The sequence below is a fragment of the Callospermophilus lateralis genome, unplaced genomic scaffold, assembly GCF_048772815.1.
Source record: "Callospermophilus lateralis isolate mCalLat2 unplaced genomic scaffold, mCalLat2.hap1 Scaffold_107, whole genome shotgun sequence".
Lineage (NCBI taxonomy): Eukaryota > Metazoa > Chordata > Mammalia > Rodentia > Sciuridae > Callospermophilus > Callospermophilus lateralis.
Genome location: NW_027510917.1, coordinates 1,481,645 through 1,553,733, shown reverse-complemented (window position 1 = coordinate 1,553,733; position 72,089 = coordinate 1,481,645). Strand labels below are relative to the sequence as shown.

Here is a 72,089-nt window from a genome sequence, read left to right as displayed (position 1 = left end):
GCTTCCAACCATTCTCCACCTGACTGCAGTTACCATTCAGTAGTCCATTTGGATTATTAATCCATCAAGTGGATTAATCCACTGATGAAGTTATAGTCCTGATCAAGGCCTAAAAGTATAATCTTTGAACCTTGCTTTCTGGGAACCATGCTTTTAAAACAAGAGCTTTTTGGAGAGCGAAACCTTAATAAATTGTAATACTGAATTTTTTTAGTGTAAGCTCATGAACTGACTACAAATTATTTTTAAAAATAAAGAGTCTTCTAAATACATCTAAAATGACAAGCATTATTCATTGAAGTAGATTTATTAAAGGGGACATTGAGATAAATTACTTGTTTTGTTGTATGTTGATTTATAGCCATTTATTGTTTTAGGTACATACTCTGAGAAGAGTTTTGCATTATACACAAAAATGAATATAATTTAAATAGTAAGAGACACTTTGTCTTTGAGAATCAAAGTAGTACATAGAAGTATTTATTGGAACATTATTAGGTACCGAAATGACTATAATAAACCTGTTAAGTATGAGGGATCATTAGTATAAGTCAGAAAGCTGAAGTAGTAGGAGAGATGGCATTCTTAATGAACCCTGGCTTGGAGAAAGGATAGAAAGTTGCAGAGAACTGGCATTCTCAAATATGTATCCTTGTGAGCAAAGGCAGGAAGGAATGTGAAAGTTGGTTGGTTGTTCAGGATCCCAGCTTGGTTGGTGTGGAGAAAATTACATTTATTAAGAGACTTATATATTAGGTTAAGGGCTTTTGACATGATTAAAAGTTTATACAATAGGTACTATTTTGAAAGTACTTATTAAAGAAACAAAGTGTTGAATAAGGTAATAAAATAATCAAATATAGTATTTGGTATTTTTTATGCTATATTTGACATTTTATAGGCATGAACTGGTAGTAATAATATACACTCAAATGGTTTCCAATTCAAAACTGTACTAATATTTCTTTATATAAGCTTACCTGGAGGTGACAATGGAGTTATACCATTAATCATAAATGTCTACTTGTCTGCCCATTCTAACCCCTAGCAATTTTCCCATACATTCTGACTTATTATTTTGGTGTTTGTGGTGTTCCCTGACTCTGTTTCCTGCTCCTGACACCTTGATAGCTGTGTAGTTTCCTCTCTTATTCATGGAGAGGAATCTCATTGATGCATTATTTCTTTAGTTAGTGTTTAGTTGGTGTTCTGGCATTTCAAACCCTGTAAAACTGCTGATGCTCATATGAGGTGGCATTTTGATGTGTCAGATTGTTTTGTTCAAACCCTTCTTCACTTTAGGTTTGTTACTGTGACCAGGGCAGGGGTGATTATTTAAATCTCCATTTTATTAAAAAAATTGCTTCTAAATTCATAGTTAGCCATTGGCAAAATATGATGTAGACATGAAACTACCATCACTATGTTATTATGTCCGTGTTACAAAAGGAGGCAAATTTGTCTTCAGTATAAAATAAAAACTTGGACAATATCAACATCATGAGTTTATTTTTATAATTGATTGTGATAATTCCTAATGTGTGATATACAGTATATAATACTTGTGTAAATTTTTCATTATGTTTTGTACACTAAATAACATTATGTAATTAAAGCTACCATTTTGTTTGCAATGATACTGATTATAGATAGGACATTCTAGATTTATTATGGAACAGACTTGATACAACAGATTAATATTGATAATACACACAATAATTATAGTTATCACTTACTGACCAGCTTCTATATGGTACATACTATATTGAGTGATTTGAGTTTGGTATTCTTTTTATCATCTCCTTAAAGAAGGCAGGCAATATTATTTATTCCCATTTTACAAAGGAGAACACTGAGAAAGACAGGTTAGATAACTTTCACAAATCAAAATACTGTTATGCGACATTGTCGGAATTGTACTCTGATAATATGACCCCTGCTTCTCTATTCTTTTGTTTTTTTTTTTAATTTTTAAAATTAGTTTTAGTTATATATAATATTAGGTTTCATTTTGACATAATTATACAATCATGAAATATAATTTGCTCCAGTTCAGTCCCCATTATTTCTTATTTCCTACCCCTTCTTTCTCATCATTTACTTCCCTCTCCTTTAATGGCCTTTCTTCTATTTATTTATAGTTGTTAAAATTAGTACCTTATAAATAAATACACTATGGTATATTCATATATGTACCTAGGAAAGCTTGATCAGATTCATTCTACTGTTCCTTCCTCTTCCTATTCCTTCTCCTTCCCACTCAATTCCCTTCCTCTATTCCACTGAGCTTTGTTCTATTTTCATGGAATTCCCCTCCCCCATTTTTATTTTTATTTTTTCCTTCCTTTGGTCTAGCTTTGATATATCAGCCTGTTCCTATATTCTTAACCTCTACTCTGTTTCTGACTATGCTTGACTTCCTGAGAGAAGTATTCAATTTGTTCCAGTCTTATATTCTTTTCTTACAAATTTCTATTTACTAGGGATTTATAATTGTTATTCTTTTCCAATGAGAGAAAAATCATTCTAAAAGCAAGTAGAAATTAAGCTTTAAAAGCACACCAAATGTACTATACTTTAAACATTCTTTGTTTTATTAATATGTAAAATAGAGTTGTCAAAATTATTGAACAGTAAGGAGTCAGAAGATAAGAATTTAGATGATAAATGTGTCACTAAAACAATTTACAAAAAATGGCCATAAATGCCTTAGTCAGCTTCATGTTGTTCTTAGCATTATAGTTTATTTAAATGTTCTCACTTGGGTAAATACGACATATACCAATATTTTTAATTAACACAGAATATTCTCAAAGTATATAGGAATAGAATCACAGTGGTAAGTTATGAATATGGATTAACTTTTGTATGGAATTAGTTAATTTTCAAAAGCTTATAAATTGTCATGGAACTACTGTACATGAAAAATAAAAAAACTGAAAGATTCCACACTCTACATCCATATTTCTAAACTGACCCACACAGTCTCTGAGCCTTCTCAGGTACACTCACAAACACACACAGCTCCTTAAATTTTAGCAAAGTGGTTACTACCAGGAATACTTGAATAACATTTCTTTCTCTTGTGGCTCTAAGCTTTAAAAAATTTTATATTTTTATAAAAATATTTTTATATTTTTATAAAAATCTATATTTAGAAAACTACATTGAAGTTTTAATGTAGGCTAGTGTTTGAAAAATTCATGTGGTATGGATTTTAAAACTTTGAACTTTCTTTGGATAATAGGAATATATTTAATATAACCATATATTTAAAGATGATGACTGTCTTATAATAAATTACTTATGGTATTTTGGGACTCATTTTTTCTACTGTGATAATTGTTTTTCATGCCTGCTCGTAAGTTCCAGAAGTAGGAAATAAGGTGGATTTATTTTATGGATTTTTGTCAAATAAACTTCAAATTATATCGTGGTAAATTACATGAATTATGGGAATGTTTTTCTATATAGAGAAAAGTGGATCATTGAATTTACTTTGTCTATACTTTTAAATCATATATATATATATGACAGTGGAATGCATTACATACTTTTAAATCTTTGAAAAATCTCCATATTATCTCTCAGTGCCATATACCAAAAGAATCTGCTCCATGAAATTAATTTTAATTTGAATGCCTTTAGGTTCTATGATTTTTGTTTGCAATTATTTTTACCTCTGTCCATTGACATTTAAAATTTTATAAACATAGGGTTTTTTTTATCGTTTAGCTAAAAATGCCTGTAAGCGTTCACGTTTAGTGTAAAAGTTCTAGTAACATTATTCTGCAAATAATTGACATCAGTGTAGCAGCAAGTGTTATAAGCAAACAACAATTTGCCATAAAAACCCAAGATAAATCTAAAGTTATCTCTCTCAATGTTAAATAAAAATGTTACAAATCATAATTACCAAGAGAGTGTATTATAGAAAGAACATGTTTTATTTTGCAGCAAAGATTAACATTTCAGAATGTGTCAAACCCCGTGATATAAGCAACCTTTATAGATCCTCAACACCAGGATCCCAAGATACTTCAAATAATTCTTTCTGTGCACCAAAATCTGAAGTTCATATCTAGTAGGGAAATGGCCTTTGGTTCATTTTTATCTGGAATTGAAAAAAAAAATGGTATGCTTCTGCCAGAAATTAAATTAGTTCACCTTTTCACTCTGCCCCTCTGAAGGCAGAGGATTGGAAAGTGGAATTACTGTATCAAGCAGCCTGGCATTGTTCTTTCTGCAGCCAATTCTAAGCCAGCAGTCCTGGGGAGCCAGGGAAACTAGTCAGGCACATTATTAGTAGGGGTACAAGTTTAGGTAATTATGCAATAAAACAGTTTTTCTTTTCCATGATTCCAAAAAGTGGCCAGTAGTAGTTAATGAACCACTTATTTAATCAGTTACATAATTATGAGTTAACTGTAACCAGTAATTGCTTGAAATTACTATTTAAAATGAAATAAAGGAGCTACAATTTAAATGAAATAATTGATAAAAATTAGAACTATAACAAAAATATAAAATATAGCAAAATAAAAGGTTTAATGTTTGTCCACATAATTAATATGAAAATTAGTACAATATGAGATTCCATGGATATTTAAATTATTAAGTACATATGCTGTTAAGTAAAATCATTTTAAAAATGAATGTTAATGAAGCACTTAGCAGCCACCTTTACAATGCTTGAGCTCACTGATCAAATATTCATTCATGACCATGAAATTCCATATTTACAGGAACATTTACTTTTCTTAGTAATTTGAATTATCTTTTCTTTGAGGAGATTATTTTATTCTGGATTAAGTAAATAGTAGAAGCACTGAGAGATAGCTTGGAGTGTCAGGGATAAATTTGACATATTGTTAATCATCCTTAATAAACATTTTAAATGACATCTACTTGATTGTTTAATTTTGAGATTTAACAAACTTGAACATTCTCTGTACCACTTTATTTTTGTAATTGTCATTTTTAGTATTTTAGTGTGTTCTATAAGATTATTGAGTAATAGTAATATGTAAAAGAGTTAAGCTTACAAAACCTCAAAACATAAGCTGGTGAATTAGTCAGATCAATTACACAGTACTATCATAAATTTCATAACCCTGAACTACTTTATGTAATTAACCCTGATCCCAGACTCTCTCTCTCTTTAAAAAAAAATAATGCAGTGACTTAAATTCTTAAAAAGTTCTAAACCTTCCTGTGAATTTAGGCATACATTTGGTACCCCACTGTATAATTTTTTATATAATCATATATGATAACCTTTTTTTGTCTTTTATTTATTTTCAGTACTGAGGATTGAACCCTTGCTGTCCAGCATGAGATGAAAGGGCTCTATGATTGACTACACCCCCATATCCTGAATATGGTTTTTAAAATTCCTATTTATATTATAAATTTGTTGTTATTCCTTATTTTTAATCCACTTCTTCACCTACCACTCACATGAGACAGAAATGATTATGGATTGATTGTCTCATCTCACTGAACATTAGAATTGACTCCTTAAAAGAAAGAAGAAAATAATGTATTGCATAAGAGCTTTGAAGTATAGTTTAGAACAATTTTCATATATATTCAACACACCTTTGACATTTTTACTTCCTTCTACATATCAACACTGAATATATCTGACTGCAAATAAATTTCACCAAATGGAAACTATATAATTTTCTTTTGCTATTGATTTTAACCCCAGGTCCCTAAGAAAATTTTCTAAAATAATATTTTGAAGCATCAAGAATTTTTCATAAGCAAAACTCTTCTACAGATTTGAGAATTATATCATGCTCCATGCTTATAAAAGAGAATAAAATTAAGTTGGTATTACCATGTATATCAGAACATATAAATTCTGCATTGGTAAAATAACATTAGAATAAGGGAAGTATATTGATATACAGAATGATCCAGACTCCTTTTGTTTTCTTTCTTGCCAATCCATGGTTTTGACTTCTATTGATGAGATTAATCATGGTTGTAAAGTAGAGATCTAAGTTTCTTGCTTTCTTGTGTACTACTAATCAGTGCACTGGAAAGAGAAGGGGGGAGGAGTGTATCATGGGTAAGGATTTAGGAAATCCTATCTTGAGTCAATCAGGGAAAAAGGGATGAAGTTCCTAGAGTTTGCTTGCCATGTTGGTGTATGCCTGTTGTCCTAGCAACTCAGGAAGCTGAGGCAGGAGGATGGTAAGTTTGAGTCCAGCCTAGGCAACTTGGCAAGACCCTGTCTCAAAATAAAAAATGAAAAGGGCTAGGGATAGAGAACATCAGTCAAACCCTTTTGGGGGTGAACTGATTGAGAAAATGTAAAATTTGAAAACTGGAGTAAGATCCACATGGCTACTGCTAGAATTTGCAAAAATACTATTAGAATTTGCAAAACTAGATATAGGGAATCTTCCCTTGAGGCATATAAACTGACAAGATGAGTGTGTCATTTGAGTTCTTAGATAACTTAGGAAGGAAAACAAAGGAAGAAATGCTAGTTAGCTAATACATTCCAAATCTAGGTATTTCACTGATACATTTAAAAGCCCTAAAGTTTATTATTGAACAGGTTTGTGCCTCCACTGACTTCATCATGAGATGAAATTACATCAAAAAATTTATTTTAATGCACATTTCTACCCCATTCTGGGAAGTAGGTCATAAAATCAATTCAACTTCTAAATATTTTCAGTAGATTTTTTTCAGCAATTTTCAGTATCTCTGGATATATCACTCCCTACAGTTTAGTTAGCCTAGAAAATATGCAGGTTTTCTTTGTGAAAATGTATTTAAATGGTTTTTAGAGTCATTCCTCAAGTGTACCTAAATACTTAATCATTTTAGGGATTCTTAATCTTGAAGTGACTCACTTCTGGAATTTTGCTCAAGAGCCATATATCTCTGATTGACCAACAGACAGGTTTTTCAGATTTTCAGTTGATATAGTCCAGAGATCATTGCATTTCTGTTTCAGTCCCAGAGACTTTGTGATCAATTTGTCACTGGAAAATACTTCCCTGAAGCATTACTATTGATTGCATAAACTACACCTCTTATCTTATGACTCATTGATATTGTTTGGTTTTAGTACCTATGGATGCCATCATTGTCTAGGGAAATAACCTGTTTCAACTACAACATTTCTCAATAGCACTACTGACTAAAAAAGAGCAGATTATATGATATTCTTCAAAGATGCTGATGTTTTACCATCCATGTATTTCTTGAAAGATGAAGGCATCTTTTACCCTGAAATTGATCAAATTGATTTTAATATACACATGAATAGGTCACAATGAAACCACCATTCTATATAAATAATATGCACCAATAAAAAGAGATGCATGGAGTAGGTTGAATAAATCACATATGGCAAGCCATTATATTATTCTCATTTATTTAATTAATGAATTTTTATAGGTAATAAATCAGTCATCTCAGATCTTCATTAAGGACTTTATTTGGGTTAGATGACCACCAGTAAAGCAAACCACTCTCTAATGTGCTTAGGTTTGAATACTATTGCTGAACTTTGGGAACAATACTGTAATTATAGATAGATACATTATAAAATTATATTCTGTAACCCTTTGTTGAGTACTTTCAGAATTCATTCCTACAAATGTTTTCTAGATTGTTACTGATACAAATCCTAAAATTTTAGCAATGTTTGCATGTTTAATATCTTTTACAGTTTGAGTTTGTAATGATTTCCCCACCACACGTTGAAGTCTGTTTCTAATTTAGAACTGGAGATAATTAGAAATAACATGGGATGGTTTTCCCTGATAAGGTCAATCAGATGAGGTTGTTAATGGTTTTAAGCAAGATAAAAAAGTGTGTCATTGAGGGGCCCATTCTTTCTGCTAATGATATACCCTGAGACATTTGAATGGTTGAAATATGTTGAGCCATGTGGATCTTGCTCCAGTTTTCAGAATTTTACATTTTCTCAATCAGTTCACTGGCTTTCATAGTAAGGTTGTGATCAGGCTGTACACATAATTAACCTTGAAATGTTGAGTTATAAAATTCCCATTGTTACTCTCTGTGCCTTGAGCCAAGATTTTAGGCATTTGTGCTTATTGTTTTTTTTACTTCAAGACATCTATTCAGTTTGCAACAGCCCACTCACCTTCACAGTACTTTTTTCTGCATATTCTTTTATTTTCTTGTTGTGGAACAACTGCCAGATCCTTCAAAACCTTAGTGCTAAGAGGACATTGTAATGAGGTTGTCTTTGATGAACTGTTTTGCCAAACTGCAAATGAATGGGTGGTAACTTCCTTTTAATTTCATATGAATTTTATTATGGGAGAAGGGAGACTTATCTCTACAAAGACTGATGATAAACATCATTTCTTGTACTGCTTTGAGGTTTTATTGCCTCTAAACTCTTCTATCCAATTCTGTATGATTCAGAATTGTGATGCCTCAGTTTGTGGTGCCAGATTCATATTTGGTGTTCCTAACTGTAAAGGAACTAAAGAAAGCTATTTTTTGGAATTCTTCCTTAGTAATTATGAGTTATGAAGCACGACATTCACTAGGCATTAAAAAGTTATTTCAAATATACTTGACAGAAGAATAATGATAATATATAGCAATTCTTAACTTTCCTTTGGGCATAGTCCATTTATTTCATATTTTTCCATTTTTTTTCTTATTAAATTGTCAAAGCACTTATCCCTTAGAAGCATTAAGTTCTTTATCAAATATGTCACATGTATTTATTTCCAAATATATCTTCAAAATCTGTAGGCTTCTTACTGTATTATAACTTTTATATGTATTATCTTTTTTTATTTTATAGAAGCTTATTAGTTCATTTTGGATATATATAATATTAGGGTTCATTTTGACATAATTATACAAGTGTGGAAAATAATTTGCTCCAATTCAGTTCCTAGTACTTCCCTCTTCCCTTTCTTTCCCCTTCACTCTTTTCTTTATAGTCATATATGGTCATAGGGAAGTTTGAGCAGATTCATTTCTCCATTCTTCCCATTTCCCATCCTTTCTCATTTCCCCTCAGTCCATTTCCTCTACTTCTCTGATCTCTGCCATCTTTTTTTATTAAAGTACATTAAAAATTTAAAGACTTTTAATATTGTCATAACTGTAATTGTGGTTTTATATATTTTTCTAATTATATCATGGTCCTTTTAATTATATTCTGTTAGATTCCAAATTTTGCTTTGTTTTGATTTGCCTAAAATGTCTTTCTGAGATTACTGAAATTGTCTTTTTCCCATTGATATAAAGTTTATATCTCTTTGGATTTAATGTCATCAAAATTTATATTGGTCATCTAGTGCATTAATATTGTTGTATTAAACTAAAACAAAACAAAACAAAATTTTAGTACTTTTCTTGTTCCTGAGCCGGCCAATCTGCTGTCCTGCACAGGTCACATGGCCATGACCAAATGCTTTGCAGTGAGACTGTGGACTTTGCCCATTTTACAAGGAGGTTTTGGAGGGGTGCATGGAAAGACTATGATATGTAATCCCAACAAAAGGAGCAAGTGAAGTGTTAAAATAGGCTTCAAAATTATTCCTTTGATATATAAGTCATTAATTTGTTTTTACATAATTTTCTATTTTTTCTATTGTCACTGTAAGACCAAAAATAAATAAATAAATAAATAAATAAATACCATTTTCTTAAAGCTTTTAAAAAATAAATTCAGTGTTGTACTTACTCATTAAACTTTTTAAAATTTCTGTTGGCATGCTTAGGCTGTGAGGATTCAATTCTATTTTCAAAATCAGCTAATTTATTATCAAATCATATCAGGAAAACTTTCCTTTTGAAATTAAATTTTCATCTTATAAATTAATGGCTACAATTTCTTTGTTAATAAGGGAAATTATTGTGAATGTTGGAAAATATCATGTAAGCAAAGATTACTAAGTTGTCAAAAATACCACAGATGTCATTTTATTGTAATTATTTGCCAAACAAAAATGGAAGCATTCTTTCAGACCTTTTAGTTAACTCATTTTATTGAAAACTAATGTGAAAATATTGAGATAGATGAACATTTTGGATAACATAACTTTTGAGTACTACAGTGTATATGTTGTGCACTGTTGCTTTTTCAGAGTAGCTGAGCTTCTTTAAGCCTAAGCAGTTCTGCTGGACCTTCTCCCACATTCCTCAAGGACCCACCTTTGTACCTAACCTCTTGGCCAGTTATTAAAATGGGACATGCTAAGCTTTATCAATCAAGTACATGTGCTAGTGTAAATAAACATTTTGATAATTTCCTGAATTTTAGTATAGTAAAATGCAGTGAAAGACAACCTAAATGTATGCTTGAAAGTGTACAAAATGTTTTAGGAAATTTGTTGTGAGACAGAGTTCTGAAACTTGGGGTTTTAGATCAGCTATATTAGTAAAAAAAAAAAAAAAAACTTTGAAAAAGTAATTTACTACTATGAAAACTGTTTTTTGCTTTTATACAATTACTCATTTGAATGATATTGAAGTCACTTTAAACAACTATAAGTTGTAGCAAGAATAGCTTAGAAGTGGGAAAATAATGGAATATTACTCAGCAATAAAAGAGAATAAAATCATGGCATTGGAGAACATAATGCTAAGTGAAGTTAGACAATCCCAACAAAAACAAATGCTGAATTTTTTCTCTCATATAAGGAGTCTGATTCATAGTGGGGTGAGGTGGGGTCATGGGAGGAATAGATGAACTCTAGATAGGGAAGTTGGGGGAGGGAAACAGAGGGTACAGGGTTTAGAAATGATGGTGGAATGGGTTGAACATCATTATCCAAAGTACATGTATGAAGACACGAATTGTATGAAGTATAAATATATAACTATATATATATATATATATATATATATATATATATATATATATCCAGAGATATGAAAAAATGTGCTCTATATGTGTAATATGAATTGTAATGTATTATGCTGTCATATATATAAAAAATCAAAAAAATTAAAATAAAATTTTAAAAAGAAATAGTATCGTCTAAAAACTTGGCCTACATTGTATGTTTGCATAGAGATTAATTGGCTAATAGATTTCTCACTTTTCAGGATTTTGGCTACATAGTTTTAGTCTTTTTTTTCTTAAAATTTTCACATTTTGTTTAGAGTTTTCTTGCAGAGCTTAATTAAGTAATTCATCTACATATGAATATTCTAGGGGATGTTCTAATTCTGTGGTTCTCAATTAAGGGAAATTTCATTCCTCTTCTCCTAGGTAACATTTGGCAATGTTTGGAGACTTTTTCAATGGTCTGTAGTTAGGGGTAGGGAGAACATTGCTAATGACATGGGATGAAAAATGTACAGGATTGTACACCTCATCAAGCAACAGACAATTAAGTCCTACAAAGTATTGGAAATGCTATTGTTGAAAATCTTATATAAATTCATTCTAAATAGAATGTTATGAATTTTCAAGTGATTGGATTAACATTTCTTTTCCAGCAATAACTGATGTAAAGAATTTCTTATTTAAAAATGGATATGTATTTTAAAGAGATGAGATGTTAAAGTCAATGGAATTATAATAATGAGAGATTTGTGCTTTTCCAAAATCACTATCATACCTAGATGTCCTTGAATATAATGATATCTAAGATGTCTGTTAGAGGAAAAAAATTATATATGCACTTTGAGAACCAATGTAGTTTATGACCATACCACAAAGTGAGCTTAGCATTCATGCAAATTGATAAACACAACACTTGGCCCCAGTCCAGGGGTCTAATATGATTTGACATTCCTGTCCATCTGGAAACAGTGAAAGCATTTGAAGACTTACCAAAATATGCTGGAAAACAATCTTAAATTTTGTTCCACATCTAACTGCTTACAAAATAGGAACAATTAACTATGGAATACTTTTTTAGAACATGGAAAAAAATATATATGCCAGATTTTGCAAATTAATTCTAACCTAGTAATAACACCTACTTTGTGAACTTCGTTCACGTTTATCACCTCTACAATTTGTTTTTTCTATGTATTTTATACTTTATTCCTTTCTTTTTGTCTTTAAAAAAAAAACTCCCTAAGTAGTCAGGCACATTGGTTCATGTCAGTAATCCCAGTGTCTTGGGAAGCTAAGGCAGGAGGATCATGAGTTCAAAGCCAGCTTCAGCAACTTAGTGAGGCCCTAAGCAACTCATTGAAACCATGTATCTAAATAAAATATAAGGAAGGCTGGGAATATGGTTCAGTGGTTAAGCACCCCTGAGCTAAATTTCCTGTACTGAAACAAACAAGCAAACAAATATCTCCCTAAGTATAGAACCCTTGTTTAGTTTTCTTCCCTAAAATGAGAAAGGTCTTAAAAATCATAATGCTGATTATAATATGAATGTATTTCATTGAGGAAAACTTCTGATTCTTATTGTCTTGAAAAACAAAGAGTGTCTTAAGTAGTGAATATTTAAACATCATGTGATCCTTGCAACAGAAAACTAAGGTACCCGATATCCACTTTTTTTGCCAAACATAAATTCCTCCTTCTAAAAATTACTATTTATATACCTTCTTTTTTTAAAAAAAATTAACTTGCAGAAAAGAACTAAATCCATGCAGGGCAGTGGGATATATACCTTTTTTGGTTGTTGTTGAAAAAGTATGAATACAAAAAAATGACAATATTGCCTAAAAACAAAATGACTCACATTGATATAATTTGAAGTTATTAAACCCAAGGCATGCTAAAACCTTGGCAACATGAAAGGTAGATGGAATACACCATGACCAAGTTCACTACCTCTAATGGACAAGAGAATGGGGGTAATGCACATCTATTATTATAGTAGATGTAATATTATAATAGCTGTCTATTATAATAACTGTGCTTAATTTATATAAATTAATTTATACAAACAGAGCCATTCTAATGGGTAAGCTGGCAGTAAGAGTCCAAAGGTAAATAACAATCAAGTAAAAATTAGAGAACTCACTGCATTATTTAAGATATTACATTCCCCAGAAATTGAATTTTCAGAGAGAAAATTCCATGAGAAATGTAGGAGGTTTTAGAGATGCTACTTATTTTTAGAATGTAAGGTACTCATTTACTCAATGTTACCTTCCATTTGTTGCATACCTACAGTATACCACACTATGCCTTATGCTCAGTAACTTAACAAGAGAAAAATAAGAACTAGTATCCTGTATACATATAAAATGCATTTTAGTAACTAATGATAAACAGTTAAACAATATATAAAATTAATAATCATATAACATTGTGATAACTTTCATGAAAAAATAAATGAGGTGAAGGAATGAGAATGTCTTTGAGGGACAGTTTTAAGTAGGACAGTCACAAGGTGATAAGGAGATGACATTTGCTTTGAAACTGAAGCATTTAATAAATAAAATATATGAGATACAGGGAAAGAGCTTTAAGTGTAGGAGGACGAATAAGTGCACAGCTCCTAGAGTGGAAGTTGACTGGATCTTATGGTGGAAATGAATAGATGCCATGGGGCCAGAAAAGCATTGATCAAGAGAAACAGATGAGAGAAGAGTTTAGAGAAATCGAGAGCAGTAGTATCATGCATGTGTCACTTGGCTGACGAGAAGAAAGCTTGGCTTAGAGTTCATGCAGAAATGTGGGGAAGATGGCCATACTTCTCAGTGACACCAGAACTCCTGTGCTTGGAGGTGGCACGATGGCTGAGGCCAGCTTGTTCATCTTCATCATCTGGCTATAGAGGCAAGAGGATGCAGGGGAAATTACTTAAAAATTTGACCTATCCCTTTGGATTTGCACAGAACAAGCTTGTGCCAAAATGAAGAATAAGATCCTAGGTAAACATGGATCTTATACAGTTTGAACAGGTACCCAGATTTTGCCTCCAAATGTCAATTTCAATGTATTTGGCAGAAGGAATTTATTACAGGCTCCACTAGCATAATGGATATGCCTAGATCTTTCTGTGCTTGCCTTGAAAACCAAAACTAAATCAAGCTTCATCAGATGGTGGATATAATTAGAATGTTGTGAAAATCAGTATCAGAGAAAACAGGTGACAATGTTCCCTGATCTCATTTCAGTTGGTTTTGCAATGTCATGATGGTCATTTTTGCTGAATATTTAATTCATTGAATGTCTGTTAGAGTTTAAAATTTTGATATCCACATCTGCAACTATAATGAGATTTCCATCTACAATTTCATGACTCGTACTCTTTCTATTCCCAATTACTCTTGTCCAAATTCCTTATTTTGGATCAGGAGGAAGTTTAGCTACTAGAGTACAAGCCCTGGAATTATTTTTATGGTGATGATATATTTTCTATGTATCTTTAGTTTTAAAAGTAATAAAGAGTACATATTGCATGCAGCATTACCACAGAGCCCATCTTCCAAATATGCCATTCATCCACACTTGTTTGCATTTTCCTACTTCATAAATTCTTACCACAAAGATATGGCCTATCCTTAGATCTCACAGAGTTCAGCCAATCATTTAGAGTAATTGTTTCTTGACATTTTTAAATCCACCATGTACATAGTGTACATGAATAACAACACTGACTATACAATAGGACTAGTATACACACTTGTCAAAAAGTTTCACGAAATCATTTCTGTTATTCCACATAGACAGTTTTTCAGATTCAAAGTTGAATTTGTCATTTTTTTTATCTAAAAGACTTCATTCAATAAATATTTGCTTACTGAATAGTTTATTCAAGGTATCTTCAGTGGGTTGAGATGGAAATGACCATCTACTTTTAAAACAGGCCTTTTTGTTAAAAGTCCTTCTACTTAAAAAATAATAATGAATTATTTTCACTTAATCTATGTATCATTTGGTGCTGAGAGAGTGATTCTTTGATGATCAAGAAAGCATGTGTGGAGCTGGGGTTGTGGCTCAGCAGTAGAGCTTCTGCCTAGCACATGTGAGGCTTGGGTTCGATCCTCAGCACCACATAAAAATAAATAAAATAAAGATATTGTGTCCAACTACAACTAAAAGAAATATTTTTTTTTAAAAAAATAAAGCATGTGCCCAAAATTTTGTTTAAAATTGGGACAAGATGTGGCCCTGTTCTAAATAGCAATACTGTCCCTACTTAAGCTTATTGAGAATGCCTTCAGCAGCTGCTGCCAGTACCTTTAAGGACATTCTTTCGTTTTTGTGGTAAATGAAGGCTATCATTCATTTATTTCTTCATTCCCTTAATGAATAGTATGTTTGCAAGTCAAACAACACAGGAATAATATAAGGAAAATGGTGAACAAACATTGCAAAGTTCCATACAGGAGAGAAAGTGAAGACATAAAGATGATTTTAATCTTCTTTTTGCTAGAAAGTCTATAGAAGTGAATCATATTGCTATGAAAATATTTAGTTATAGGCATATTAACCGCATAGAGCACAAACACATTGTTTCTCCTGAGGTTTTTTTTTTTAATATACTTTTGCTCACTTCAGATATAGTGGAATAATAAGGGAAAATGTAGCAATTCAGTGGTGATAAATAAGCTAACCTCCACACAGTCTATACTTCCCATTTGTACCTCAGTCATCTACTTTCAGTTGTAAGAAACTGACAGCTGCAGGGTGCATGTAAAAGAAACCACTGCATTGCATTCTTTAATTTCATTTTTCTCTACAGATATGCTCTTGGATTATTCTAGATAATGATAATGACATCACAAATCAATTATTGATAATTTGTCTCAGAGGCAGTAGATGTGGGTTACACTTCTTAGAAGACCATGTCCTCAGCTTTTGCAAATAAGGTACCATATAATCTTAATAAATAAGTAAAAACATCATTAAAATTTTAAATATTTAATAGTAATATTCTGTCAAATGCTATAAATTCCACATGCATTGATTTTTTTTGGGGGGGGTACTTACTGGGGATTGAACTCAGAGGCACCCTACCACTAAGCCACATCCCCAGACCTAGTTTGTATTTTATTCAGAGACAGGGTCTCACTGAGTTGCTTAGCTGCCTTGCCATTACTGAGGTTGCCTTTCAATTTACAATCTTCCCACCTCAGCCTCCTGAGCCCTGGCATTACTGGTGTTCACCACTCCGCCCAGTTCCACATGCATTTTATGATAGATTAAATAATGACATTACATTCTTAAAATTCAACATAGCAATTTCACCATTTTATTAATTATTAGGAGGCATCAATAAATTTAACCAAATGAAAAAAATAACTTTTAAACCTCTTTATAAAATGTGTATAAACATGAAAGCACTATATTATCTAAATTGCCTTCTGGCTTTCTAAGAACCAGTGTATACATGTGAATTTTTTAAAAATTTCCCCAAATAATGAAGAACACACACAAAAAAACATTAAAAATTTATAGTATTAACACATTTGACAAGTATTTTTGTAGTTTTTCTATTATGTAAGCAAAGTTATTTTTGTGATATGAAGAGTAAACTGATTCCACATCAACTTTCAATCAATTGGAAGATATTTTCTGTATTCACAAATGGTAATATGAATTTGAAAAACAAAAGTATGTTATGGAGGTGAGAGAAGGTTGCCAATGGGATTATCAACAAATTGTAAAATTTTTAAGAATTTCCTTTTTAGGATACTTTATTGCAATTGAAATCACTCCAATTATGCCATTTTATTACAGTTTAAGAGACTCTTATTTTTTCCACTGATCCATTAGAACACTGTGTCCCTTTTATAAATTCATTTGTATAATCATAAGCCACTGATATTTTCATAGAAAATATATAACAATTTTTAAAATCTAAATCAATTTAATTATTTTATTTGATATACTAATGTGTAACACATTTCCACAAAATTTAACTATTTAAAACAACATTTATTATGTCAGTTTATGTAGGTCAGGAATCCAGGCCTAGTGTTAGGGTCTCTCACAGGTTAAAATCAAGTATTGAGTTCCAGTTAGACTAAAGTTCTGAGTTCCTTGCTGGCTGTTGGGCTTTGTTCTTCTTCAGAACATGAGTGCTCCACTGCTAAGCTGTATCCCCAGTCATTTATTTTCTTGATTTTGAGACAAGATCTCTCTACATTGCCCAGGCTAGCCTCAAATATACAATCCCCTTATCTGAGCCTCCCAATTCACTGGAATTATAAGTGTTCACTCTGGTTCCAGTCAGTCTTTTACCACAAATCCTCTCCAATAGGGTAGCTAGTTCATCCAAGCCTGTAAGTCAAGAAGGCAGGAGAGGGATCTGTTAGCCAGATATAAGCAGCAATCTTTTCTAATTTAATCATGGAGGTGATATATTTTCACCTTTGCAGTATTCTATAGATTAGATAAAAGTTCTAAGCAATTCCACATTAAAGAAGGCAAGATTATATAGGGTGTTCATACTAGGAGGAATGGATCTTTGAATACCCAATTAAAGCCAATTATTAGGAAAAATCTACTTTGAAAAATACAAGGCAGAGATTCTTTAACAAGTTTTCTGGTGATGCTGCTTTATTCTTGATTTATGTTTCTTCGTTTTAATTCTTGAACTGTTTACATTTTGAATATAGTGTAATAAAAAAGAAAAATTTTAAATCGCAGTATTGCCATTTACTTGCTGAATTGTATTATCATGTTATTTGATTTTTTTTTGGTTGACCCTGTTTGGTTAATCAATTAAGTGGTATTAGTATGATCTAGTTATGGATATGAATTAAGGTGATAACAATTATAAGTATGTGTGCATAATACATATGAATAATAATTATATATGCATATATGTGTGTATAATAATAATTTACTTACCACTAATTAATTGAGCAATTATATATATAAGGATCCATGTCAGAAATTTAGAACATTAGCATAAAAATCTGGGAAATAAATAGGCCTGTCTCAGAGCATTAATTATTAAAATATGAAATATTTCTATTCTGTAGTAAGCACCAAGCAAATGATGTCTAAAAAAGGATTTGCTCTTTATTAAAGTTTCTTTTTCTAAATTCTGATTTCTGAGCCTCACTATACCTTCTACCTTCTGCCCATCAGTGACTGTAAATGACCAGTTCTTACAGTATTAACAGAAAATCAAATACAGGTGTAGGGATTTTTTTTTCTTCAGCATAATAACCTGTTAGTTTTCATTTCTCTACATCTTTCAGATTTTAAAACATTTTTCCCAAATCTCCAAATGCACATAAGAACAGGCACTTAAAACCTTCTTGAGAGTTTGGACTCAGGAAAATAAAATTCAGCATGAGAATATTTCCAGAAAATATTTATTGATGTTAATAAAAAGATTTCACTAGAAATAAATTATATCAATACATAATCTCTTTATTCAGGGATCATAATTCCATTTGGTAGAGCTGTTTAACATTGCCATTCATAGAAAACCTGATGTTTTATTCATGTGTTTTTTTGAAATAGAGGCCAAACATTCACGTTTATAATATGAAAAAAATCCCATATTAATATTTAAATATCTGTCTCTAAATTTAATCAAAAATAATTAGCATAATGAAAGCCAAAATACAGATGATCTTAGTCAATACAATTTTGAAATGGACTCTAAAACTACTGTTTATTGGAATTAAGTTTTAAAAATTCAATTTATATTTAAGAAGCTATTTAATATGATATTCTTTGCTATAGTCCAACACGTGAATAGTTAGAATTCTTTTCCTTACTTTCCCCTTTTATAAGTATTTAATAATCTACTTCACAGTATTATAAAAATTAACTTAGCATATTTTAAAGTTCCTGGCTCAATGATTGACAGGTAATTATTACCCAAGTATAAAATTTTATTTTCTAAAACTGTCTAAAAATACAATTAAGTCCTCAAAAAAGGATTGACTTGCAAAAATTCTCCAGTGTATCTGTGATAATATGGAACATTTCTGCTTCCAGGACCCCTTTAAAATATGTCACTAAATGACTTGTACTGGGTTCTGTTGGAGGCCATGTATAAATTATGGCTTTGTTTGAGCCAACATAAGGCAGTGAGGCTACTTTTCTGAGAACTCATGGGTGAAATTCTCCAGTTGGAGAAAGCCCAGATCATAGTGGTACCCTGCATTAGCTCACAGTCCTAGGTTCAAATGCAGCTGCTCACAAATGGACAAAACCGGCCAGCCATGAACAGTCTTGTTTTCCCATCCTTATCCTGCTTTCCTCAAGAAGCCTGCAATACTGAAACATTTTGATATTTTTTCCCTTATATAAAGCATTAGGTCCTTTTTCCTTTTTTTCAGTTCCAGTTCCTATCAAAGATGGAAGATTTAACAGGGATCCCACTTCTAAAACTAATTTCTGTCTTTGTCTTTTATTCCTCAGTGATTATTTTTTTAAAAAAATTTATTTTCCTAGCTGGTTCACAGCTCTATGGGGGTACTGGTAACCCCAGCAGGGTTCCCCTCGCTGCTCTTCTGGCCAGTACTGTAAGAGTTACCAGATGTTATATCCTAAACTCTGGGATTGGTGGGGAAAGAAGTGAATGGATATCTGACAGGCTGTAACTGAAAAATCAGTAATTCTGATGGGCATCTGAACATTGAGGTAAAGTCAGCTGACACAGATAATTAGGAGACTTTCAAACATGGTGGGGGTGACTGAAGCCAGGATGGCAAATGTGTATACAAGGAAAGAGAAATTGGGGAAAACCAGAAATCAAAACTTCAAAGAAAAATTAGCATTAGCTTTGCAGTGATGGCACATGCTATCTTGAGTTCCTGTTGGTCTCTGCTTCACAGTGTCTAATCTCTTTATACACTTGTACTGCCAGAATTTTGGGGTGAAAATTTTGACAAATTCTTTTAGAGTTCTGTTGGCTTTTGATGTAGTGTGATATGCTCAATAAGTTGTAGACCTATCCTTTCATCATCTGAGGTTGAAATATGTGGTTTCTACTATCTTTGTCTTCATGTCGCTCCCTTCCATTTTTTGTTCTGGCTTATTCAGTTACATATTCATCACACACTGGGTTGCACAGGGCTTGTTATGATTTGGATCTGGAATGACTCCCAAGACCTCCTGGGTTAGTAGATGTAACAATTCAGAGGTGAAAGGAGTTGATTCCAAGGGCCCTGGCCTCATCATGAAGTCCACATCATGTCCCATTCTGAGGGTCATTCTTTAGTCCCACTGATAGCTCAAAGATTCAATAGGAGGTGAATCCTCTTTGGAGGAAGTAGGTCATTGAGGGCATGTCCTGGAAAGGAATGTCTTCCTTTCAACTTTTTCCTCTCATTCTCTGTCTTGTGCTCTCTCTCTGTTTCCTGGATTCTATGAGCTTAGCAGCTGTCTGGTACCACATGATTCTGACATAATTTTTTTTTGTCCCACCTCAATCCCAGAGGAATGGAGCTGGCTGAACACAAATCTTTCTGCTTCTAAGTTGTTCTTGTCGGAATGAAAAGCTGGTACAGCACTCTTGAGGCTGCCCTTCAAATCATCCACCTGGACACCTGCATCAATCACTTCTTATCTCCACGCAATCTGAGCATCTTTTTCTCCTCACCCTTTGACCAAACCTCAGGAAAGTAGAGAAACAGAGGAGTAATAAAGAGTCAAGACTCAGTGGTCTGACACTGTTGGATCATCTGCATATTATTGCTTTTCTGTGGATGATTCTTCCGCATTGTTTTAGTCAGATTTTTTGCTGCTAAAACTAAAGTATCTGCCAGAACAATTGTAAGGAGGAAAATTTTATATGAGGGCTCACAGTTTCAGTGATCTCTGTCCATAGACAGTGGCTTCATTCCTCAGGGATGCAGGTGAGGCAGGAAGAACATGGCAGAGAAGTGTGGCAGAGGGAACCAGCTCAAATGGTGATCAGGAAGCAGAGAGAAAGATTCTCCATTTGCCAGTTATAAATATATACCCAAAGCCACCCCCAAATTTCCACCTCCTCCAGCCATACTCTACAACTTCAGATACCAGTCACTTGATCTCTATTGGGGTATTAAATCACTGATTGGGTTAAGACTCTTACAACCCAATTATTTCTCCTCTGAACCTTCTTGCATTTTCTCGCACATGAGCTTTTTGGGGACACCTCACATCCAAACCATAACAAGCACTTATCTTTTTTTTGTTTCTTTCCTCATGGCAGGAAGAGAATTTTCCTACCTTTTGTCCTCAGTTATCTCCACACCAAAGTTTTTAGTAAAGCATTACAAATTTAGTAATTACTGACTTTCAAGGCATTTATTCTACAAATAAGCCAAAGAAAATACAATTTGAAACTCAGGATCATGTCCTCACCCTTTCTTCTGTCCACACACTTGGAGCCTCCCACCCAAAGAATAATGTTATTATAAATGGGTCATAGCCACCCACACATTTTGGGAAATTTTAAAACGCACAAATTTTAATAACTTTTAAAATGTTGCACATCCAAAAGATCATACAGCATGATTAAGGTAGTTTCATTCCAGGGATGCAAGGTTTAACATATTCAAATCAATAAATGTAATAATGAAATGAATAAAGTATAGAAATCAAATGATCATATAAATAGATATTTTTTTAAAAAACTTGATAAAATTCAACTACATTTATCATAAAAGCTAAGAACAAATTCAATATTGAAATATAATACATCTCAACCTAATAAAGGCTATATATGACAAGCCCATAAAAATATCACAGTGCATGCTAAAAAAAATGAACTCATTCCCACTAAGAAAGGTGTAAGACAAGGATGTCCATTCTCACTGCTGCTACTCAATATAGAAGTAGACATTTTAGTCTGAGCAATGAGGCAAGTGAAAGATATAAAAGGCATACATATAGAAAAGAAAAAAAATAAAGTTATTATTTGCAAATGATATGATTCTATACATAGAAATACCTAAAGACTCCACCATCACAACAGACAAATGAATTCAGTAAAGTAGCAGGATAAAATGTCCCTCATGTGAAATCAGTAATTTTCTATACATCTATGATTAGTTTGCTGAGAAAGAAATTACAAAATCTTCCCATTTATAATAGCTAGAATATAAACAAATATAGGAATCAACAACCAAAATGTTTGGAACAAAATTAATTAAGGTAGAAAATATTTATGCAATGAAAATTATAAACACTGAAGAAATTCAGAGTTGGAAAGATCTTCTGTGTTCACAGACTGAAAGATTTAATATTCTTAAATCTCCCCATGTTATCTACAGATGCAATGCACTCTTCATTAGAATCTCAATGACATTCTTCACAAAACATAAAATTCTAAAATTCCCAAGGAAGCACAAAAACTCCAAATATACAAAGCAATCTTGAAAATAAAAAAAACAAAAGTGGAGGCATTAGAATACCTGACTTCAAGACATACTATACAGCTATTGTAACCAAAAAAGAATGTTATTTACATAGAAGTTGATGAATAGACCAATGGAACAGAATCAAGAATCCAGAAATAAACCCATGCATCTACAGCCAACGGTTTCTTAACAAATGAATCAAAAACATATATCGGAGAAAGCAGTCTGTTTAACAAATGGTGCTTGGGAAACAGGATATTCACATTGAGAAGATTGAAACTTGGCTGCTCTCTCTTATCCTGTATAAAAACAATTCAAAACATATCAAAGGCCTCAATTTAACACCTGGAAATTTGAAACTGCTATAAAGAAGGGGGAACACTTTGAGATGTTAGCACAGGCAACCATTTTCTTCCAAAAGTTACAGTTGACAAATGGGATTATGTCACACCTAAAAGCCTCTGCACAGTTAAGAAATCAAGAGTGTAGAAACAACCCTCAGAATGGGAGAAAATATTTGTCCATTATTTATCTCACAGAGGATTAATAGTAAAAGCATTTAAAGAACTCAAAAAAAAAACTTAACAAAAGCAAAAAATCAATAATCCTATTTAAAGATGCCCAATAATTTGAATAGACTGGTCTCAAAAGAAGAAATACAAATGACCAATAGTTATATGAAAAAGTGTTCGTTATAGTTAGCAATCAGGGAATTGCAAATCAAAATTTTAATGAGATATAAGCTCACTCAATTTAGTGTGTCTCATAAGAATATGGCCAAACTACTATTAAAAATAAAAAATATTATCTTACATACACTTTCATATTCTTTCTCCTAATAGTAAAATTTTATATCAAAGATATTTCAATAGCAAACTGTAAAGGATTAAGAAAATTCAGTCAGGCTTGATACTATCAAATAAAAATAATAGAAGGCCCCATTTAAAATATAAAATTATCTTTTTAATAATATAGTCAAGAACTATTTATCACCAGATAATCTTTAATATTTAGATCAGGCTAGGATATAAAATATTCAAAGTATTAATAAAACAATTTTATGGAAATTACAGAATATTTGTTTTTTATTTAATGTGAAACAAAAACTTTAATTTGTATAGTCTAAGATGAGATGTTCTTTTTGGATGACACATAATTCAACTTCTCTTGAGAAATCTTTCATTTCACTTTTTCAGAATAATCTAAAATAGAACAACTAATGTTCATCCCTAGACAATAAAGTAAAATTTATTCTGTATGGAATTCTTACCCATATTGCTTAAACTTCTTGGGGATTTACAGAAGGTTGTTAGTTGTTAGTAACCTTAGTCAATATGTCATAAAAATATTATTCCTTATTTATAATTTATGCTAGAAAATTTGTGTGTGAATAAAGTGGGAACAATAGAAGCCTGGTGGTATCTTTCATAACTTTTTTTTAATGAATAATGCAACCCTGTCAACTTCATTTCCCTTGTTGACTTGCCTTTTCTTATTTTTGTTTGTTCCATCAGATACTTGTAAATCTAAGGTGCTTTGAGAATAACTCTCCCATCCTTGTGTCTGTCTCCAAGGGAGAATGCAATCTTACTTCAGTCATCTACTTAGGAGTAGGAGTCTCTGTGCTTCAGGCATTGACATCAACACAAGTCTGATGAGCCAGTGTGCTGACATCTATGAACACTTTATTAAATTAGACACTCCCCTAAGCAGGCATGGGCTTTCAGAGCCTAATATTTTATGCACTACTGCACTGACTCCTTGTTTGCTGAAACTCAGGTTGTTCAGGCCTCGCTAAGTATATAAAGTTCTAATGAGGTTATGGAAAAAAAATTTAAACAAGATGGTTGGCATGATGTTAGGTGTTAAGTGTAGTCCATTGTTTTGACAAGTGATAAGTAGAATCAAAGAATTTCAAGAAACAAGACAGAGTATAAGTTTAAGGCAATTTAATTTTTTCTTTTGAACAACAGTTTCTCAGAGTAGAATAAAGGAAGCATTGATTAAAATAAAAATTTAAAATGACTACTTTTTCTGCAGACTACTAATTTAGGTATGTAATTAATATTTAGTAGGTCTTGTGTTCTGTATAATTTATCAAATTGCATAATCTTAAAAGTTTTAAATTATTAAAATATTCAATATTTGATAAAGGAGAATGTAGTGAAGGTAAATACATTTTTAAAAATTTTTACATCCTTTTATAGAATAACCATCCTAACAGATGGGAGATGATGACTCATTGTGGTTTTGATTTGATTTCTCTGATGTTGGTTGATATTGAAAAGCATATCATAACCTGTTGGCCATTCATATCAGTATAAAATTCAAATAGAATAAATGGTATCCTTCCTAAATTAAAGTTCTATGAATTTTGACAAGTTCCTATTTTCTGTTTTTTTAAGAGAGAGAGAAAGAGAGAGAGAGAGAGAGAGAGAGAGAGAGAGAGAGAGAGAGAATTTTTTAATATTTATTTTTAGTTTTCGGTGGACGCAACATCTTTATTTTATTTTTATGTGGTGCTGAGGATCAAACCCAGCGCCCTGCGCAGGCTAGGCAAGTACACTACCGCTTGAGCCACATCCACAGCCCAAATTCCTATTTTCTTATGACTACAGTCAAGACAAAGTATATTTCCATATCCCCCTCCCAAATTCTCTTGTAGTATTTTAAGTTTACTAGACTGGGAGGGAAATTACAGATTTGTGTTGTATCTCTATATTTTTGCTTTTTTAAGCATGTCATATGAATGCAATCATATACTATATATAATTTTTGAGTTTGATGTCTTCTTTTAGTGTATTTAAGATTCATGCATGTGGTTGCATGTATCAATAGTTCATTCAATTTATTGTAGTGTGGATACACTAATATTGTTTATCCATTCATCCATTTGAAAATATTTTGATTGTTTCCATTGTTTTATGATTCTGAGTAAAGTAGGTACACTTTACTTGCATAGAGTTTTATTTTAATTATTCTTTTTTAAAATATGTAGCCTGATAATATTGAGTGATTGGTACATATGTAACATGATAAACAGAACAAAGCAAATTTCTTTTCAGAAGTAGCTATGATATATTGTTCCTACTCATAAGGTATAGTAGTATCAATTGCTCTATATTTTTGCGAATACTTAATAATGTTTTTTAAATTTTTTGCTTTAGCTATTTTATTAAGTGCAGTGGTATGCATTGTACTTTTAATTTTTACTCACAATAATGAATGCTGAGCATCTACTTATGTGCTTGTTTGTCATCTGCATTATCTGTTGAAATGTCTGTTCAAGTCTTTTGCATGTTTTTGTTTTTTTTAATTATTGGCTTTTATGTTTCCTTTATATAATGTGGATAAATGCTTTCACAGAATAGAATTTTGCAATTGTTTTCTACAAGTTTATGAATTGTATTCTCATTTTATTAAGGCATTTAGCTTTTCTAATAAATATTATATATATATATATATATATATATATATATATATATATATATATATATATATTTAGTTGTAGGTGAACGAAATACCTTTTATTTATTTATTTATATGTGGTGCCGAGGACCGAACCCAGGGCCTCACACATGCTAGGAGAGCACTATACCACTGAGCCACAATCTCAGCCCAAAAGGCATTTAATATTGATGGTCAAATTTGTCATTTTTTTTTAATTTTAGAAATACCTTTTAAGAACCATATCTAAGAAAGTTTTAACAATTAAAAAACAAAAATGAGTTTTATTTCTAAAATTATTAAAATTTGAATTTTACTTTAGTCTTTTGAAACTGACATATTAAGCTTTCCCAATTATAAATATTTTAAAAATAAAACATCTCTTTGTTAAATTTTTACTTTCTTGTAGGGGCTTGAAAATTTCAGCATAAAGATCTTGCATATTTTTTTTTGTATTCCATTTTAAATATTTCTTGTCTTTTTGGTCTCAGGTAAATTATACTTTTATTCTTATTTCAGTTTACAATTGTGAGATTGCAATTACTTGACACTATAATTAATGTTTTTTGTTTCATCTTGTATTTGTCAACTTGCTAAATCTGTGATTAAATCTAGTGTTTCTAAAGCAAATTATCTGGGATTTCTTATATTTAGGATGAAACAGTTTTCTTTTTTCTCTATGTATGATTTTTATTACTATTTTGTGTTAACTTACTGTTTTGTGGAGGAACATCAGTTTAAAGCTGAATGCAAGGTGTGAGAAATGACACCTGTACCTGGTTCTTCATCAGCTGGAGGAAAATACGTAGGTTCTCCCACTAAGTGTGCTAGCTGTGGGATACTGTAAGTGCTCTCTGTGGGATGGAGAAATTTTACTATGAAGGATGTTGAATTTTATGAAGCATTTTTTCTTCATCTCCTGAAGTGGTCAGAGTTTTTCTTAATTTGTTGATAACATGATTTAAATGATTGACTTTTGAATATTGAACTGAGGTAAAGTCATGATGTGTTATACTTTTTACATATTTTTGTTTGCCTAAGTTTCATGAGTATATTTGTCTTCACAGAGATTATTGATTATTGGTTTCGTTCCTCCCATCTCTTGTAATGACACTTTACTGTTCCACTGTCAGAGTATTGATGCCTTCACAGACAGTTTTAGGGAGTGCTGTCTTCTGCACATATTCTCCCTATTCAGAAGGTCTGGTTAGTTTATATTAGAATCCGAAAGTAAAATGCACAAGTTAAATTGAGTGGGCCCTACTACAGCTACGATGGCGGATTGACATCTCCAACTAGACAAAGCGTTCACTTCCTTACTATTCTGTTTTCTGCTCCTCTTCATATGCCACTGATGATTTTTTCTTCCTTATTCATTTTCCTTCCTCCCCTTTAATTCATAAAATTAGATATTCTGTATTTTAAAGTTTCATTATTAGATAAAACTGCCGTGATCCAAGGCAAATGCTAATCATGAACAGAATATGCTGAAAAAGATGAAGATACATGTTTGAAAAAAAAAAATAACCGAGAGAGCTATTGAAAGGATGCAGGTTTTCCCCTTTCTAGAAAATTGGCCTTGAGATAGATCCTTACCTTTCTACTATTTATTCTCATTCCATCTAATTTATATCCTTACCTTTCTACTATTTATTCTCATTCCATCTAATTTATATCCTTACCTTTCTACTATTTATTCTCATTCCATCTAATTTATAGGAAAAAGAAAATGACAAAACTCTGTCTAAATAACAATGAACTTTTTTTCCATATTTTCTTCCCATTGAGCTTGCTGCAAGTATCTACTACTACATGTTCCTGGTTATGGGAAAATGCAGGAACTTAAATTAAAGTGACGTTGAAATATTTTCTTTGATGAGCTCAGTCCATTGAAGGTCATTAGGATGTGTACCCCCTCACCTCCATAAAATGATATACACTTTCCCCAAGATGCAGCAGGTCACTTTGGGCTGGAGTGTCTTCTAGATAAGCTTTAATCATAGTAACATCTGTTCATTACTAAATTATGTAGAGAATTTATAAAGAGTGCAGATGCAATTGGTGACCCAAGTATATTTCTAGTTATAACACTGTTTGAATTGAACACCTCATATAACATTACTCTTGAAACTTTCCATACCCTTCAGATTATCCCATAGAAGAAAAATATCTTATGCTGTTTGGAGACAGCTCAAAATCCATGATAAAATTTGCTACTAAAAATCAGGGTCAACTTCCCCATTTAGGCATAGATCTGAGTGCTTGCAATACTTTTAGAGACCCATGCAAATGTTTTAATTTCTTTTAAAATCCAAGAACTAAGCAAACCTCTAAGAAAAATAAAGACATATAGTCATATATAAGTTATACGACTATATACATATATCTATTAATGCATATGTATTTCTATGAATGCAGTTGTAATATACATTTTGTTTTAAAGCCCACAGAAGCTAAATACCTAGTGTCCATGAAACGCATTACACAACCATGAGTAAGAGAAAATTTTTGTCTTAATTATTAGTATATTTGGGCTCCACATTATTATAGGCCTGGGCCTAAATTTGAGCTTATGCATCTAAGAAAAGTGAATTTAATTAAATTAGTGCACAGACTGCATTTTATTCTTGGAGCTCTGTAATGTTCTTCCTCTATTCATGTCTCTGTACCTATATCTGCCACATTATTCCCACTCATGAAACACAGTTCCACTCCATTGTGTTGTCATAGCTGAATTTAACTCTTACAGTTGTTGGCAAACCTAACACATATACAGTTCACACATATTGGCACTCTATTTTTTTCTTTCCTTTGGATCATTTTGGATATAAATTCCATCAAAATAATTCATTAGACCACTGATGTTTAAATTAGGTACTCCTTCATGTTTTTACATTGTTAATTCTTAGGTGGTAAAAGACATTTCAGTTTTTTTTTACATTTGACAGTTCCTATATGGCAGACTTGATGGTGTAAGAAAAAGTACTCCATAGACACTGCTGAAAGAACCATTCTGAGTATTGATGACACATCTTATAGAATGGATATTCTGAACACATCCCACTGAGATGCAAAGAACAAGAACAAAAATTTTAAAAGAATGGTTCATTGATTTGTACAACATACTATAGTTTAATACTTCAAATATTTATGTACCTAATAACAGTTTTTGTAGTCTAGTGTCTATATCTAGGCATTGATAACTTTAAGAAATAAAATAGATAAATAAATGAATATATAATATATATAAATAAATAGAAAAAAGGAAATAAATCTGGAATTGTTTGTTTACTTGAAAAATATGATGAAATTATAATTTAGCATTGAGATGAGCATTATAATAAATAAGAAGTACTTTATATGCTAATCCTGTCTTCCATGAAGAAAATGACCTTCAGCTGACATGGTATTATTCCAATTTTATATTTCAACCACAGAATGTCATTTAGTAGATAATTCTTTTCTATGGAATGAGCTTCCATATAGGGAAAGGACAGGTGATCAACTAATGAGCAGTTCAGTTTAGTATTGGGCATATCCTAAAGCATAATTAGAATTAAAAAATCATGCTAATATATTTTTCGTTTTTGTTTGTTTGTTGCTTAAACCCAGTTGTATCACAAATTCATGCCTCGAGGTCTGTCTGATGATTACTGTGTTTATCCTCATGTTGACAGCAACATGTATCCTTTTAATTTAAGTAGAATTTTAATGAACATTTGTTTATCTTTGTATATTTGTATTTTTTACTCATCTTCACAAATTAGTGTCAAAATATTTTGCACTTTTAGTTTAAGAGTGAAAACGTCTTAAAATGTTGTTAATTTCAATATAGTACATATTCTATACATTTCCACAGTAGAACATATTAAAGAATATAGTGGCTTAGTACATATACAAAAGGTCTTCATTGAAGTGACTTAGAAAAGATCCTTAGTAGTGGCTTCCAACTTTGTTTATCTTTTCATTGGTGTTCTAATATTAATGTTTTCAATGAGAAATAATTCATTCTGGGTGCAAACTCCAAAACAACTCTGAAATTCTCTTTGTTTCTTTATTCATTGTTTACACAATCTTTCAAGTCCTGGATCAAAGAAAATGGGGTACCAGATGGCTTTTATCTGAGCATCTTTAAGTTACCCTGAGAGCATTCTTGCTACCAGTTTTCACGTAATGAAATAAATCCCAGCTACAGTAAAATGAGGCTTCCTGAAAGGAGCAGGTGTAATGTCACAGCTGTATTGGCACTGCTAACATGGTCGTGGATCAAGTTACATCTGGGACTGTCACATTTGCTGCTGAGTTAAAAAGGTTGTGCAGAGAGCAGGAAGAACTTTTGGACACTGTTCCTAAGCTTATTAGCAGGAATCTTAGAGATAATGACCACTCCAAGTTATGTGCTTCATTCACCAAGGCTCCTCTTCACCTCTGCCATATGCTTTATCTACTCAGTGCTACAAATTTATGTGGGTTGTACATGGCTGGAAAATTACAATATGAAGATGTTAGTTCATAGTACAGCTGGAGAAGTGCTTTGCCAGTTTGTGTGCAGGTCACATTCCCAGGAATAAAACTAATTTCAAACAGTTTTGCTTGAAGGAAAATTTTAAACAGAGAATAGCAAGAAATGGGAGCTTTTTGGAATTTTTTCTGCATTGATAGCAAGCATAGCAATCAAAAATGTTTGATAACTTATCTGAGACTAATGAACCTTGTGTTGTATATTTTTTTTATTCAACAAAGATGCATTGATCACTAGTTTGAAAAATGTCTTATGTGAGTTCTGTCATGTTACATACAAATAGGATTATGCATACAATATTTTTGTTTTGTTTTAGGGAAGGGAATCAAGTTTCCTTCTTAATAAAATATTTTAGACAGAATAACAATATTCAGTCAATTTTAACAATAATATTCATTGAACACTTTGCATTAATCCCTATATTACTAAATTTGCATGCAAGGTATAAGACATTGCATTATAATTTAAACAGAAATGCATATGCAGAATATTTAAAATAGAGTGATAAATATTCAGTATAGAACTATATATTTTCTAAGGCATTAAAGCACATTAAGTAATGTATAATAAAGTCTTGGAAAATATGATCAAGCATATGGACTCATTTTATTTGTGTCCTTTGTGTAATGCTTTGATTCAATTATCTCAAATTGTGCTTTATCCAAGATGCATAAAATGGCACCATTTGAATAAAAAGGAAGTATTTAGTATGCATCAACTCATTTTAATTATACCAATATACCTGAAAAGTGTTCCTTTATTTTTCAGTCTTGAATTTCATTAGACCGTATTTGTTGTATGAAATACTAAAAGCATTAAAGTTATACGACTATACAGGCTTCAGTTTGGTCTCAATAATCTTTAGCATTTTTATTACTATTATAAATGGTGGTTAAAAAAAACTAATACTTTAGGATTCTAATCAACATAGCCAATTGACTGAAGAATGATTAATTCTTTTTATTAGCCAAAGATGGATTGTAGCTTAAGTAATCATCTGTGATGTATGATGACTTAATTAGTAATTGAGTTTTTCCAAAATACCCACTATTGTATCCTGTGATCTGCTTTTTTTGAGTGTTTTAATGATAAAATTTGAAGATTTTTGAGGAATTAATATGTGTGATAAGTATTTACAGAGAATAATGAAATCTTGTGATTATAAAAATTATAGAAGCCCAGTGAGACAAATTATCTAAAATGTGCTTATACAAGAAATCATAGTTTATATATTTATGTTTATGATTATAAGGGAAATTGTTTTAGAGTATGCTGACTTGAGTCAAAACTTTCTGGTTAAAAAAGTGTCCAAAATGACTTTGAATATTGAGAAATAATGTTCTAATCTTCCAGCAGCAATCATTATCATAGTAGAATGTGTACCTGTTTTCTGAAGCACTAAATGGGGAAAAAAAGTTATAATATATTTTAGAGGTGAATTTAGGTTTGAGTTGGTCTACAGATTTTCTGTTGAAAGCATGGGACCAAGCTGTGTTGGCATGATATGTGAGCTAGTTGGCAATGGAGAATCATGCGTGCTGCCTCAGATATGCTGAGTGGGAACAGACACTTACCAAAGGTCCTAAGAATCCAGAGTGTATGTCAAAAATTGAAAGCACTAATTTAAAGGAATATGGGAATGCACATGCTAAAGGGTGGTTTAATGATTCTTAATTTGCATGATATTTATGTTAGTTTTATGATAAAAATAAGGAAATATGATTTTAAATAGACTACTCAAAAATTAAATTTATTAATTGGAAGTTACATTATAAAATTCCATTAATTTAAGTATTTTACTTTTATCTTAATCCTGTTGACACTTTTAAAAGTTTATAATTTCCAACAAGTACAATAGTTCCCCTGAATAGTATTTTTATATTCTAAAATACAGCTTTTATTTTTCATCACAAGCAGTCCAACCTATTTAGAAAGAGTTCTTTGAGCAGGGAAGGGGGTATCAGGGATTTAAATCAGGGGCACTCCACCACTGAGACACATCCTCAGCCCTATTTTGTGTCTTATTTAGATACAGGGTCTCACTAAGTTGATTAGTACCTCACTTTTGTTGTGGCTGGTTTGAACTCACAATCCTCTTGACTCAGCCTCCCAAGCCTCTGGTATTACAGGCATGCCTCACCATACCCATCCAGAAAGAGTTTTTAAAAACATGTATTACTTAATTCTAGAAACATCTGCTGGTATATCTACATCTAGCTTACAAAATGGAGTTCACTAGTGAGGAAAATTCAATAGAGTTTAATCACCTAAACAGTACTCTGATTTATATATTCATGAGGAAGTAATTTATACACATAAGTTTCATATCAAAACTGAAATGAAAAACAATTGGAAATAATGTGAAATAAAAAATTTAAAATTATCTGATTTCAGATATTGAAATGAATTATGAAAGGTAGATGTTATGTTCCCTGTAGGAGATATACTCAAAATTTTTAATTGATTTGAATCTTGGTGAAGTGAGTTTTGGAAAATTAATTCACCTAACACCCTGTAGTATAACTTTTAAATAAGAAAAGTTGAGGTTTAGAAAACCTGGCAGTAGATATGAACAAGGTAAGCTCTCATTCATGAAATGATCATTTAATGTTGCATAGTGGCACATAGAACACAGGGTTGGTGGGGAGCACAGTTGTGAGTCATGAAATACTAAATAAAACAATAAAATATATTAATTTACCATATCAAAAGTCTATTGGTTGAGGGGCTGGGGATGTGGCTCAAGTGGTAGTGTGCTTTCCTGGCATGCATGCGGCCCAGGTTCAATCATCAGCACCACATACAAACAAAGATGTTGTGTCCGTCGAAAAAACTAAAAAAATAAATATTAAAAAATTCTCTCTCTCTCTTTTTCTGTCTCTTTAAAAGAAAGAATATTGGTTGAATCTAAAGTCAAAATTATTCTGTAATTTGAGGCAGGTTACTGGCAAAAATTGTGGTATTAATAATAAATGAGCAATGCTTTGACATGTCTACATATAGACTCCGAGCCACATAAAACATCCTAGGGAAAATTAACTTTGGACAAATTAAACGATGGTTTACTAAAAGTGTCTACATTTATGTATTCTTGTCAGTGGAATAGTTTTTCCAATGATCATTGTGTAAAATGTACTTAAAATAGATGAACTGAGAATGTTGCTTCAATGAAATTTTATGCTTTGGTGGAAAAGAGTAGAAACCACTCATTACACAGACTTTTCCTTCCCTTAGGAAAAGTGACTTTCTAGATATACCATTGGCACACCCTGAGATACAAAAAGACAAACATCATTTTATTAAATGTTTTTGCTACTTAGAATCCAAACAATATGAGTTTCTATAAAGTCATTACTTTAGTATGTACAACTATTTTGTGCATCAGGTGATTACTAAACTCCATGTAAAGTATCACATATAATATTTTAGTAGAGTTTGCATCAATCATGTTGAATGACTTCACACACTATGGAGGTTTCAGTGACATTTAGTACCCTCAGGAGATTTACTGTTTCACCATTAGTATTATTTCTAAAGCACATTTGTTATAGCTTGTCAATATTTTAAATAACAAAACAAAAAGTAAACAGATTGTTAACGAATAATCATAGATGGAAACACAAATATAAACACCAGAATACTTAGAATGCATGCTGTATAAGAGAATTAGAACTCAATCATTTCATTCTCCAGCCACTTTTCTAAAATAAATGTCTTATCATCCTTGACACATAATTTATTTCTATTGGAAAAATTTAAAAATCCACACAAAATTTTAAAATAAGAAAAATATTCTGGGGCTGGGTTTGTAGCTCAGTAGCAGAGTGCTTGCCTTGCATATGTGAGGCACTGGGTTCCACGCTGAGTACCACATAAAAATAAACGAAACAAAACAAAAAAAGGCATTCTGGCCATTTACAACTACAAATTTTTTTTTAAATAAGTATATTCTAATGATAAGATAAATGAGGATTAAGAATTTTATTTAAAAATATGCATTTCCATAGATGAATACTTTAGCATAACAACACACAGCAGGTAATGAATCATATTCAGAAGTTTGTATCCACTTAGAATTTATGCAGGCATTTATTCATTCATTCAAAATATTTATTCAGCATCCACTTGAAGCAAGATATTGTTGTATGTATTGTTACTAAAGCAGTAAAGGAAAAAGAGAAAAAAATCCTTCCTGAAAGAGATTGTAGCTGGTTGGCAGAATTTATGCATAACAAATAAATAAAATGCATGTCATGTGTTGGGATATGTAAAATATCAGAAGAGATTTCAAAGCAAAACCTGAAGGAACCAAAGGGCCTATGTAAGTTGCTAACTTCAGAAAAGGCATTCCAGGCACAGGGAACAAGCAGAAAGACTTGAGGAAAGAAGCAGATGAACTCTGTTGCAGGGTGAAGAAGAGGGTCCTTGTAACTGGAAAGGAGTTGGTCAGGAGGGCAGTTGGAGGGTTGAAGTGAAGCAGGTCAGAGGAGTGACAGTGATGAAGGGAATGCGGTAATTTTGCATAGATTTTAGATTTCACTCAAAGTTAGATGAGAAGCCAGTTGAATGTTCTGTGGACAGCAGTGAAATGGTGTAACTTACTTTTGAATGTGGTTATTTTGGAGATTTTGTTGAGAAAATATTGTCAGGCACAACGTGGAGAGTGGGGAAATAGACTATTGCCACAGTCCAACAGAGATGCCATGCAATTTGGGACAAAGTTGGTGGCCATAGGGACCATTAGAACTGCACAGTTTGGGTAAACATAGCACAGGTAGAGCTGTGACTTGATTATATCTTCTTACCCACTAGTATTCATTGTTTTAGAAATGATTCTCTGTAGTGGAATTTTTTTTTGCTGCATCTAGGAAAACCCAGATGTTTCACACACCAAAGAAAAGAGAGGAAAGATTTTAACCCAGTGTAATCCTCTTTTGTTTATATGTTTGTTTGCTTGCTTTTGTCTTTACTTTTGCATCTAGATTAAATTGGAAAAAAATTGTGCACTGTTTGAAAAATATATAGGTATTATTATATTTTACAAGTAATGCACAATTCCTGTAGTTTATTTAAATCACTGTTTTTTTAGAGAGAGAGAGAGAGAGAGAATTTTAATATTTATTTCTTAGTTTTTGGCGGACACTACATCTTTGTTTGTATGTGGTGCTGAGAATCAAACCTCAGCCGCATGCATACCAGGCAAGCGCCTACCGCTTGAGCCACATCCTCAGCCCCAAAATCACTGTTTTTTAAGTAAAATTTATATTAAATTTATTCCAGAAACAAATGACACACAAAATAAAATACACCTACAATCTATAGGAATTATAAATTCTAAATAATATTAAATCACCAAAAGAGATAAATGAATTTCATGATATCTCTTTTTATGCTTTGCTTAAAGAAAACACCTGTAATCATATTTTCTTAAATCATGAATATTTTATGACACAATGCTTCCCCAAACCAATCACTATTCTGTGAAAAACAGAAACACTAAATGTTTTAATAAATTTTTATAATTTTAAATTTAAAATTACAAGTAATAGTCATAATGTTGTCAACTGACTTTTTTTTTATCTGTTTGCTTAAAGATTTTGGAAAAGTACCAAACATTAATGAAATGTTGGAAACCAGTTGAAATGCAGTAAAATCCAATCCAGTATAATAAGACTACTTTTTCTTCATCCACTTTGGGATTTGTCAACAAGTGAACTATGACAATACACCAGTTTTTGAGACTGATTCTACTCTGCCTATGCCTGCCACATTTCTGTTCTCCAGAGATAACATTCAGAAAGACTCCTGTGCCTCAACAAAGGACTTTAGGTGCACGAGTGTCAAGAAGTGATGGCAAAATTCTGCATCTTGATATTGTATACAAAATTCTTCTAAAAGTTTTCCAAAAATAGCAACATCAAAATCATGCTCAATTTTTTGAAATAAGAAATGTGATATTTAATTGTCACCTAGTCCTTGTTATATTTTCCAATGTTTTATATTCTTAATGCAAAAAAATGAAGAAAATTTTGAAAAATGAAATTTTGAAAAAGTAAGAGATATAATAGCCAAAGTGTATTTTACATTAACCTGTCTTCATAAATACATGCAAAATTAGTTTAACTGTGCATCATTTTACTTTATTACTAAATAATGTTCACTGTTAAGAATCATTACATTATTGTGGAAAAAGAAAAAACTATCCATCCCTTGTACACCAAAACAATTGGTGTTTGTTTTTCTTAACTTGTTGGTATAAATAAAATGTTAGAGCCATGTCATTAGCATTTACCAGTTTCAAAAGCATACTTAACTATTACCAAGAATCTGAGGGATGGAATGTGAATATTATAGGGGTGTTCTAGTTTTTCAGTCACATGATGGGGGTGATTTGTATTCTCTAAACTTTCTTTTTTCTTAAGGCCAAGCATTTTTTCACAAGTTTAAAGATCACACACCCATAAAATAGAACAAGCAAAACTTTTTCACCATGAAAATATTATTTAAAAAGTGTGAAAATGTGGGGCTGGGGTTGTGACTCAGTTGTAGAGTGCTTGCCTAGCATGTGTGAGGCACTGGGTTGATCCTCAGAACCACATTAAAAAACTAAATAAATAAAATAAAGTTATTGTCTCCAATTATGACATATATATATATATATATATATATATATATATATATATATATATATAAAATAGTGAAAATGTACAGAAGATTGTTTTTACCTGTACCCATAGTGAAACATGAAAATGTTTACTTACAAAAAACAAAAGGGACAAGTAGCACAGGAAATGTCCAAAACTTGATGAAGTAACTAATGGAATTTTCAACATATAAGCAAATCTTAGTAATTTATATTTCAATGATATCCAAATGTGAAAACAATTCTTATTTTAACTCACTTGTACTCACATATGATTAAACAAAAATTTAAATATAAATTAGAAAACAACTTAGATGAACTTTCAAAAATTACTGAGGAGAAAACTAGTTTAAACTCTTGGGTGAGGTTGGATAACTTTTCAATGATAAATCTTATAATTGACATGGATCTAGTGACTATGTAGTGTTTCCTGTCACAGGATATATCAATTCCATTACAGATAAGGAGAGGTTTTAGTGGGTGAATTCAAGTTATCATTGTATGTGAATTAATTTAAGAAAACATAAACGACTGTTCCTGAATTAATGGGGTACTATTGAAATGATTTGATGGGAAATGAGTTGTTAGTGTTAATCTCAATGGACATCATATTTATTTAATGAAATTTGCATAAGTATATGCATTCAAAATTGAGAGATATTCACTGCAATTTACTTAGAGAAGTTTATGAGTGAATAATATATATGGTATATTAGGATAGATGACAGAACCAATGAGGAATTCACTCAGTCCTCAAACATATTAATATCTGAGTAATATAATTAAACTTGAAAAGTTGTGTATAATGTACTTAAAATGTTCTACAAAATCATTTCACTCAGGGGAATCCATAGTAGGTTTCAGTTAAGATTTCAAAATTATTCTTTAATCTTTATAGCAATTGAGTTAAAAATATGTACATATTTTTATGTATATATACATTAAAATGTATATATATATATACACACACACAAGTGTATGTATGTGAAACAATTAATATATTCCATTTGTTTATCTCCTAAAACTAATTTTTAAAGCACTTCTAGTTTTTAAAGGATTGGGATTTCTTACTAACCAAAAATAAAGAAATTTTTGTAATATAAAATTAAATAGATATCAGTATACATTTTTTAGAGAATTTTACTAAAATTTTTATTTTAGTCTTTATCAGTAAATACTACTAACTGCATTATTAAAAATTTTTGCATAGTACAAGTACACAAGTACATTTTTCCAATTTGGAAGTATTTACGTGTTTATATTTGGGGGCTTTTTGTAGGTACATCTGTTATACAAGTGACTGCAACAGATGCAGACGATGCCAACTATGGAAATAGTGCCAAAGTGGTCTACAGTTTATTGCAAGGACAGCCATATTTTTCAGTGGACCCAGAGTTAGGTAAAACACTTATGACATGGTATATTTCTCATTATATACATCTGGATGTACTGATTTCATGGAGAAAAACCCATGGGAAAAATCTTTCGGTTTTATGAATTATGTTGAATTAATTGCGCATTGAAGGATATGCTTAATCACACTGCTGTTTTATCTATTTGCTATGATTAACTTATATAAAGTGAATCTTAAATAACTTAATTTTAAAAGTCAGTGGTTTAATTGTATTTTTTTTCAAAAGGCATAATAAAAACTGCATTACCAGACATGAGCAGAGAAAGTCGAGAGCAGTACCAGGTGGTTATACAGGCCAAAGATATGGGTGGCCAGATGGGAGGCCTTTCTGGAACCACAACAGTGAACATCACTCTGACAGATGTAAACAACAATCCTCCTCGATTTCCACAGAGTAAGGAAGGTTTAGTGATCTCTTGTTGAAAAACTTGTCAAACGTACAATTATTTAAATCTAATGTTTGCACTATCAGTTCACTATTAATTTATGCAAACTATCAAATCCAAAACCCATCCCTCTACTCACACACACACAGAAGCACAATTTCTTTCAAACTGAGAGTGATGGGTATCATTTTCTTCATTGGGTAGGCAAAGGGTCAAAACAAGGACATGAGGTTCTTTTGTAGTTTGGGCTTTTTACTATCCTTTTCTACTTTTTGAAGTGTTGGAAAACGTCCCATGCTAAATTCTGTATGATATTCCTGATTGGAATGTGGTCTCTGCAGTTGATCTGATTGGATCCTATTTATTTATTTATTTATTTATTTATTTATTTATTTATTCATTCATTCATTCATTCATTCATTTATTTAGTGGGAATTGAACTCAGAGGCACTCTGAGCCACAATCCCAACCATATTTTGTATTATCTTTAGAGACAGGGTCTCATTGAGTTTCTTAGTGCTTCACCATTGCTGAGACAGGCTTTGAACTTGTGATCCTTATGGCTCAGCCTACCCAGCCACTGGGATTACAGGCAGGTGCCCACGTGCCCAGCCCCTGACTAAATTCAAATTCTATGACTCACACTGGTCTCTGTTGTCATGTGTGTGCATAAGCATTATAAGCCTTTGATAATTGATCCTAAGCAAAAATTTAAATTTTAACATCTCTGAAATCAAATGATTTATGAAAATGGGTTAAATTGGCCACGTTCTATATTTTTATAGTGAATTATAGAGTCATGACTTACCAAGGTTGTGTGTGATGGCATGTATTGATACTGACATTGTTAAACATGTGATGGCATACTAAAATTCAATAACGTCAATGCTGTTGAGTCATGAAGATTAAATTATTTAATTCCCTTTTGGTTGAAACAATTTTAGGATACACTTTAAAACATGGATATTTTGCATCTCTTGAGGTCCTACAAAAACACATTTCAATTATCTGATTAAAATTTTTGACTCTGCAGTGTGTAAAATGATAAAGAATTTTTCCTTAAAATTCTCAGTTGAGGTCCGATTTAAATTCATATTTATTTCAAACAATAAAATATTTTTTAGGTTGACAAAATGTGAAATATGTGATGCAACAGTTTTGGTGAACATATTCATATGATTAATTTTTAAAAGTGAATTTTTCTGAGAACATGAATAATAAGACCAGGTAACAGAAACTTAAACATTGCATTAAATGTTAGTAGTGTTTACTAATAATTTTAATGTAAACTAAAATTGTAAATTGCCAAATTATTTAATGTCTTGCCACTTGGTAATTCTAAGATCTGTTAGAATCTTAACAAATATTTTAAACTATGATAGTACTAATAAAATGCTGAGGACTAGATCTTGAGCTGAAGGAATTACAGACAGGATTTTATATAATACAACAATCTTGTAATTCAAATGCTAGCATTTTCTTTTTCATTTTATAGATGAAAACATGGTTTTCATAGTTTAGAAAATTTAATTACCTTGCACAGGAGGACAACTTAAACTCATACAGTGGACTTATAAGCTTATATTTTTAACTATCAAACACTGGAAAAAGAATAGACTATGAAGTCAGAGACAACTGGCATTTTCCTTTTCCTAAATTTGGAGGATGATTTTCTTGAACCTGATCCTGAAGATAATACTTACATTGTTATTTAGAGGAAAAATAAACTACTGTAGAGAGCATTTGACTATACTGTTCAACACATAAAAATATTTTTAAAAGTATTTTTTTTTTACTTTAATTAATTTTTTTGGACGTCTTTCCTATTGATTCTTGAATACTTACAAACTAAAACACTTTCAGGAATGACAGAATGTGAGGTATTGAATGGGTGGGTCTACAGAAAAGATAAACAAACAAACAAAACAAAATCTACTAAAAATACATTAAATTTGAAACAAATAAACAAAAAATAAAAGTGAGGGGAGCATTAACATTGATCTCTGCAGAGTTGTTTTTCTATCCCTGATTAAAAAAAAAAAAAAAAGAAGAAGAAACACGTATTTTTAAAACAATTGCATTGATGTAAAAATATATGATAATAATTTTGAATCTCCATATAAGCAATAAATAGTTGGTTTTTATGTTCTTTTAAATAAATAATTTTAGATTCTAATATCACATTTCCCATCTGTAAGTAGCTTCCCAAAACTTATATTTCTTACTTACAAATTGTTTGCCTTTATATATTCTTCTCCTAACTTAATAAATCTATAAATTCTGACAGCTTAAAATTCAATAATATGGAAATATCTTCTAATTTAAAATTAATTTATTTAAGTAAAAATGAGGAGAAATGACACAGTTTCATCATCTAAAAAGGAAATGCCAAAGCAGTACTGATTTAATTTACAGGTACATATTAGTTTAGTTCTCCAGAGTCTGCACCTCTTGGAACCCATCTCAGAAGGATAAAAGCCAATGACCCTGACTTGGGGGAAAACGCTGAGGTGGAGTACAGCATTGCAGAAGGAGAGTGAGCGGACATGTTCGATGTCATCACTGACAAGGATACACAGGAAGGGATTACAACTGTCAAAGAGGTGTCTTTTTAGTGCTCTTTAGTTTATTCTTGCTTCTCAGTAAAAGAAGGAAAGTCTTGGATTTATTTTTCTGTCTTTTATATGCTGTCTACCTTTCACGTAAGTGGGAATAGTTGTGATTTCACTTCAAATAAGTAAAGCATCTTTATCATTCACACTTATACAGTGGTTTGAAAGCTCAATTGCTTGCATTTGTAGTAGACAGCCATCAAACTAAGTTAATACTAAAAGTACCTGTTTAATCTCTTCTTATGGGAGAAAAAATAAGCATGTAGCTATCACTGTTATTTCACACAGTTTTTAAAATGTTCTAATTTTAGCTGTAATGGTTTATATAAATAAATAAAAGATAAAAATGATATGTGTTTTATGTTGATTATATTAATTTTTAATGCATTTTAGGGAAATATTTTGAAACTTTAAATGGAATAATGTAGGTCAATATTATTTTACATTTTACTCAAATGTTACAGTCAAATAAATGAAATATAAACAATTTTGCTCTAAGATTTTACATCAGTCAACTTTTCTTCTGGTTTTAATTATGTATAACTTTAATGCCAATGATATTTAATCATTATATTCATTAAAGAATGTCTCATTTATCTGTGCCTAAAAATATCAAAGTACAATACTGAATGTGAATCAATCTTATTTGCATATTCCATTATATTTAGTTAAACCTGTAAAAGTAAGTATGAGGCAAAAGGAAAAAAAAACTGTAAATTTATTTTATATATTATATAAAATAAATTTGTTTATATACAATATTTATATATAATTAACAATATTATATATAATTAAGTATATACATATGTGTGTGTGTAAGTTACTTAGTCTTAATTGCCTGTATCATTAAAAAATCAGGATTTTATATCTAGAAATTTTCACCTATGGTTATGGCTTGTAAATTGTGCTAATATTTTCTTGTTTTATCTAATTTCAGAATTTAGACTTTGAAAAAAAAATGCTATATACTTTAAGAGTGGATGCAAGTAACACTCATCCGGATCCCCGATTCTTACACCTGGGACCTTTCAAAGACACAGCTGTAATCAAAATATCTGTGGAAGACACAGATGAGCCTCCTGTGTTCAGTAGACACTCCTACTTGATAGAAGTCGATGAGGATGTAAAGGAGGGTAGCATTATTGGACAAGTCACAGCATATGACACAGATGCCATGAACAATTTAATTAAGTAAGTACTTTCAGAAGAGTTATGTTTGCAGATATATAATCTATTTTCAAGCCATCTGGAGACAAATGTGTTGCACAATGTCAGTCAAAAACAGAAATAAACACAGATTACAAATCCTTAGTTGAAATGTTTTTAAACCAATTAGGTCAATTATTTTATTAGAGTCTTACAATTCTAGATATTACTATGATATTTTTCTGGTAATGATAAGATCAAGAAACTAAGTATTTAAATAGCCCAATAGTGACAAATTTGGTTCTTAAAAAATCAGGCAGTCTATCTAGCTTCAGGGTTAGTCAGGGATTTGAATCTCACTTTTGATTCAAATGATTCCCCATTGTTCTTCTTTATTAAATCAAAATGCATGTAAAAATGATTTAAGAAAGAAATTGGAAACATACATTTCTCTCCTAAAAATATAAAGCTATGCACTTTCAAAAAGAGCCACTAAACCTACTTTAATTAAAATTTTGGTGAAACATTGCACTAGTTCATCATAATTCAAATATGAACACTTATATGTTCATACACTACAGAATTACTAAAGAAATAATGATATATAAGTCAATGGAAAGGTTAAAGTACTAACAACTAGCAGACTATAATGCTTTCCCAATATTTCAATATTATATTCATTGTTTCAAGCTTTAAAAAAGAATAACTTTAATGCCAATAAAATAAATAAATATAATAAAATATATTTATAAAATTATAAATTTACATAAGAAAAACTTCAATGATTCTTAGAAAAAAATTTTCTTAAGGAGAATGGGAATGTAATTGATACCTAAATAACTATGAATAGGACAGAAGGATGCTGATGTGTAGATATATAGAGGAAGTTAGAAGTGACAGAAGATGTAGATAAATAATACCTTTTCCATTTAAATATGTGGCTAGTAAAATACCTATAATTTCATTTTTCTTTAAATTTTACTCTTAAGAAAAATAATTGGTTAGATGTTTTTATGCCATCCTTTACACATAGAATATTAATGAATATATGTATTACCTAGTTTTTATTTTAGGACTTTCCAAATGTGTCAATTTGCAAAGTAATATTGCTGGACAAAATATATTCTGGTAAAAATTCTATTAGTTATTGGCATTAATATACAATTGAACATGTTAAACTTTGTAACCAAGAATTATTCTAGAATATTTTATTCTGCAAATTATAACTAGAGCTTAAAATTTGGTTAGTTTTAGGTTGAGTAGAAAAATCATTTACTGAATCTCCCTATTTAAAAAGTAAATGATTGTTTTCAAATTTTATATTTTGTGTACTATTAAACATTATTTTTATGAGATTCATTCTAGTTTATACAAGAAATATTTTACTCTTAAAAATATTTTTATAAGGGCTGAAGTTGTAGCTCAGTGGTAGAGCATGTGCCTCACAAATGTGAGGCACTGAGTTCAATCCTAGCACCACATAAAAACAAATAAAGGCATTGAGTCCATATACAACTAAAAAATAAAAAATAAATAAATATAATAAAATATTTTTATAAAATTATAAATTTATATAAGAAAATATTTACTCTGAAAAATATGATTATCAATATACATAAAAGTATGCATATCAGTATACTCATATTTTAATCAATATACATACATTTTATCATTATAAATGTCCATATTAGGGACTGGGGTTGTGGCTCAGCAGTAGAGTGTTCATCTGGCAAGTGTGAAGCTCTGGGTTTGATCCTCAGCACCACATAAAAATAAATTTAAAAGGTATTGTGTCCAACTACAACTAAAAAATAAATATTAAAAAAATAAATTCCCATATTATTTAAAACAAAGCCTTTAAATAAAATGAAAAATTAACAGTTTTCTATGATTAATTTATCTGTACTAGAATGTTCATTTCTAATACAATGTGAATTTTTATGTTATTGAAATGGGACATGCTTATTGCCTTTTTGTCCTCATATGTGAATATGTTCAAATTCAGTGTTTAAAATGCATCCAGCTTCTTTGCAATGCTCAAAGAGAAACAAATGCTTATTTCCTTTTTACTTTTATATCACATATATTTGGAACTTGATAAAGGGCTTCACAAATTTGGCAATTATCCAAAAATTTACAAAGTATATGATAGTACTAATAACACATTGTAATAAAATGTTCTTATAGTGAAAATAGAGATAGTTTGGCTGTACTACTAGAATGATGGATTGGCTTTTCAGTGATTGGTGTTAACATTTTTTCCCTCTAAAGTCTCAACTTGATAGGACCTTCCTATTTTTAAAGAAAATAAGAGGTTTGCCACATTAGTAACTACAAATGCTTAATGAGTGTCTGCTTTTGATGGTTTGGGCCAGTTTCTAAACATGTGGTCTAGGTTTGGTCATACCTTCATTTCTCCTTAGCATTTGATATGAACAATTTTTTTTGATAGAAATCCTACATGTTCATTTTAAAAATAATTACTTGTACCTTTTTAAAATGAAAGTAATCCACTTTTTAAAATTTGTTGTCAATGACAGTGTCTCAACATATTTAGATAATGAACCATCTTATTGTTTGACCATTAAGCATTTCTGAATCATAAGGAGATCACATCTTAACAGTAGTCTGTGGATCTTTCCTAATTTGTATTCTATATTTGCATATTAAGAAGTCAATAAATGTTGCAAGAGGCATGTAAATTATTCCATGACACCAAGGTTACTTGTTCATTTACTCAGGTGAGGTGTCTCATCAACCTTTATCAATTCTTAACACTCCTTTCTGCAGAAATATTTTCATCTCATCACTAAATTCTGCACCAGGCAACAATGTGTATGTTTTATTAGTCAAATCATATTATAAAATTTATAACAGTTAACTACCACACTTTGTCTATTTTCTCCATTCAGTTATTTCTGTTTCAATGCATTTGTCTTACTATTACATTCTTTTTTCTGTTTATATTTTGGATACTTTGCTTTCTTCCCCCTCCCTGTTTCTTTGACTTACAATATGAGGTTATTTATTTGAGATATTAATTTTACATTTTTCTTAAATATACATCATAGTGATATAACTTTCTCTGTTAGCATAGCTTTAGGTGTGTTTACAACAATCTAATATTAATATGTGATCTTCCTCTTTTTTAATTATTGTTTTTAATTAAAATATAACTTGTATTGTAGATAGATGGTCTTTCTTTATAACCCAGTTTAATATTATTTCTTTTAAATGAAATGTTTATACTGTGATTTTTCATACTGTTAAGTTTGTCATCTTGCCACTTTTTTTCTGATTGTTTCATCTTTTCCTTGTTCCCTCTTATTTTGTGCCATTTTGGATTAGTACAATATTACAGATTGCTGGTTTTCTAACAGTATGGTAAATATTTTGCTCTGTAATAATGTTTCTTCCTTTATGGAATCTTTTGTTCCTCATGCTGCTTTTAATTTTTCAGTAATTTTAATTCAATTGATTGGAATATGACTTACAATAATGGACTTCATTTCCTTTTTGCTTAAACTTTATTGAATTTCTTGGAATTTATATCTTTTGTGAAGCTGGGAAAATTTTTAGGCATTGAATCTTCAGTTTCTTAACCCATCTTCTTCTCCTTCAGGGAATATAAATGTTATTAGGTCTCATGAATGTGTCTGTCATTTTGTATATACCACATTCCACAGCATCTTCAAATTCATTAATTATTTCTATAATGTTTAATCAATTTTAAATCCATGCAGAATATCTATCTTTTTTAATATTTATTTTTAGTTGTAGTTGGACACAATACCTTTATTTTATTTATTTTTATGTGGTGCTGAGGATTGAACCCAGAGCTTTGCACGTGCTAGATGAGCACTCTACTGCTGAGTCAAAACCACAGCCCCCAGAATATTTTTTAACGTACATGCATTGTCATTTATTCTGTAGATGTTCTATTAAGATCACATATATATGTATACTACACACATATATGAACATATATATACGGAACACAGATAAACATCTTTTGAATGTAATTTTGAGCTAATTCTATCGACTGTGTCATCTCTGTGTTGGTTTGAATTCATAGATTTTTCTTTTCACTCATGCTTTCCTGTTTTTTGCATGCATTGTGATTTTTACCATGGTTACTGTTGTCTAAGTTTGCATTTTTATGAAAATTCCTGAGCTTTATCTGATGTAGTTAAGTTGGTTGAAAGAGCTCAGCCCTTTTGGAACTTTTTCTTGTGCTTTCTCAGCAGCCCTTAGTGTAAGCCTTGTTTTGCTCCATTGTTCACAATATCTGTTTGTTTGAAATTATATAGTTTTCCATCCTGTATGATAACCAGCAAAACTATCTCAAGGTTCATAATATTCCACTAATATTCCTAGTTGTACCCTTTAATTCATAAGATAATTTACCTTCATAGTGTTGTAGCCAAGTTGGATCCTCTTCAGATTTCAGTCTTCGCCTTCTCTCCAGTGCTTCCTGCCAACTTTAGCCACTGTTGTCTACCTCTACCTCTCTGGGTTTCTACTCACAATACTATAGGAACCTAGAGGATACTCGTGAAAGTTCAGGAGGTTACCTCCATCTCTTCCCTTCTCTAAGAATTGCTGATTTCTGTTGTTGTTGTTCTTCTTCTTCTTCTTCTTCTTCTTCTTCTTCTTCTTCTTCTTCTTCTTCTTCTTCTTCTTCTTCTCCTCCTCCTCCTCTTCCTCCTCCTTCTCCTCCTTCTTTTGTAATACAATGGAGTGGATTGTTCTTTGATATTGTTGTAGTACATGGACACAATTCCTTTATTTTACTTGTTTTTATTTTTATGTGGTGCTGGGAATTGAACCCAGTATCTCACACATGCTAGGCAAGCACTGTACCACTGAGCCACACCCCCCAGCCTCTAAATGTCCAGTTTTTTAAACATCATGGTTCACTTGCAATTTGCATTTTTTTGGTGTTTAGTGTGTATGGGAAATCCATCCCCTATTATTCCATTTTTGTCAAAAGAAAAATGAAAAATTATTTAAAAAATTGTCCCCGAATTGTTTAAGTGTAGCAATTCATTTTTAAAAACACAGGAAATTTTGTAACAAATAAAACATGAAATTCTCTGTTACTCCTGTATTACTTTACTGCCCTTCTATTAAATATTCCATCATTCAAACAATTTGTCAATCTATCTCATTTTTATATCATTGAGTCCTTTAGCCTTTGTATGTTTTAAATTCTGTGTGTTCACTTATGTTCCAAACTCAGTAATTTTTTTTTATAAATAATGCACTATTATGTCAATAATACATCATTGATAAAAATTTAGATTGCTTGGAGTTTATATAAATATATATATTATAGATTACACATAATACATATATATGAGATCACACATTTATAATATATATAGATTACATATACATGTTCTGTATCAATATATGATTACACATATAGATTACATATAGAGGTTACACATATTTTGTATATATTTTAGGCATATATATATATATAATAAATATATGTACAATCTTAACCTAAATATAATAATTTACTGAAGGTACAATTTCAAAAATAAAGTTCTGTGTCAAAAAGATCTATAGTCAAATTTGTATTCTTGTTTCACAGTGTTAAAAATTGGTTGTCACATTTTTAAGTTTATAGTCCTCCCAGAAATATTGGCCTTGGATAGAGAACTCACATCCTGGAGAAAAAACAATGAGAAATAATTTTACCAGTAAATCTGAAAAAGTGCCTTTCAAAGAAAAATATTAAAAGAACAAATTAATCTCAAATTATATTTCTTAAATTATATTGCCAATTCTGCCCCCCGTAAAAAAAAAAAAAGCATTATAGACTGAATGCTATTAACATGTAAATATATGGGGAAAAATACTTTAGAACTCCAAATATAGTATGAAGAAAAATCAGTATTAATTCAACAGTGAGTCAACAATGTAATTTGGGGCAGGGGGCTGGGGATTGAACCCAGGGCCCCCCATGAGCTAGGCAAGTGTTACATCAAAAGCCCATGTAGAAGTCTTTGCTTTGTCTAATGCAATTTAGAAAGATGACTAAATGACTGTTTCCTAAATGCAAAAACAGGCTGCAATTAGCATCATGGGGATTCATATTTTTCCAGAAAATATTGGGAACTACTTCTTCCTACACCCACCCCTGTAAATCTGTCATCAAACATATTTTCTGAAATACATATGCTACTTGCAACATGAAATTTTTGTTACAGTTAGCAGCTGTTGTCACCTCTGCTTCACCACATTAGTTATCATGGAGTTACTTATCCCAAGTTGTAGAATCGATTATTGCTTGACAAGGTCTGAAAGAACATCATGCTTCATTTCACACCTATTTTATGCTTAATGTATTTAAAATTCAATGATTTTTTGAAGAAATCCTTCATACTGCTGTTAAAACTAAAATAAGGTACTTAAGGCAAAAATTTTGTTATGCTTCAACAAAATATATATGATTCCAACATAAACAAAAATATGTGCATAAGTACATTTATATATAGTGGTGCTTTTATTTCAGAGGGTAACATAGTAATGGTGTAACAACAATACTAAACTTAGAAAAGAATATTCTGAATTAATATAATTAACAAACATAAAAAAAAAGTTAAACATCTCCAGCAATTACAGAAATGCAAATTAAAGCTACACTGAGATTTCATCACACTTGAGTCAGAATGGAAATTCTGACAAACAACAATAAATATTTGTGAGGATGTGGGGAAAAGGGTACACTCATACATTGCTGGTTGGATTGCAAATTGGTGCAACCACTCTGGAAAGCAGTATTGGAATGGAACTAGGAATGAACAACCATTTGAGTTAGTTATCACACTCCTTGGTGTACATCCAAAGGACATAAAATCAGTATACTACAATGATATAGCCAAATTAATGTTTATAGCAGCTCTTCACAAAAGCTATGCTATGGAACCAACCTTGTTGTTCATCAACAGATGAATGGATAAATAAAATGTGGTTTCTATACACAATAGACTGTTACTTAGCCATAAAGAAGAATGACTTTATGATATTTGTCAATAAGTAGATGGATGTAGTGACTATCATACTAAGTTAAATAAGCCAATTCCCCAAAACTAACAGTTGAGTGTGTTCTCTGATACATAAATACTAACCCAAGGGAAATTAAGGGAATAGAGGTGGTGATAAGAATAAGAAAGACAGTGGAGTGAATCTGACATAACTTTCCTATGTACATCTATGAATACATAACAGTGAATCTCAACATTATGTATATCCATAAGACTGTGATCTTAATTAGAATAAGATATATTCCATGTTTTTATATAAATAAGTCAAAATAGACTCTATATCTAAAAAGAACACATAGAAATAGAGAAAAAGAATTATAAGTAATTTCATCATATAACAAACATTCATGTTTTTAATCATTTCATGGTTCTCAGCTATGGAAAATTCATAAGTAGAAGCTAGAATGGAAAGAGTAGATCCATATCAGGACTCTATTGACTTATTGAAAGAAGTAACATGAATCCAATAAAAGAAAAATAATGTAATGATAAGCTATTATAGCATATTACTGATTTGATCTCCTGTCTTAACTCAGTTTTCTTTTTACTTGTAATTTTTTCAGTAAAAAATTTCAGGTATATGATATGGGTTTGATTTTTAATGGTAGAATATGAAAATGGAAAGAAAACAAAAAATGGAATCTAGAGATTGGCTACAGGTTCAGTTCTCTTTGCTTTATTTCACTTGTTATTTGACATCCAATGGTTGGATCATCTTTCTAGAACAGGCATTCATACACAAAAAAAATTATGCCGGTGTTCTTTTGTAACTTACCGTTCAACATTCAGTGTAGGGAAATCAATAATGTATTACTGCTATTATAGGCCATCTGCTGGGACAGAGAGAAAGGTTTTCTTCTGTGTTAAGTGTTTATCAAGCTCTTTCTGCTGGTTTGTTGTAATCCAATGTATTTATTATTAATAGGTAAACCAGAATGTTCCTATTCTGTGTTGAAAATAGAACTTGTCTGTTAAATAAAAGAAAATTACTTTGGGCTTTTGACAAATAGTGAGGCATCATTTGCACTTATGAAATTTGCTAAATATAGACCTGTATCATTAACAAAGTAAGCTATTTCTAAATTGTTAAAGTGATTTTCCTCTATGATTCTTAACTTAAAAAGCAATGTCTTTCAAGGTTAAACCTTGGAGTAGGGGCAGACAGAAACACATCCATTTTGATCCTACTAAGCTACAAGATGGTCAAACCTTGACTTTCATACTGGTAGAATTATTGTTTATTCCTTCCTCACAGACTGTACATGATAATCTCTAGGGAAACTAACCATGGGGATTAAAGAAAATTTTATTTTCCTTTTTGATCTTAATGGAAACAGTAGAAAAAAAAGTTCAAGATCTATTCAGACAGAAATAGATAATGGCTGACTGTTGACCTTTCCAACAATGATGAGACGCACCTACAGAGGATACTGTAATTGCTTCATTCCACACAAGATGTGGTCATGTTTTTTTTTTTTCTTTCCTTGTGTGCATTTCATGTATGCTTTTACTCATAAATAGAATTTGGTGTATGTAAGGAAAAATAAAGCATACTTAATATTGCAGTAACTTTCTTTGTCTTTCTCCTAAATACCTTATAATAGAGATGTAATCCCAAAGGTAAAAACAGCCCACATTGGGAAATAATTTTAGAAATGCTGAAACTTATGGATTAAAAAACCTCAAAATTTTGTTAGCACAATTAATCAATAAAGTTTAAGAAGACACAATTCGAAATACCTGCCATCTTCAACTTAGGTGTACTGGTAATGATTTTAAAAATCAGATCTACTGCACATAAGTATGTAAAAGAGAACTATTTTTAGAAATCTGATGTAGTTTTGTTTCCTTTATTTCCTTTTATACGTTCATTGCTATATAATAGTTTTCTAATTGTCCTGTGTCTCCTTAGTGTTTCCCACTCTAGAATTACAACTACTTCCTGTTAAATGATCATAAATCAAATCAGTTTGTTTTAATCTCCCAAATTCTTATGTAGGAAAATTTCAGTGATTATTGAAAAAATGAGGAGGTTTTTCCATTTCAGTCCAGGATAGGATTCACCTCAGTTTCCCCATTGCACAGTCCTTCCAAAGGAAAAGAAGTGACTAAACTGTTCCATGAGTTAGGAGTAAGGTGTACAAAGAAATCTGAGACTATAAACTTTTCCAAAATTCTACCTTTGAGATAAAACACAATATGTTTTTTTCAGTGCCCCAAATACTGTCTTTGAAATAGTATTTCTGAGTTTAAAACATTCATTTAACATAGTTTAAAATAAACTAGTAAAGAAAGAACCTTTATGAACTACATTAAATTGTTAAAATTTTATCAAGATCTATATTTTCTTTTTGGATTTCTTAAGTTCAGCAGAGCTTTTATAACAATAGATCAACTCGTGTAGCCTCTATTAAAACAACATCCCCCCAAAAGTAGAATTTAAATAAACATTTCTTGTCCAACAATATTGAAATTGCCAACTTTTCATGATGTTTAGAATCTTAAAAAATGTGTTATTAATATTTTTTTGGTTTTTGTGGGAGAGGGGTACCAAGGACTTTACTCAGGGGCACTCAACCACTGAGCCACATCCCCAGCCCTACATTGTATTTTATTTAGAGACAGAATATCACTGAGTTGCTTAGTGCCTCACTTTTGCTGAGGCTGGCTTTGAATTTGTGATGTTACTGTCTCATCCTCCTGAGCACTTAATTACAGGCATGCACCAACATGCCTGCATAATGTTTTTCAAAGTTAGTGCCAGAATGTCTCATACAGAATTGTTATTGGGTAGCTAAGTTTTCTAATATATTATAATCAAAGGGAATTCCTTTGTTAAATATCTTTAATGAGACACATATAAAAATGAGAATTGAACCAGATGCTGATTTTTATGTTTTCTGTCTTTCATGGTTGTTCTTCTGTCTTCATTCTGAGAACTTTATCCAATAGGCTATATTTGAATGTAGGCTTTGCCCAAGATAGGATTTACCTCAGTTTGTCAAAAATGCAGAATTCCAGCTCCCATAATAGACATACTACTGCAAATTCTAGGGTTTATTGTTGTTGTTGCAATCTGCAGATCAAACCCAGGGCCTCATGCATACTAAGAAAGTAGTTTACCAATGAGCTATAACACCAACCTATCAAATCCTGTTTTATTAAGAACTACCAATGATTCATGTGAATGATAGTGTTTGAGAAACATTCCCTTTCCTATATGGCTCCTGAAAAACTCAGAAACAGAAATCTCAAATTTAACTAGTCATGCATAGCAAGATTGGATCTATCTACCATCTTGAATTTAAGACAGCTCTTTAAAAAAATCTTTAGAGAGTGTATTAGTTTTCTGTTGCTGCAATAAGAACATATCACTACACTAAAAACTTAAATAAAGAAACACAAGTTTGTTTTCTTGTAGTTCTGTGGGTCAAAATTATGGTGTGCACCATGAGTAAAGGTGTAATTGTAGACAGGACCATGTTTCTTTCCACAGACTCTAGGAGAAAATTGTTTTCTTTCCATTCTGGTGGCTGGCAGATTTCAAACCCTTGCAGTTGTGGAGCAAGTTTGCTGTTTCATCATTGACTGTCAGTTTAAAGACTGTTCCCAGATTCTACAGGTTGCCTTCATTCCATTCCTTGTTCCTCCATCTTTGAAGCCATCCACAATAAATCTTTCCTTATCACCCCTTAAATCTCTCCTCTTTGCTTGTCTCCTCTTCCTAGACCACTTTTTTATCTTCCCTCCAGTTTCACTTTTAATAACTCTTACGATTAGTTTTTACCCATCTGCATAATTGAGAAAAATCTTCTGTATCAATGTTTTCAGCCTTAATCGCACTTGCAAAGTTATTTTTGCCATGTAAAGTAACATATTCATGGGGATTAGGGTATGAAACTCTTTGGAAAAGGAGACATTATTTTGGCAACTGTAAAATAAAGTTTGGGATAACATGTGCCATATCTATCCTTAATGGGAAAATCACAGAACTCTGTGGTATTTGAGATTAGATTTTTATGTGTAATAAGTTGAGGCATAGATTAGAGGAAGACCTTTTATTCAGCTGAGATGTTACATTCAAGAACAATGCATTTATGATAGCCTTCTCTATATTAATATGTACTCTTTGAATACATATTCATCTTTTTTAAATTTTAGAGTATATTTCATTTACTCAATGATATTGACTCTATCTGATTCAACAATACTATTATGTTTATGTTAAATACTAAGGTAAAATAAATGATTTAAGTGACAATAACTCACTTAACAGCTGCACAAAAATTCATAACCATAAATAATGCCTTTAGTGTGCATACTATTACAATAGTAATACTGGAAACAATTATATAAAATTGTTTATGAGATAAAGATTCCAAGCCACATCAATGTTTATACTAGCAAAAGTCACAATGGCTAAACAGTGGAACCAAACTAGGTGCCCATCAGTTGATGAATGATAAAGAAAATGTAGTATATATACACAATGGAATACTATTCAGCATTAAAAGAGAATAAAATCATGACATTTGCAGGTAAATGGAGTTGGAGAATATAATGCTAAGTGAAGTTAGCCAATCTCAAAAATCCAAATGCCAAATGTTTTTTCTGATATAAGGATGTTGATTCATAGAGAGGTTGGTGGAGCATGGGAGTATTAGATGAACTCTAGATAGAGTAAAGAGGAGAAAGGGGAAGGGAGGAGGCATGGGGACAGGAAAGACAGTGGAATGAGATGGAGATCATTACCCTAAGTACATATATGAAGACACGAATGGTGTGACTCTACTTTGTATACAACTGGAGATATGAAAAAATATCCTCTATATGTGTAATTTGAATTGTAATGCATTCTGATGTCATATATAACAAATTAGAATAAAAAGATTCCAGAACGTTATCAGCACTTCATATTTCATGCCTTTGTCAGATCATTGAGGAAAGTCCCTATAACTTTAAGAAATATTTGAAGAACTAATAATCTTAAAATAACGCCAGAATTTATGAGTCTCTTTTCTGCCAGATACTCTGTTGATTGGAATACTGATATGGACCGAATTTTTAGTATCTACTCAGAAAATGGCTCTATTTTCACTCTGAAGCCTCTTGACCGGGAATCATCCCCTTGGCACAACATCACTATTACAGCCACAGAAATAAGTAAGTTGTCAACACATCTATCTGAATGCATTATCTTTTACTAAAATGATCAAGTAATGGCTTAAGTTGACTCTTTCTCTCCTGTAGAATGGCTACATTGTGAGAAATATTTTAGAGAAATTATTTCAAACGTTTGGGGTTTAAGGATTATTGAATCACTCATTTATTTAAAATTTTATTTTTTATAATTTAGAGTAGGATAGAAACATAATCGAATCTCATAAAAATTATTAACCAATCTATAAAAATAGAGTAGTACATTCTTATTGATATTTTCATCTTATTATTGTGCTTTCCCTGTTGACCATGTTGATGTATTCATCAGCATCAGCTAAGAAAGTGAATACCCCAGAACTGATCTGTTGCTAAGCTACAAATGGGCAAGTGGTTTTAGTTCTTCTCTGTAAATGAGCCTGAAATCTTACACATGTTCTTGTTGCAGATAATCCAAAACAAAGTAGCCATATACCAGTCTTCATCAGAATTCTGGATATTAATGATCATGCTCCGAAATTTGCCATGTATTATGAAACATTCGTTTGTGAAAATGCAAAACCTGGGCAGGTAAGTGAAATTATTATAAATTTAAAATAATTTTTTTTCTATATGAAGGCAGATGACATTAATTTATTTGTAAGATTTTTTTCATGCCACTCTGTTCCTAGTTCCTTATTTACTTCTGTTTGATCTAACCAAAATTATTTTTTAAACTCTTTTTTATTGTCAATCTAATAGAATATAATAGTGAAAATTTATAACCAGACATATAATAAATATTATATATATATATATATATATATATATATATATATATATATATACAAAGTTCATATTTGGATTCATATTTAGGCTGAGTTATATACATTAAAGTATGGAGGTACATTATTAGATAAATGTGAAGTATAAAATAAAAAATTTTCTCTTTTAACTAGAATAATGATAATTATTTTTTTTACATTTTTCTAATTTAAATAGCTCAATCAGGAGTTTTTGTTTTGATCTAAATGATATTTGTGATTTATAATATTCATATTATTGAAATAAAAAAATTGTTAATGACTTGTAAATTCCAATTACAAAGTAATGTTTCAAATATATCTAAAGTAATTTAAAGAAATGCAAAATATGCCCAATTTTTATTCAAACAGAATTTTCTAATACCACCAACTCTATATCTACCTATCTATCTACATGTATATTTAAAGAGTTATTCAGTTACTTCCTTTTTTTAAGAGAGAGTGAGGAGAGAGAGAGAGAGAGAGAGAGAGAGAGAGAGAGAGAGAGAGAATTTTAATATTTATTTTTTAGTTTTTGGCAGACACAACATCTTTGTTTGTATGTGGTGCTGGGGATCGAACCCGGGCCGCATGGATGCAAGGCGAGTGCGCCACCGGTTGAGCCACATCCCCATCCTTCAGTTACTTCTTTAAGGCAATAATAGGTAGATGGTAAGAATCATTGACAATTTCACAATGTCCATTTAAGAAAATAAAATAGAAAACACTCATTCTTTTATTTCAATTGAGATTTTTAAATGTTTAGGCCCCCCCCATTCATTCACACGTTGAGGTTGTGAATTTGGAGAAAGGGTCTCCAAGGTAATAATTAAGGTTAATTGGGGTCATGAGAAATGTTGATCTGATATAACAAGTGCTCTTATGAGGAGCCATACCAGGGACCTCATGTTTTCTCTTTCTCTCTGAGCTCACAAACCCAGGAAATGCCATGTGAATACTCAGAGAAAAGACAGCAAAACATAAGGCAGGAGGACAGTTCTCACCAGAGGCCAACCATGTTGGCAAGCAGATCTCCAACTTCCAGCTTTAAGAACTTTGAGAAAACACATTTCTTTTGTATAAGCCACAGTCTGTAGCATTTTGTTACAGCATCCTGGCTAGGATAAAACTACTTTCCACCTTTCACATACACTCAAAAATTACAATGGAAGCCAGGCATGGTAGCCTCTGCCTATAATCAAAGCTAATCATAGCTATTATCCTAGCTAATCCTCCTAGGATTCTGAATTTGAGGCTAGTCTTGGTAGCATAATAAGATGTCTGAAAAATAAATAAATAAGGTGAAGTGGTTTTTTTTTTTCTTTTTTGATTCACATAGATTTATTACATGCTTATTTCAGTTCAAAAACATTTTTCTTTTTCCACTTTGGTACATGATAATGGCCACGTTCTCAGTTCAGTATTGATTACTGTTATTTGATGTTTATTTTTTTATAGCATGGCCACACATTAATAAACTTACTAAACTACTTTTCTACTAATGGACATTTACTTAATAAGATCTTATTCTTTCAGAGAGCATCATAATGAGTACTAGAGTACATTATGCATTTTTACTTACTGGTATAATTTTTCTTTGTTATAAGCTTTGAAGTATGAATGATTAATCTATAAATATTAATAGATGCTGCCAAATATTTTCAAATATTATTTAAGGGATTCTTCTGACAGTTATGATTGCCTGTTTACTTGGATTACTCTAGATTTTAAATGTCTGTGAACTTCTAAATATCTCATGAGAGTTTAGTATACATTTCTTCAAACTCATTTAAGCTGAAGGTTTTCATTAATGTATGCTTTTTTTTAATCTTCACACTTGTATCAGGTTCCTGGAGTTGCCATGAAAAATTACCACATACTAGATGATTAGAAACTACAGAATAATTTTTCTCATAATTCTAGAGATTAAATGTCCAATATTGATCTGTCACCAGGCTATGCTCTCTCTGAAGGTTTTAGGTAGGATCCTTCCTTAACTTCCAAGCTTCTTGTGGTTGCCATGATGTTGTGACATTCATTGGAGTGTGGACTTCCAATCTCAACCTCTATCATTACATTGTATTCTTTAAAATTTTTTTAATTGTAGTTGGACACAATATCTTTATTTATTTTTATGCGGTGTTGAGGATTGAACCCAATGCCTCACACGTGCAAGGTGGGCTCTCTATCAATGAGCTACAGCCCCAGCCCTACATTGCATTATTGATGTAAATCTTTGTGTATTCAAAATTGTCTGTTTTTATGAAGACTCCTGTCACTGAATTAGAGCTCTCACTCATCCAGTAAGATTTAATTTTTACTTGATAATATCTGCAAAAAAGTTTGTTCCAATTGTGATCATATTTAGAGGTAATATGATTTAGGACTGGAATTTATCTTTTGGGAGCCACAAATGAATCTACCTGAATCAGTAGGTGTTCTTTACTTATTTATGTATTAGTGTGCTATCTTTTATTGATTCATACGAGTTACTGATACAATGCATACTAAAATTAGATACAAAGTATGATTGATAATAATTATGATTATTTAATATATATTCTTACTGTTTCATTAAATCAACAAAGATAAAAATAAAACATAGTTCCTAAAACATAAAGCCCATCAAATCATTTGAAGAACATAAGTCATGCAATTAAAGAACCAAGATTTTTTAATGATTAAGAATAGTTCTACAAATAAGATTTATTATTATTATTCAGGATCAGGAGGTTGAGCAATAATATTAAATGTTTTGTGATTTTTTTAAAATATTGTGCTTCAATTTTCTAAGGAAAAAAGATTATTAATTTTGTATTAACAATTGTGCACTTTCAGAAGCCTCATACAAAGAAACACAAGGTCACATGTTAATCTATCAATAAAATGAATGAACTCATATGTAATATGAAGTTAAAGTAGAAGAGTATTGGCTAGGTGTTGTAGATGGTATGGCTATAATAGGTACACAAAAAACAAAAATGTTTAAAATCATTGTGAAATTCAGTAATAGTTCACCACAGAATATTGGACTAGTACAACTGGAAATGGCACAACTGTTTATTTTTCTAGAAGAGAAAACTGAAAGTAAGCATAATTACCTGGCTCTAATTTCATATCACACAGATGGCAGAACCAGAATGAGGAAAACAGAACATTGATATGTAGCTTGGTGCCTTTTGGTTATGAAGTTCTCAATTGGAATTTTCCTCCCAAACTAGTGCTTGCTGCTCCATCTTCCTTTATGGCACACTTCAAAATTATTATGGCTCAGCAAAGAGGGTCCTAATTTTGCAACTTCCACAATGATTTCACAATACTTGAGAAGCATTTCTTTTTATGTATTTATCTTTGCAAATAACATTAAAAGAAAGGCAAACAATCTGAATTAAATATGCAATATGTTTCAATAATGCACATAGCTGTAAAATCTTTTTCTTTATGATACTATGCGATGAAGAGTTCACTTGTCTGGAAACATATTAATAGTATTCTTGATTTGGAATTGTGGTAAAAAGTTATATTTTTAAAAGGAATCTTGTATGATTTCTTCCTTTGAGAAAACATTTTCTAGTGAACAAAAGGGGTTAGGAACCAAATACTAATAAAATAGGCTGGTGCTTTACAAGACGACAAAAGAGGATACTTATTGAACTGATCACATCTTTGTTTGTTTGATTTTTTTTAAGTTCATTGTTTCAGTGGCAAGTTAACAGATGATGAAGCATTGAGAAGCACTGACAAGTAATAATGATAGACATTTTCATTTATTAATTAAATATTATCTTTAACAAAACCTTTACAAAACACCTTGGAATGGTTTACTAAAAAGGACTTTTTTTGTTTCTTAAGTTTAGTGACAAACTCAAAATTCAAAGCATGAATGCATGGATTTAAAATATTTCTTTAATTAAAAAAGATGACTACTTTTAGTTTGGTTTTGTTAAATATATGCATTTGTTTTGCTTTCAGCTGATTCAGACTGTCAGTGTTATGGACAATGATGACCTTCCCCGAGGTCACAAATTCTTCTTTGAGCCAGTACCAGAATTTCCTCTCAATCCAAACTTCACTATTGTAGACAATAAAGGTAATAGAAAAAATTTTAAAAACAAAAACTTTGAAATCTTAAGATGAAAAACTACAAAAGTGTGAAATATTTTCAATTTCTCCCGCAGATAATACAGCAGGAATTATGACTCGCAAAGATGGGTAGAGTCGCAACAAAATGAGCACCTACGTACTTCCAATTTTAATTTTTGACAATGATTATCCTATTCAAAGCAGCACTGGCACACTCACTATTCGGGTGTGTGCCTGTGACAATCAAGGGAACATGCAGTCCTGCAACGCAGAGGCCTTGGTCCTCTCAGCGGGCCTGAGCACAGGAGCTCTTATCGCCATCCTGCTATGTGTCCTCATACTTCTCAGTAAAATATGCCCTTCTCAATGCTCAGTGAACCCATAATTCTCTCCTCCATTGTCCAGGAATTGTGCACAAAGTAACACTCTCCTCCAGAGCTAATGGTGAAGTATCTTAACATTTATCAAAATTCGCTTTTCCGTGAGAAAAAAAAAAGTAATTCTAGCTTTTATCTGTGTGGTTAGTTTAAGTTTTCTAAAGGTCAATAACAGAGAAAGTGCTTGCGAGGGAAATGGGATAAATTATGTTATTTGCAGGTATCTATGTTACAATGTACCCCACTATCATGTATAGTTACAATGTACTCGAAAAAAACATTAAAAAACACAAATATAAAGCAAATGCTACATACATATTTTTACAAAATTTTATAGCATTAACTGTTATTTCTCTGATTATGGTTACTTTGCAAAGGGCATTTGATTTAATAAGCTGATCTAATCGTTGTATCAACTTCATCAGGTAAAACGTTTATACTTGTACCGAATGGTTATGTAACATGCCCAAATCACTCTTCAGAAAGTGTTTTTATACTGGCATTAAAATAGTTGAGTCTATTTTAGAATACTCTTTTCTGTTATTTTCAAAACTGAAGATTGTTTTATCTTTACAAATAATATTACTAACAAATATTTATACTTATATTTATATATGCCAACAAATACATACATATTATCTATATAGATATAGATATACATATACATACGTACATACCCACACAATTGGCAAATTTATAAAAGTTGTCAAAATAGGACATTTTCCTCATAATACTTTCTATATATAGATGCAATGCACCAAATTAAAAAGTTAAATTTCAGTTTTTAAATATCACTGTGACCCTGTGGTATACTTACCCTGCAATATTTTCTAAATAAATTTGTGCCTCCAGTAGCAAATGTTTTATTTGAGCATACACTAACAGTACAACAATTTAATTCAATTAAACAGTTGTTTCACTGCAAAACACTCCAAAAAATATTTCCATCAAATATTCATCCAAAATTTTTATGCATAGGGCAAGAGAGTAAGCCAAATTTATATTCTAATGCTCAAATACGCTGGCTTCTTTTCATTGCAAATCCTTTCAAGCTATCTGGATGAAATCCCTTTGGCCAGATATCCTTGCAGGACTTCACTAGGGGATTGATGAAAGTGAGGAGAAAACATTTGTCTCAGTTAAGATGATCCAACTATCTAGAAAAAAAAAAAGTCTCCGAGATGAGAACACAGGCACTGCCACCATAACCATGAGCAGTTCCCATCCTCACCTGCTTCTGGAAAGTTCAGGTCCTCTATAAAATATTTTTGAAGCCCTGTGGAGATTTAAATTTGGTTTACCATTTTAGATCTTACTGATTTTATAGCTTAGACAGTTTTCCTAATTTAAAATGAGGTAAATATATGTATTTTGCAATTTATAATATTTCTATATTAATGCAGTACACACACAAAGCTATTTATTCACATATGATAGAACAAAACATCCACCAAATATTCTGATATTCAAATACAATCATTTAAAACATTTTTTAAAAAATTTTTGCTATGCAGAAATCCTAGAAAGTTTTTATTATTATTCTGAAAAAAAAAAAGAATCTGTCACCATTCTTCCTGGAGCAATATAGAAGACACATATTTATTTTTCACCTTCCCAATATATTACTTAAATGTGGAATGATTTTGTATCATTTAGTTAAAATTGCTTGTAATGCAGGTTTCATTATCAAAATTACTAAAACATTCTTGCTGTTATTTCAAGTCTTTATAGTAATGGCCAGACATAGTTACTGCATTTCTATAGTTAAAAGTTAGCACTTTGTAAGACAGAATGGGAAATATTTCAAATCTGTGCTGATAATTTTGAAGAAATGCAGTCCTTAGTTTCTCTCTATGCTGGTGGGGGCATGATTAAAACTTTAGGGCAGAGCTTTATAAAAGTTTTCATTCCCAGTACCACTTTGACAGTCTGATGAATCTTTTTTTTTTTTTCAGAACAATTTAAATAGTTGAGAGCTCTGGGATGTAGCTCAGTAGTAGAGTGCTTGCCTGGCATGCTTGAGGCCCTGGGTTCAATTCACAGTACTGCAAATAAGTGAATCTATAAATATATAACTTTATAAGAAGGAATCAGAAGAAAATAAGATGTCTAACTAAATTCAAGAAAAAAGCAAAAATCAGAATTTGTTTGCTTATTGAATTATTCCTTTGTAGAGGAAGTTTAAGTATAGTTTGAGGATAGCTGTCATACTTGAAATGCAATATAAAGTATCTGTGATTTCTATTGGTTTAATAGTCACAAAAGCTGCTACTATAATTTTGAATATTATTTACTGTGGGAAGAAAGGAAAAACATGCTAAATTATAGTTTCAGCTTACTAAAAGTGTTCAAACATTTTTCATCTTTCTTTATCCTAGCTTATCTGAATTCCAATTCCATATCCTTAATTATTAACTTTAATATAGGAAATGAAGAAAATAATTTTTTTTCTGCCAAAAGAGAAAAAGAAAACTGTAAAATGTCTCTCAAATCTACTTACAAATTTCAGTAAACATTTATAGGTAAACTTTAAGATAAATTTACTATATGATTATTATGCTATTTACCAAAATTAAAGAAATTTAAAATTATCCTTAAATATTAAAATTATAAAGAACTGTTTTTTTCCTAGTTATGGCTCAATTTTATGGATGTTAGATTTATGTGGGACTCAATTAATCTTATGTTATCCTTTAATAGGAGCAAATACAGATATAGCTCATTTATACAAAATAATTATTTTTTTAAAAATGTCTCCAAGATGGTCCTGAACTCAACACCTGAAGCTCTTTCTCATGAGGTTAACTTAAGATGCTTCTAATTATTTTTATAAAAGTCTATTAATTAGGAAGAGCAAAGGAAAGCATGCTGGTCAATATAAAAATGACATTGGACAGGCCTTTATATTAACAAGGAATGTTAATTTTTAAGAAAATATATTCTTATACAATGAAACAAATAATTTTGTCAATATATTTAAGTGCTCTCAACTAAAGTAAATGTATCTGTTATTTATCTGAAGTAATATTTAAATGTTTTGGAGAAGTTTTCTTTCATTAGTTCTTGTGTAACTTATATGTAAAATTACAAAGTTGGTCTCTTTACAATAGAAGATATATATTTTGGAAATCATAAGGAGTTTTTTGTTTTCTTAAAATGAATTTTATTGAGTATAGCATATATTTGTTGAGAAAGAGTCATTGTCAAACAAATAAATAACAATTTAAGTACAAGTTCTCTTGCTATACATAATATACTATATGGGGGAGTCCACAGTTAACTTTAAAGCAAAAGTATGTAAATAATAACAACATACAAGTAGAGAGAACACTATTAACAATTTAGTTTCAAAGTTTGAATGCAACTCTTTAAATCATGGAAGTCCTTGCTCAAGAAAATATTTAAGCTGTCATGATAATATTTAAGATAGGTACCAGTTAAAGATATGCTTGAGCTTAACTATTGTAATGTAGCAGTTGGAATTTATTTCAAATTTTGAGCAGACATTCAAAACCAGATCAATTAAAGATTTAGTAAAATGACCCAATTTGGAATAGGATTAAATCAGTAGTTCATACATACTAATAATGTTCTTATGTGTGTTTATAAACACACACACATAATATAAGACTATAATGCAAATATAAACATATATTCATCTATAGATGAGTAAATGATTTGTATATATTGCCTTGGGTCATTAAGAAAATATTCAATAGCTGCAAAAATTCTCTTGAGATAAAAGGAACTGGTGCTTCAACATGTCTGTATTTGGAATCATATGTGCATTCTCAAGGAGTGATGTGTCAAATTAAACAATATTTTCCAATATCAGAGGCCCACAGAACTTAAAATTGAATAGACCTTGTATTATCTGCTTTTTATCAATTTACTGCATCCATTCATTGGCCCAAGGCACTCTGTGCTTGTACAGAATACTCCTCCTGCCAATCAGTCCCACAAACTTCCACACACTGAAGTATGCATGCTGTTTTACCTCACATCATGAAACCTCACTATTTTCTCATGTTTTTAAATAGTTTTAGTCGTGCTGTTTGCTGCATTGATGAGACAAAGAAAAAAGGAACTTCTCATAATTTCAAAGGATGATGTCTGCGACAATATTGTGACATACAATGACGAAGGAAGTGGGGAAGAAGATACACAGGCTTTTGACATTGGCACGTTAAGGAATCCAGAAGCAAGAGAAGACAGTAAACTTAGAAGAGATGTAATGCCTGAAACTATTTTTCAGATAAGGAGGACTGTACCCCTGTGGAAAAATATTGATGTACAAGATTTTATCCATCAAAGATTGAAAGAAAATGACTCAGACTCAAGTGCACCTCCTTATGATTCACTGGCAACATATGCCTATGAAGGGAATGATTCCACAGCGGATTCACTCAGTTCCTTAGAATCCCTCACAGCTGATTGTAACCAGGATTATGATTACCTTAGCGACTGGGGTCCTCGTTTTAAAAAACTGGCTGATATGTATGGGGGTGATGAAAGTGACCGAGACTAAGCATATTACTTAATATTAGTGGAACTGTCTTCGTTACTAGAATGAGTGGCCTGCATTCTCCTCCTTGGAGGAATTTTTTCAAAAATTGAAATTACAAACAATACATAGGTGTTGTCTTAGTAAGGGTTTGCTTAACCAGTAAGTTTCCGTGAATGAATATGAATGATATAGATTTTAAAACAATAATAATAACCAGTTCACCCTCTTTGCCTAATAACCTTGGAAGGAAATTATATCAAATTAATAATCAATAAAAAATATTTAAAAGGCTTTTTGTGCCTTTTCTTAGGTATGAAAACTTTATAAATGCTTTCTTAACTGACTTTCAGTCACCTTTACTATTAAATTAAACATTGTGCAACTGCTTCGTAAAATAATATAGAAATTATATATCGCTGATGAAATAGGAATGACTACTAATGCCATATTTATTTAGTTGAAGAATGTCTTTATGTTAATTCATTCATATTTTTATAAATGTATATTTATATTTTTGTATTTTTGAAATAAACTAGTATTTATAAAAAATAAATTTCATTTTATTTAATCCATAGAGGCAGTTCTGATCTCACTTAAGACATGAATGCTTTACATCTTTAAGTGTAAAGTATGATTTACTCAGGGAAAAAGCAGTTAAAAAGTTACTGCTTGGAATTTGGTACCAAAGTGAGGTGGAATTATAAATGAACTTTGGTATAAATTGTTATTTGTTGTTTCAATTACTTAAATATTGCCAAATGTTTATTGAACCACTGAAGTCTATGCATGGAAAAATATGAGATACTTTTGAAATATAAAGAATTACATAAACACACATATATATACACACACACAAATATATAGTTGTGGATAATAAATAAATTAAATTTTTTTCAAGTCTTTATTAACCATTGGATTGTATTTATAGTAAATGAAATGTCAGTGATCTTATGTAGAAGAGAAAAACCTTAATCTCTCTTCTTTGTTTTTGTTGTTTGGTTGGGGGGGGCTCTGATTGAATAATTCATGAAATACTTGGTGAGTCTGGGGTAATAATTTAAAATGAATATTGACAAACTATAGGATGTTTACAAATTAATTATTTTACTGTGGCTAAGAGTTATGTATTTGAGGGAATACTGGAAGAGCTAAGGACTTGTAGAAAAAAATCTAAAAGGATCTTATGGTGCTTAATAAAAGTTAAGATTGTCTAAATAACCAAATATAGGCACACTAAGACATAGGCAAGAAGAAGGAAAAGGTTCCTGCATGAAGATCATTTGCAAATCTTTGAAAGACTGCCATGCAGAAAACTTGACCTTGTATTATCTGCTTTTTATCAATGTACTGACTTTATCAGCATGTGAAACCTAAATCAAAGTAGTCACAGGGAGGCTACATGCTATTTTCTCTGGCAAATATTATTTGTTTTCTTTACTTATTCATCTTTTAAGGAGCAAATGCATGACAATGGTGATTCACAGGTGGAATTAATAAGGGAGAAATTGACAATTGACTCTTCTGTTGTCAAGACTGAAAATAGTAAATATTTCACCAATTGCAAGCAGATAGGTATGTGTTATTATGTAACTCTTTTGGAAAATTTCTGAAGACTAACTCAATAACTTCATTAGCAACAGCTACTACACACTAAACAGTCAACTTAATGTTTTAAATATTACGAGCACCACAATAAACCAGGGTACCTTCAAGTTGTAGACTTAAATTGCTGTGAAATAGTCACACTGATACCAGATAGAATAAGACAGAGCAAATTTTAAACTTGATATTTTAGCAATGTTAATTCAACTACCATTTTTGTGTTGATTAACTTATGAGTTAGTATCAGAGTTTTCTCTTTCCTTGATTATGAAATTACCAATATACCATTTATAAAAAGAAAGTACCTAACAGATTTTATATTTAATATACTTAGCAGATGCTCTAATCAGAATCTAATTTAATTAAATAAATTATTAGATCTAACTCTAGCATTTCCTAGAATTTTTCAAAGATGTTCAAAATTTCTTTAGCAAGAAAGATGAATTTAAGAGACAGAAGAACAAGGTTTTAGTATTTTCGTGCAGATAAACTAAAGAGAAATTATTAAATTTCTCCAGAAAATACACATAATAAGATTCACTATGTGTGGTATAAATAATTTTATGTCACTAAATGCACGCTATATATCCAGTAATATGAGTTTATTACCACTGGATTTCCATGGACTGTGTATTTGTTAAATTGAAGCATATTTATTCCTTATCTTTACTCACTTGTTAAATAAAACAATTAATTAGCTTTGAATATGTAAACGTAAGATAAATTTAAAATCATTTGAATAGTTTCTACCAGATATAATTAAAACATTATTTCACTATTTTATTTAGAATGTTCAATAATTTTCAGAAAAAAAATGTATTATATCTGGGTATGCTTCAATGTGAATCAATTATCTACATTATTCAGAGCAAACATTATTTGTTGATCGTTGCTCTCAGACATATAGACTAGATCCCAATAACGCAGATATCACCCTTATATAAGTAAATAAAATGACATAACAATTAAAAAGCAAGCAAACAAATAAGAAAATAAAGAGTGACAGTGACTCCTAAGCACTAAGGTGGATGTTGACCACTCCTCCCTTGTTTTAAGTAAAACTGACTTTTCAGGATCCTTTATTATTTTGATGATTCTTTTATTTTACTTGGTCTTCTTAGCTGGTTCCATCTCTTTTTTCAGTATCTTGAAGTGTTTCTGACCCTAGTCTTTTTCTTTGGTGTTTCAATTCTGGCCCTTAGTCATCAGATGCAGTCTCCCAGTTATCATTTACATCTATATTTATATTTCAACTGAGATATATATCATTCAGTTGGAGCTCTCAAATTTACACTTCCCTTCTTCACCTCCTTCTAGTAAAGCATATATCCAAATAGCTATTCCACATTTCAAATAAACATTTCAAAATTAATGTGTCCAGATTTTAGCTTCTAATCATCACATCTATATTTTCTGTGCCATCACCCTGGCCCACAACAATTATACACATCTAGTGGATGGCAGCTCACCTGATGAGAATTCTATGATGATTACCCAGAGCAAAGGAATTGGGTTATCTTTTTCTTGCATTCTGTTCTCACCTATAGTACTTTTGATCACATCTGCTACCAGAAAGCTAATACTATTATCTAGCTTATTGCAATATTAAGAACTCATTCTTACCAGCTGTGCCCCTACCATTTATTTTAGTTTACACATATGTATACATACATATTTTTTTATTTTTCTTTTTATTTAATTAGGAAAGTCTGAGCATCTCTTTTCTCTATAAAAACTTGTAAGTTGTTCATTTGCAGTGTAAGTCTTCACCATAATCTCTAAGGACCTATCAGATTAGGTTTGCATTACCTCTCTGATCTTACTTCTATTTCATTAACTCGTTTCATCTCAGATATTCTGAGCTCCTCAAAAATGCCAAAGGACAAATGCTATTGCACAGTTTGATCATTCTCCTTGGAACAATCTTTCTGAAGCTATCTCTGAAATTAACTTTCTAGTTATTTTAAATTCATTTTCAAGTTACAGGTTTTTAATGAGGACTATGTGAGACAGTCTATTTAAAATTGCAAACTCATACCCCATTACCCCTTTCTCATTTTTAAAAGTAAATATTATGAAAAGGACATATCATGATTTAACATAACATATATTTTTCATTTAAATTTTTGGTTTGTCTATATCTATCAGAAAACTTTGTCCTTTGGGGCAACAATTTCATAAAATTTATACATTAAAAACCTCAAAAATGTCTAAATTAGTGTCTCCTATCTTATTGAAATGCAGCAAATATGTGTAAAATGTTTAATACAAAACTCCAATATTTTATTGGATAAAGTACTGCAAATAGGAGACATAAAACAAAACAACTGAACAAGACAACACAATATTCATAATAACCTAAATTGTTAAATCAGAAACGTATATTTTTTCAAAAACAGCTTCACTCATTTAATATTTCCTTCAAAAGTTTTACCTTCTAAAATAATATAGTAATGGAATTTTACAGGGTTTCCGACAATCTATCCCACTTGCTGAATCCAAACACCAGCCAATGCAAAAAAAGGTTGAAATAAATAGTCTTCTTTTCTTCTTTTCAGCAAATGTAATTACTGTTACAATGGGCTTGTCATTGGACTGTCCTGGCTATTGTCTTGTACATGGGTAATAGAATATGGGTTCTGGAAAATGAACAAGTCCAAAGGAAAATGCGTATTTTATTTTTTAAAAAACATTTTGGGGCAATCACTTATATGAAGTAGAAACATCAGCTGTTGAAATTTAAAATCTATGTGGACAAAATAGCACCTTGGAAATACTAGGCCTCATCTCATTTATAGTCTTTTTTTAAAATAGAATTTTGTTAACATAAACATGTTAAAAAGTGTAAGTTACCATATTGTTTCTAGCACTAAAATTTAGGACACTTTATCTATAAATCATTTATTTTATATTTTCTTGAAGAATCTACTAATGAGGTTAAGCATTTTATTCTATATGCATGTCCCACACAAGGAGCTATAAATTTCTAGTTAATTTCTCTGAAACTTTTCTTTAGATACGTTATTTTCTCATTATTTCTAACAAATAAATCATTTTTCATAAATAAGAAACTTGTTTTTTCATGATAATAAATTTCAGTGAACTATAATTATCTATGCCAAAATTTAGTGTTTCTCTGTTGTAGTTCGTTTTGTTTTCTGTGTGTTCTTAGTACTAATTTCATACCAAATCCTATGTCATTTATTTTACCTCCTCTCTAGCATTTCAGGTACAAAGAAGTATACACATTCTTGAAGTATATATCCTTAGTTCACCTACCTACTCCAATCTGAGCAGGACAGTGGTCTTTCATTCTGGTGCTGTTTTCATCCTGCTATCAATTCCCACCATCAGCTTGGGGACTCCCATCATCTATCTCTTCTTCTGGGCTGGAATCCTGAGCCCCAACTCCCATACCAGCAGTTTCTGTTTTCTTTCTTTGTTTCTCCTCTTGACTTAATATAGGTGGGGTATTCCTTAAAATAGTTGAAAATAGTTGAAGCAAAAAGTTTTTAAGATTTTGAAGTTTTTCCAATTTTGCAATATCTACATAAATTTTGCTGTTTAAGTGTCCCTAATCCAAAAATTTTAAATCCAAATTGCTATAAATATGAAATTTTCAACACTCAAAAATGTTGGAGATTTCAGATTTTCAACCTGAGTAATATAATTCACACTTCACACTTCACATATTTAAGATGATGTTATTGCTTATTTTTTCTGTAGAAATTCCATCACATTTTAACTGAATAATTCCTTGACAGTTATTGGATCTTTTTGCTCTGACTATATTGGCTACCCTGAAGTTTAAATTGTAAAGAATTTATTTTAATTCTTTGATGATTAGAAATTTCTTTGATATTATTTACACACACTATTTCATAATTTATGTTATTTGCTTGCTCTTGGTAAGTACTAGGCATTTAACTTTGTAACTTCTATTACATAAAATTAACAAGAATTCTTAAAAATGTAATGAATGCTATTACCAATAAAAATCTCAATAATTTAATTATTTTCAATACAATACATTATTCTTATTAAAAACCCTCATATGTAGAAATTATAAGGAAATATATTTACAGGTAAATATACTTGGGAGAGAAATGTAAATATTCAGATTTGTTTTTCTCCTATTTATTTTTATCATATTAATATAATACTACTTTTCAGTACTCAACATTTCAAAATCCTTTGTCCCAAACATGAAATTTCATTGATAGAGTCTTAACAAGTGAATGAGTAATTTATTTAATAATTTTTTAAAAAAAATATTTTTATTCATTGTTGATGATTTTTTAAATTTTATTAATTTCTTTATAGGTGTTGCTGAGAATCAAACCCAGGGCATCACACATGCTAGGCAAGCGCTCTACCACTGAGCAACACCTCCAGACCAATATTCAATAATTTTATAAATGTTTATTAAGTGCTAGTATTATAAAAAATGTTGTGAGAATTAGAGTTAAATTCAGCAAAACAAATAAACACAATTAGCTAAAATTAAAGTTGTATTTTATGTGTATATACACACACATATATGTGTGCGTATAGTAATTAGGGCTTAGAAAAGATATGAAGATTAACCAACAAAAAGTATTATTTTTTGCTTCACATATCTTTCATCATTATGTTATATATTTAAAATATAATTGGTTGTAGGTTACTATATTTGTAAAAATCTGAGTCATCTTTGAATTAAAAAAATATGATAAGAAAGTTTAAGGGCTGGGGATGTGGCTCAAGCAGTAGCGTGCTCACCTGGCATGCGTGAGGCCTGGGTTGGATCCTCAGCACCACATACAAACAAAGAGGTTGTGTCCACCGAAAACTAAAAAAAAAAAAAAAAAAAAAAAAAGAAATATTAAAATTCTCTCTCTCTCTCTCTCTCTCTCTCTTAAAAAAAGAAAATTTAAACTGGTTAAACTTTCTGGGTTGAATTCTTTGTTAATTTTAATACTATAACAATGTCACAATGTACTGAAGGATCTGACTCCATTTTTTGACATTCAATTGCTGATAGTCTTAAGTGACACTGTCATTCTATACTTTGAAGCTATTTCTGAGCAAGTTGGTAAGAAAGCCTGGAATTTCTCTCATCATGGGCAATCAGGGAATTGAAACCACACAAGTCCTACCAGAAGAACAAACTCTCCCCAGACCTGCTATAGCCAGGATAAAAGCCCAGGTCTTTCCCTTTGCCTTGCTCTCTCTGTCCAGCTGTGACCAGCTTGGGAAGACTGCTGGGTTCTCCCTGAGATCTTAAAACCTATTCATGCTCTTTGGGTATGAATATAGTGTCCTCAGTCTACATATCCAAGTCACACTTTGGATAAGGGACCAACTGACCCAGCAGAAGATCATAACACTTAGGTTACAATCAAATTTTGATTTCTCAAAATGATAATATGATAAGACTAAATGCAATTTTAATATTTCTGTAACCCTTATAAACACATAAAATATATATTCTTCATTGTTTTTTATCCCTATCTTCATAACACTTAAGAGTTAATGTCTCTTAATGATTTTCTTAGTCATAAAATTGATCAAAATCTGATTTCATAATGTATAAATTGCTAAATACATTAGCAAAGAAACTGTGATTCATGTTTTACTTTCTTTTGCTAATTTGATTAGAGCTTTACATTTATACATAGTAGTTGAGTTCCTTCTGAAAAACTCATACAAAAGTGGAAATCAATTTCAGTTCAATTTAATTTTCCCTCCCCTTTTCTGTCTCCTTCTCCCCCCTTCTCCTTCCTCTACTCTATTTCTCCTTCCTCTATTTCCTTTCACCTGTCTATTTATTTATATTTGATGGATTCTTTATTATGAAATTTCAATACAATGTTATACATATACTATATATTAATATATTCTTTACTATGAAAGAGGCAGGACTGATATAGTAATGACATGAAAAGATGTGTATTATATGTGTTAAGTAAAATTTTAAAAATAAAGTTGCATATAAGTGTGTAGAGTGTGATTCCACTTTGGTAAAATGTATGTGTGCATATTTATATGCACTTAAGTGAAAGTCTTTGAAAATATATAATTGTCTGTGAGTGATCTAGTTTACAGGGAATATGATTTTAAAAGATTTTTACTTTTATTATTTTTAATTAAAATTCATTT

General features: G+C 31.0%; 1 pseudogene; it reads left to right on the top strand.

The window, feature by feature from the left end:
• The first annotated feature begins 12,755 nt into the window (after positions 1-12,755).
• LOC143386219 (cadherin-9-like) lies at positions 12,756-64,367 on the top strand (annotated as a pseudogene).
• The last annotated feature ends 7,722 nt before the right edge of the window (positions 64,368-72,089 follow it).